Raw genomic sequence first — 72,089 nt, 5'->3', positions numbered from 1 at the left:
GCTCCTTGTCAAAATACCTCGATATAACGTCAAACAATCAGAACAGCCAAGTGTTAGACGAACAAGCCGACCAGGTCAGGGTGCTGACCGATCGAACAGGCTGTTCGAACGAACAGCCCAACCGATCGGACATGCATCCGATCGACCAGGCCAGCTGATCGGCTAGCAATTGGTCCCACACTTTGACAATTTCAAGAAGTATGGTATTGAATGAGGTGATGTTCGATCGAACGAGCTGTTTGATAACATTACTCATCGGATCATGAGATACTATGCTTCAACCCTTAATCGATTTCCAACTCGTTCAACTCGTTCGATCAGGTGACATCCTGCTGAGGACTACTACTGAAGAGTCTGACCGATCGGTTAAGCCGGCCGATCGAACGGCCCGTTCAATCGATCGACCTGAAAGGTAAGAACACTTCAATGTTCTCAAATACTACAATGAAAACTTCAAAAGGACAAGCCATCATACACAAACACATCCTACTCAAGGGAAGAAACAATCCACTCGAACAGTCCAACCGATCGAGCCTACCGGCCGATCGAACAGGCTATCCGAACGGACCTTCCAACCGAACGAGCAACCCGTTCGATCCAACCTGGTGTTTGATCGACCAGGCTGTTCGAACCACTTACACTTGTTTCCATTTAACACGTTACTCATCGTTATGCTACCGAACTATTCAGGCTAACCCTACTCTCAAGCGCTCCTTTCAATCCATCAATCAATCGCTGTGAGTATACTCGAACCCTTTTTGCTTTAGCACTTTTGGGTGTTACATACGTTACTTATCAAAATCACGATCGAACACACTACTCAACTATTTAAACGCTAACCGTTCAGCATGTATTACGTGACTAAACGGATGCTTGTTGTTATGTTTACACGTGGAATGCTATCTACCTGCCTTAACGACGTAGTACTATAGTTTGGACTCAGCACCCGTTCACACGGGGGTTGTTAAGGACAATTACTTGCATGGATTACGGTGGTAATCATGTATTGCGAACTGTCTCGGACAGTTAACCCGCAGTCATTGGTATCGATAGATCCATGTCGATAACTAACATGCTTCGTTTTCCTCTGTGTACGTGCTGGTTATGCGTAAACAATTTCGAACTTTATATGCTAGTATCAAACTTGTATGCTCACCTTTACATTTTATGTATTGACTTTATTTTAACGTATGTGACAGGCAATTAGGATGCTTATCTGCTAGGAAGGCGAGCTAGGAGTAAGCGTCTAGAGCATAGTTGTCTGTAGATCTTGCAGATCGAGTCTCTAGAAGCATTTGAACAATATTTATATTTTTATTTTTTTTATCTGAGTTGTCAGAACAGAATATTTGACTAGATGCTTATCTGTAATAACTTGCTTTATTATTTGGGATACGGTGTGGGACGTATTATTTAAACTAAATAGTAATGATAGTTGTTGTGGAAACTTCTGGACAATCTGTTTCGCTCAGTGCCATGCCCCGATGATTCCGCCATCGGTTGGGGTGTGACAGATTGGTATCAGAGCCGTAACTATAGGGAATTAGGCTAGACACGACCTAGTCCGGGTCGCTGTCTTAGAGACCTAGACTATAGTTAGGAACCAACAGACCAAGCTTAAAGGCTATGCCCAGCTATTTCTCGCTATCACTGCACTCGAATTTTCGAATAGAATCGAGCGATTTAGTCAGGACTAGGTGTGAAAACCGCAAACTCCCAACTAAATTGCTTGGTCAATGCTGATTTTATCAATCCATCAATGATTTCTTCATTAATTTTTCAGAACCAACGAGGAGAATTATACCAAATCAGGAGTGAAATCCATATTTTGATGAATAATCTCCTCATACTTTGCTAAAACAAGGAAGAAGTTGCTAAGCTAGGGGTGAAACGCTAACCTTGACAACTTGTTCCGATTTTTATTTCATCTCACCAAAGCCTCGACGGACTCCAACGACCTGAACTCACAAGTATGATCTAGGGAATACGTGCTGAATGCCCAAGAATCGAGGCAGAAACATGATCCCGAAAGTCGAAACGTGACGACAAGTCTATTGTGAATAGTCGAATCACTTTGGGTAGTCGATGTCTAGTAGCCGCAGACAACCATTTCTCGATTTTATGTGTTTCGATTCTTAGCCCGCAACTGCTGACTCTTATAATTCGTCGATTTCATGTGTTTTAAGTGTGTTTACCTTTTTATGTGTTTAATTTTGATGTTCACTCGATTTTTGCTATCACTTCAATCGACACACACGACTCGCATTGCTCTTCTATCTCAAGACGTTAACAAGTCGCTGCAATTTTAGACAATATTATGCTACGATTATACTATACTGTTCGACACGCTATACGACTATACGATGCTACTCGATATACTATACGAACGACACGCGAACTGGGAAGGATAGGTTTCTGTATTATGACTGCATCTGTGATTAAATGCCTATGTGCTTATTTGCTTCTGTGATTCTGTGCTCTATGTGCTTCTGTGCTTCTATGATTACGTGAATCTGTGGTTTTGTGCCTATGTGTTTATGTGGTTCATGCCTTATCGTGTTCCTAAGCTTTAGTGAGTAGTAGACGTGTGAGGTGAGATTCGATTTGTTGTGTCTGAGACCTACGACGATGTCTGTTGCAGACCATGTCGTCATCTGGACACCGAACCCCACTTACCCGCCAAGAGAAGAGAGACAAGCGTCTCGCTGCTATCATCGCCAAGCAAGTGGCAAAAACTGTGAGCGAGGTGTATGAAAACGTACGCAAATCGTCTGAAGAGTCGCGAACCGATGCTCCTAAGGACGCTAACAAGACCGTTTTCAGCTTCAAACAGTTTAAGGCATGCAGACCAAAAGAGTTTACCGGAGAAGATGGCCCTACCGCCATGTTTCAATGGTTTGATTCGGTTGAAGTCACTCTGCGCCAAAGCGGCTGTCCTGAAAATCTCCGTACCCTCAATGCGACCGGTGTCTTCCAGTCCCGAGCTCTAGACTGGTGGACGGCCGAATGAAACAAACGCGGGAATGATGCAGCTTATGAGCTAACTTGGGAAGAGTTGAAGGCCATCATGATGGACGAATTCTGCCCTCCCCATGAACGCCAAAAGCTGGAGGATGAGTTTTGGAACATCAAGCAGAAGGACGGAGACAACGATGCTTTAATTGCTCGCTTCAAGCAGCCTAGCATTATCTGTCCCGATCAAGTCAAGACGCCAGACATGGCCATCAAGAAGTACATTCGAGCCCTACCTAATTGCGTTGCCGACTTTGTTCATGCCGCCAAGACATCATCAATTGAAGAGACTTACTTGCTTGCCGCCGAGATCAATGACAAGCGGGTAAAGTCTGGTTTCTGGGATAAGCCATCCAAGTCTCTGCATCAAGCTACCACTACACCAACCGCCGACTCCACTGCTCAACCATCCAAGTCATCACGTCACAAGAAGAAGCACAACAACAGCAGCTCCAGCAACAAGAACTGTGCTGTCACAACAACTGCTGCCCCTCTGCAAGCCGTACCGGCTCAGCAGCAGTCTCATCACCGACCAGCTCCAGTGACCAATGCACCGCCGGCGAAGCGTGCTTACACAGGACCCCACCCGCTCTGCCCGACATGTTCATATAATCATCCGGTGGGAATCGCCTGTCGTTTCTACGCTCACTGCAATCTCTACGGTTATTTCACTACGAACTGTCGCTATGGTCCCCGTAACACCGCAGCTCCTGCCGCCGCTCATCAAGCTCTACTTCCAACCCCTCAAGGCCAACCTGCAGCTCAAGCACCCGCGGTCAATGCTCGAGTCTGCTTTGCGTGTGGTGATCCTAACCATTTTGCAAACATGTGCCCAAACAGGGTTGTGAAGCAAGAGCCCCAACATCAGCAACAACAGCCTCAGCAGCAGCAACAAGCAGCCCGTGCCAGAACCTTTAACATCAATGCTCGTCAAGCTCAGGCTGACAACAACGTGGTTAATGGTACGTTCCTTGTGAATGGTATTTATGCATCATGTTTGTTTGATACTGGAGCTGATAACTGCTTTGTGTCGTTTGAATTCGAGAAGCTCCTTAGTCGTAAGCGCTCTTATCTCCCCTCGTCATTCGAAGTTGAAGTCGCTACTGGAAGAACTGTCACCATTAATTCTGTTCTCCGTGATTGTACCCTCGAGCTCAACAATCACATCTTCCCAATCGATCTTATTCCCATGCAACTCGGAAGTTTCGACATCATAGTAGGCATGGACTTTCTACGCGAAAACCATGTTGAAGTTGTGTGTTTTGATAAAATGATTTGATTCTCGTTCGCAAATGGTGATCTTTTATGTGTGTACGGTGAAACTGCTTTGAAAGGTCTCAAACTCATGTCGTGTATCCAAGCTAGCAGGTATCTCCGCAAGGAATACAGAGCTTTCTTGGCCAACATTGTACTAGCGGAGAAGGAAAAGAAAAAGAAGGACGAAGTCAAAGACGTTCCAGTGGTCCGTGAATTTCCTCAGGTATTCCCTGACGATGTCACACCCTGTCTTTTGCGGAACGTATGATGTGTGACTAGCTTGTTATCATTGCATTCGATCATAATAAACAACTACATGATTTAAAACGATGTTCATCCATTCGGAAAATTTTGAGGATCACAAACACTTGTCATTTAAGTTTTAAAACACAACCTTCATCTAGGTTACAATTCAACAAAAGTGGATGACATCTAAACTTGTAGTCTACTTCTAGTTACAACACTTGCGCCCAAGATCCATCCTGTCACCTGAAATACATGTAATTTTGGAAAACATCAACATAAAGTTGAGCGAGTTCATGCGTTTTGCATACCGAGTATGAAAACATGGTATGTATCTTGTATAAATAAAGTATTCTTGCAAAAATCAAGTTTTCTTGTGTACACCACGTACTAATTGAATGTTTGTACAAAGACATTTCGGCATGTGAGGACATATGGAGCATTAGTGTTGGCTCCTTTAAGGCATGTGAGGACTTATGGAGCATTAGTGTTGGCTCCCTTAACTATGTCGATTACCCTCGACTGTGTCGATTAACCTCGACTGTGTCAATTTCCCTTGACTGTGTCGATTACCCTCGACTGTGTCGATTTACCTCGACTGTGTCGATTTACCTCGACTGGGACACCGAAGCACTCAAGAGGTCACATAAGGACCATGAGTGGGGCTCGGCCGTACCCGTTAGATCTAACCCTCGTCCCTAATTGCTGAATGTTTTTAATGGCTTGGTACTAGTTTTCACCAAGACTTTATGGCATTTTTAGTATTAAGTCTATGCTCACATGATCTAGTAATTTCTAGGCATTTCTTAAAGCACATCATACTTGGTTCTCGTTCTCACCAAGAGTGCTTCTTGTATTTTTACTACTTGTAAAAAATTATAATATTTTTAACATGTATTTCACCCCCGAGAGTTATAAAACCAAAAACAGTTAAAGAAAAGGGGGAGCATGAACTCACAACTTTGCGTTCCTGCGTCGTAAACTTCACCGGAGTTGCTTATCTAGCGTCGTGACCTAAACGCGTTTTATTAACGTTAGTCACTAGACTTGTATCGCACAAGTGCAAGTCACTATCTTTTGTATTTGTGTTCTTGTGTTAAAAATATTTATATTTTTAACTATTTGTCTTATATCATTTTCTCAAAAATAAATATACGTATCTTGTATTTTGCACCCGAATTATGTATTTTGTCCAAGTAATATATTTTCATAAATATATCCTCTTGTATGTGTCTAAGCATGTTGTATGTGTATTTTCATGTTTATACTCCTCATGAGTATTTAGTGTATCTTTACGTCTCAATACGCTAGCACGTATAACACATACTATATACACTTAGCACAAAAGTTGGTGATAAAATAATATATATTTTTCTCTCAAAAATATACATATTTATATCCACTTTTATTTTTGAAGAAATCCTCATTTCTTATCACCAAAAATTAGGGAAACCTTGGTAATACCCTTAAATACATTTTTAGGGAATAAGTTCTTCAAAAACTTATATTTTTCTAAGTGTCAAAATTTATAAAAATTTTGACAGAGTTTCCCCTAAAAATGGAGGTTTCCCATGTTTTCAAAACATGTGTTTATTTTCTTTTAAATCGTCAACAATCATCAACAACAATTATCAACAATAATCATCAACAACAATCACTAATTTTCCCCATTTCATGAACTTGCATATTTACAAAACTGTGTAGTAATTTACTAGCACATTTAGTAAGTCTTGTTATCTTTAAAAATAAGTTTAATTTCTAAAAAAAACTTTATTTTTAAAGAATATGAAGTTCCACAACTTCTAGTCGGTTTTTACGAAAATATTTTCTTTGTTAAAACTTTTGTTACACTAGTGTTCGCACACTTGTTTGATCACAAAAAAATCACTTTTGTTTGTGTAAGATCCGGATTAGAACATGTGATTTCTTTTGACGCTTGGTCTTTTGAAAATACCACTTGTGGACACATAGATCGGCTAGTTTTAGACACTATTTCATAAGTAAAAATACTTTTACACAAGTTCATGTTTCTTGTGTGGTAGAGTTTCACCTTTTAACCCTTGCACCATTTCAAACAAGCTTATGTCAAGATCCATGATCTTAACCAAACAGGGTTAAATGATGATCCGAGCTACCACAACGTAGATCGGGCCTAAATAATCACAAATTTCAATTACTACAACATTTACACAACTAGTGATCTTTTAACCATCATTTTTCATGTTTTTAGTAGACTTTAATGCACCATTTTGTAAGATTGCGAGTTTTAATCATTACACATCACATTAACCACTTCAAAATAGCTCAAGAATGTGTTTTAAGCAACATACCACTAGCTCGAGGCTAGGGAAGTATCTAGACGCGAATGTGGTGGATAAAAGCTAGAGAAAGAGGTCCTTCGAGCTCCGAGTGCACCAAGCCTTCTTATGCGTGACACTTGACACTTGTATGATGTTGGAATGTGAAGAACAAAATCGAAAAATATGATGGATGATCAAGGGGTGTTCGGCCGAAAGTTTTTGAGGGAGAGGAGAGAGTAGTTTTGTGGTGTTGGGTGGTGAATTGTCTAGTGTGCCATCTCAAGGTATTTATAGACATTCCATATGGCATATTCCTAGCATATTCCTGAAATATTCCTAGCATATTCCTGGAATATTCCTAGCATATTCCTGGCATATTCCTGGAATATTCCTAGCATATTCCTGGCATATTCCTGGCATATTCCTGGAATATTCCTAGCATATTCCTAGCATATTCTTTGGAATATTCCTAGCATATTCCTGGAATATTCTTAGCATATTCCTAGCATATTCCTGGAATATTCTTAGCATATTCCTAGCATATTCTTGGAATATTCCTAGCATATTCCTAGAATATTCTTAGCATATTCCTAGCATATTCCTGGAATATTCCTAGGTTTTCTGCGTTGTCTGCGTTTTGCAGTGTAAGCACTGTGTCGCGTAGGAACACACGGTACGTGCTTAAACTTGAAAAATAACGTTTTTAAGCGTTTTAATTTATTTTTCAACACGAACCTGATTAAAATAAAATTTTACCATAACAGAATATTTGTGGGATTAAATATTATCCGGGCGGCCATCAACGTTCGTTTCGCAGTTTTGTCGCAATTAGTTCTGCTCTTAAAGTGTGTTTCGGGTGCTTTTTAGTGTTTATTTTTGCTTTCATATAGCATATATATTAAACCCTTGTATGTACTCTTGGGTTTTAATGTATTCTTGTTATTGGACCTACACCTAGGCTCCAATTTTATTGTCTGACTGCTTTCTGCAGTTCCGTTGACACAGTGTGTCTTACCGGTGAGTTTACTAATATTTTTGACGCAACGCTCTCGTTTTTGCATAAAGCAATATTTTGTAGTATAAAACGTACATGAATTCACTTGTATGGAATTCAGAAACTTATTTCTCTTGTAAACTAGATAATGTATGTTCATTAAGGCACAGATCACTGTTCATTTAGTGTACGGAATGTACGGAAAAGTGACGGTTGTCACAGTCTCCCCCCGTTAAAAGAATTTCGTCCCGAAATTCAAGCGATGCCATCGGTCGCAGGGGAGTTGTGAAACCAATATGGTCACTTATATTTGAAACACGTCTTTGTGTTCTCATGTCATGTATTTTATCATGCTCAAGTAAATCAATCATGTCTTTGCTGCATTTTGTGGACTCTTGGTCCGAAACCTCAACAGGTTGTATAGTATATCATTGACGTGAATCTTATTTGTGGGAACTATGACTGTTCCTTGCGTCAGACTCCTCTAAAGACTAGACACATGAATGTGTCGCGATCACTACTGATCTTTTTCTGGAAGCTTCATCTTGTGAACAATGGTTCTGATCCCTACATCGGGGATTCAATCTTTTCGTTTTCCAATTCACACTACGCCCTTTCTAGGCGCGGCTCTCAATTTAGTCGTGCTTCTTGTCTCAAATTCTTACGATTTCTGCCTCTCATCGGCGTAATCTTTCTGTGTTCTGCGGGCTGTCTTGATATAATCGCATATATGAACGACCTTGCCTCTAGATTTTTCCTGGACCATCTCGGCCAGTTGATCCATTATTCCCGGTCTCCGTTCAACACAACGGGAATTGACTCATTACGTTCCATCTAAAGCTTTACACAAAGCGGTTTAGACGGCGACGTGATAAATACTGTTGTAGGAAGACTCTACTAAGGGTAAGTGAGTGTTCCAACTTTTTATCAAACTTTATCACACAAGCACGCATCTTGTTCATACAGTCTGCATCGTTCAACAGCTCAGTTCATATTCGAGTTATTACGATAATCGGTGTGCTGCAATCCCTTGCGATCAGTAAAGATCGTGCAACGTTTTCTTTCAGGTAATAACGCCCAGTTTGCTGCGCGCAATGACTGTACCTATCTCAAGGGTTCTTCTCATGATTCCTTAATCAATGTGCCACGTATGTAATGTCGTGGTCTTGTTGCATCGGCGTACAATCGAGACTTTGTCGAGAGGCGTCACATAATTGCAACTCTAGCTCCTTAGCTCTTGGTTGCAGGGTTGGCATGAATCTCGTTCTTATCCATCATGGATCTGAAAGTTCTCACTTCGCGAATTCGAAATCCGCTTTTTGTCATCATAGCGCTTAACTGTTCTTTCTCTAAGAGTTGCAAGGTAAATTGCAGTTGTTGCTCACGACCTTCCTTGGTCATTGGCCATATGAGAATGTAGTCAATAAGTATATGGCTTATCTAGGTATGGCTTACACGTTCGATTTCATGAGGTCCATGAATATTGTCGATGCATGTGTTAGGCCAAATGGTACGACAAGGAACTCGTAACTTCCAAAGCGAGTCCTAAAGGTCGTTTCAGGGACACTTCCTTCTGGTATACACAGTCATGGACATCCTGTCCTCAAGTTGATCCTTGGGTGGCAACTAGGATCTTATGATTTTGTCTGTTTATGTTGCCAGTCGTTGGCAAAGGATTCTGATTCTCAATTCTCAGGAATTTACGCAAAATGGAACTGCCAACTTTCTCCTCATATCCCTAACTAAAGGCGTCATGTCCTTAACTTCCTCTGTCTGGTAGCTCTTGCAGTTACGTCCGGAGCTCATGCTTTACGAACGAAGTTAGTCGGTAAGACATTATTCGACACTGGTGCTGCTCTTGGCACGTGGTTTATCCTAAACTTCTCTTGACGCTGCGAAGGGGCATTTCTGGCAAGTCTTTTGAAAAGGCTACTGTAACTTCTTCCATCGCGAGGATGTTCCCAGGTTCTGCAGTCTACTCAGAGGCATTTCTATGCCTCTTCGACCAATGAAGGATGTCGTAGATCTGCCGCCTTATGGGGTCTAGCATCCTTGCGCCTATTACAGTAAAGTTGGGTTTCATCATTCGCACGAGGGATGCGTCTGATTTTCTCGTATTGACGACTTCAGCTGCATACTTGGATTTCCGATCCATGCTGATTATTATGACCTCACGAGTCAATGGTAACAGAAGGTTACGGCCGTCTGAGTGCCTAATCACGATCCTTAATCGCTTCGACTGTTTAAGCTATCCTTCTATATGCCCATTTCTAAAGAATACGGGACGTCTATCTTACTTGAGACTAGGCCAAGAAGTTTCTTAAGTTCTAAGCATGCAAGGTTAAGGTTGATGCCAGTATTAGAAATAGATGCATAAGGGTGGTTAATAGGGAACGTACCCGTAACCGCATCTGGATCCTAGCGTGGTTCACGAGTTTCGATCGTGAAAACCCTTCCTTGCTTGTTTCTTCTTTGGGCAATCTTTCCTAAAGTGCCCTGCTTCACCACATTTGTAGCAACCGGGTATTCTCTTATTTCTTCCATCTGGGTCCTTCGCCCAACAGGCGTCCCTGTTGTGCCCTTCTTTTCCACACTTTCCACACCTAGGCTTCAGACATCGACCTTTATGGTGAAAAGTGCATTCTCTGCACCTCGGCTTAGTCCCCGAGTAAACATTACCACCTGCCCTATTAATGGCTCCATCAGTGCTCCTGCCATGTGGCGAATTCACTTTCTTTCTTTTGTTTGCTTTAGAGCTTCCATAGTTGAGTTGGGTGCTCATCTTTAGGTTTGAGGACTTCCTCTTCTTGTTGCTTGACGACTCCACATGAGTCTCTTTCTTGTTATCCTCAGATTCCGAAAATTTTCCCGCACGTAGAGCCTCTTCAGTAAGGGTGACACTCATATCGATAGCCTCTGCGATGGTTGAGGGTTTTGAGGTAGTAACCATGCCCCTAATCTGGGGTGCAAGTCCCCAAATGAATCGTTCTATCCTCTTGAATTCCGGTTTGACTAGGTAGGGGACGACCCTAGACAAGTTGTGAAATCGCTGGACGTATTCAGGAATCTTCGGTCCGTCCATTTTCAAATTCCATAACTCCACCTCAAGCTTCTGGATTTCAGTCCTAGAACAGTATTTCTTTTCCATCATTTCCTTGAGCTCGTCCCAGCTCAGTGCATAAGCAACATCTGCACCAAGGGTCTGAACCTGAAGGTTCCACCATGAGAGTGCGCCATCCAGAAATAACCCTGAGATATAGGTAACGCTTTGTTGGGGTGAACAATTACTCATTCTTAGAACTGAGTCCGTCTTTTCTGTCCAACGAACAAATGCAACGGCACCTCCTGTGCCATCAAAATTCAAAGGCTTGCAGTCCAGGAACTGTTTATAGGTGCAGCCAGTTGGAGGGTTATTCTCAGTCGTGACACTGATGTGCTTAGAGCGGAGGGCTTCATGTCGTGCAATTGCCTGCGAGATGCATTCTTGCAGCTCGGCTTCTGTTCTTGGTAGCGTACTGGTGTTTGTGTCTCGCCTGGGCGGCATTCCCTTCTGCCCAAAACGGTATGAAGTAGGTTAGGCAACATTCCAGGTGTCTATGAGGTACATAGCACCATAAGCCATTATGTAATCACCCAATTTCACATGTATACATAAATACTCAATGTATGAGCGGGAAACAGTTACTGAGCCTTCACTTAGGCTTGCCAACTTGGCTTAAAACGAACTTGAGGTTACATTGCCTCGTTCATTTAGGTTTCAGTTATTTCCCGCTACATTGGTTTTCTTAGGTTTTTGGCTTTACCGGGGCGTACGTTTTCCCTTAGAGGGGGTTGCTCGTGTATGGGTGATAGAGAGTGCAAAGTCGCTGAATCTCTTGAATGTTTCTCATCTTCACTTGCTTAAATGTCGTTTTCCTCAAACGTCTCGTACGCAGGTAGAAGTGTCAGTCACGAAGTAGGCTGAGACAGGCTTCCTACTTTCTTACGTGCTAAAGCACTAATCTATGTGATGTTCTACCAGATGAAGGTGAGGACACCTATACATTGAATTTGGTGTGGTTTTCATTAGCTCGACCCGTAGAGTCCACCAGGATTTCTGTGCACTACAAGTCGTTATTACGTGGGCCCCCGTAATAATAAATTGTCTTGCACAGTTACCCCAATTTTCTCTCGTCCAAGCAGATGATTGATCTAGGAGGGGACACTACTGTCCTTACACTCCTTGCCATGGAAAGGACCATTGCGGAGGTCCATGCGCTAACATTCGTTACTGTTATGTGCGTATAGGCACGATGATTAGATGGAATAGGAATGGAGAGAATTCCTAGTAGTTGGAGGGGCACCTTCGTGATGAATACTTCATCTTCCTTTTCTAGTAAAGTATGTTGTCAATTTTGCTTCACATAATCCGGAGGGATCTCGTCCCGTTGATTAAGAGTTCGTTCAAGGTCGCCGCCTCTGCCTCGTCATCACCACCGTAGTTTGGCATCTTCACGTTCGAGAGGGAAGAGCAACCATCTCCTACGGAAGTAAGCTCAGAGTCTTGTCTGGTAATCACTCCCAGCCACGAGCTTTGCAAAGGACGCGAGGTCGATAGCTTCATCGTGCGAGTCACGTACCGTAATAGGAGTCGGAGTCGAAAGAATTTTATTCACGTCAATAATCATTCCGTACACTTATTCGTATGCATGAATACAAATAACAAATATGCTACTTAGCATAATCAAGTAACTTAATGCATTATACCACGTATAACTCTCGTTTTGGGGGGGGGTCATTTTGTCAAGTCTAACTTTGTAGACTATGCCTTGGTTGGCACCTTACTCTATGGGTATTCCTCACTAATGTCCTTGCCTTGTCTTTTCTTTGAAAAGTGTCTGACTCGTGGATCTTGGCGCTTTCGTGAATGCAATGAAAACCATTTTGTAAAATGTTTTTGTGAAAGCACTTTAGTGATTGTAGTCTAGACTCGAGAAGGAATCCTAGTTCACTACAATCGAAGCTCTGATACCAAACTGTCACACCCTGTCTTTTGCGGAAGCGTATGATGTGTGACTAGCTTGTTATCATTGCATTCGATCATAATAAACAACTACGTGATTTAAAACGATGTTCATCCATTCGGAAAATTTTGAGGATCACAAACACTTGTCATTTAAGTTTTAAAACACAACCTTCATCTAGGTTACAATTCAACAAAAGTGGATGACATCTAAACTTGTAGTCTACTTCTAGTTACAACACTTGCGCCCAAGATCCATCCTGTCACCTGAAATACATGTAATTTTGGAAAACATCAACATAAAGTTGAGCGAGTTCATGCGTTTTGCATACCGAGTATGAAAACATGGTATGTATCTTGTATAAATAAAGTATTCTTGCAAAAATCAAGTTTTCTTGTGTACACCACGTACTAATTGAATGTTTGTACAAAGACATTTCGGCATGTGAGGACATATGGAGCATTAGTGTTGGCTCCTTTAAGGCATGTGAGGACTTATGGAGCATTAGTGTTGGCTCCCTTAACTATGTCGATTACCCTCGACTGTGTCGATTAACCTCGACTGTGTCAGTTTCCCTTGACTGTGTCGATTACCCTCGACTGTGTCGATTTACCTCGACTGTGTCGATTTACCTCGACTGGGACACCGAAGCACTCAAGAGGTCACATAAGGACCATGAGTGGGGCTCGGCCGTACCCGTTAGATCTAACCCTCGTCCCTAATTACTGAATGTTTTTAATGGCTTGGTACTAGTTTTCACCAAGACTTTATGGCATTTTTAGTATTAAGTCTATGCTCACATGATCTAGTAATTTCTAGGCATTTCTTAAAGCACATCATACTTGGTTCTCGTTCTCACCAAGAGTGCTTCTTGTATTTTTACTACTTGTAAAAAATTATAATATTTTTAACATGTATTTCACCCCCGAGAGTTATAAAACCAAAAACAGTTAAAGAAAAGGGGGAGCATGAACTCACAACTTTGCGTTCCTGCGTCGTAAACTTCACCGGAGTTGCTTATCTAGCGTCGTGACCTAAACGCGTTTTATTAACGTTAGTCACTAGACTTGTATCGCACAAGTGCAAGTCACTATCTTTTGTATTTGTGTTCTTGTGTTAAAAATATTTATATTTTTAACTATTTGTCTTATATCATTTTCTCAAAAATAAATATACGTATCTTGTATTTTGCACCCGAATTATGTATTTTGTCCAAGTAATATATTTTCATAAATATATCCTCTTGTATGTGTCTAAGCATGTTGTATGTGTATTTTCATGTTTATACTCCTCATGAGTATTTAGTGTATCTTTACGTCTCAATACGCTAGCACGTATAACACATACTATATACACTTAGCACAAAAGTTGGTGATAAAATAATATATATTTTTCTCTCAAAAATATACATATTTATATCCACTTTTATTTTTGAAGAAATCCTCATTTCTTATCACCAAAAATTAGGGAACCCTTGGTAATACCCTTAAATACATTTTTAGGGAATAAGTTCTTCAAAAACTTATATTTTTCTAAGTGTCAAAATTTATAAAAATTTTGACAGAGTTTCCCCTAAAAATGGAGGTTTCCCATGTTTTCAAAACATGTGTTTATTTTCTTTTAAATCGTCAACAATCATCAACAACAATTATCAACAATAATCATCAACAACAATCACTAATTTTCCCCATTTCATGAACTTGCATATTTACAAAACTGTGTAGTAATTTACTAGCACATTTAGTAAGTCTTGTTATCTTTAAAAATAAGTTTAATTTCTTAAAAAAAACTTTATTTTTAAAGAATATGAAGTTCCACAACTTCTAGTCGGTTTTTACGAAAATTATTTCTTTGTTAAAACTTTTGTTACACTAGTGTTCGCACACTTGTTTGATCACAAAAAAATCACTTTTGTTTGTGTAAGATCCGGATTAGAACATGTGATTTCTTTTGACGCTTGGTCTTTTGAAAATACACTTGTGGACACATAGATCGGCTAGTTTTAGACACTATTTCATAAGTAAAAATACTTTTACACAAGTTCATGTTTCTTGTGTGGTAGAGTTTCACCTTTTAACCCTTGCACCATTTCAAACAAGCTTATGTCAAGATCCATGATCTTAACCAAACAGGGTTAAATGATGATCCGAGCTACCACAACGTAGATCGGGCCTAAATAATCACAAATTTCAATTACTACAACATTTACACAACTAGTGAGCTTTTAACCATCATTTTTCATGTTTTTAGTAGACTTTAATGCACCATTTTGTAAGATTGCGAGTTTTAATCATTACACATCACATTAACCACTTCAAAATAGCTCAAGAATGTGTTTTAAGCAACATACCACTAGCTCGAGGCTAGGGAAGTATCTAGACGCGAATGTGGTGGATAAAAGCTAGAGAAAGAGGTCCTTCGAGCTCCGAGTGCACCAAGCCTTCTTATGCGTGACACTTGACACTTGTATGATGTTGGAATGTGAAGAACAAAATCGAAAAATATGATGGATGATCAAGGGGTGTTCGGCCGAAAGTTTTTGAGGGAGAGGAGAGAGTAGTTTTGTGGTGTTGGGTGGTGAATTGTCTAGTGTGCCATCTCAAGGTATTTATAGACATTCCATATGGCATATTCCTAGCATATTCCTGGAATATTCCTAGCATATTCCTGGCATATTCCTGGAATATTCCTAGCATATTCCTGGCATATTCCTGGCATATTCCTGGAATATTCCTAGCATATTCCTAGCATATTCTTTGGAATATTTCTAGCATATTCCTAGCATATTCCTGGAATATTCTTAGCATATTCCTAGCATATTCCTGGAATATTCTTAGCATATTCCTAGCATATTCTTGGAATATTCCTAGCATATTCCTAGAATATTCTTAGCATATTCCTAGCATATTCCTGGAATATTCCTAGGTTTTCTGCGTTGTCTGCGTTTTGCAGTGTAAGCACTGTGTCGCGTAGGAACACACGGTACGTGCTTAAACTTGAAAAATAACGTTTTTAAGCGTTTTAATTTATTTTTCAACACGAACCTGATTAAAATAAAATTTTACCATAACAGAATATTTGTGGGATTAAATATTATCCGGGCGGCCAGCAACGTTCGTTTCGCAGTTTTGTCGCAATTAGTTCTGCTCTTAAAGTGTGTTTCGGGTGCTTTTTAGTGCTTATTTTTGCTTTCATATAGCATATATATTAAACCCTTGTATGTACTCTTGGGTTTTAATGTATTCTTGTTATTGGACCTACACCTAGGCTCCAATTTTATTGTCTGACTGCTTTCTGCAGTTCCGTTGACACAGTGTGTCTTACCGGTGAGTTTACTAATATTTTTGACGCAACGCTCTCGTTTTTGCATAAAGCAATATTTTGTAGTATAAAACGTACATGAATTCACTTGTATGGAATTCAGAAACTTATTTCTCTTGTAAACTAGATAATGTATGTTCATTAAGGCACAGATCACTGTTCATTTAGTGTACGGAATGTACGGAAAAGTGACGGTTGTCACAAACGATCTTCCTGGACTCCCGCCAAGTCGTGATATCGACTTTCGCATCGACCTCATTCCTGGAGCTAACCCTGTTGCCAAAGCCCCTTATCGACTCGCTCCATCCGAAATGAGGGAACTCTCGAACCAACTCCAGGAATTGCTCGAAAAAGGTTTTATTCGCCCGAGCACCTCTCCTTGGGGCGCGCCAGTCCTTTCCGTTAAAAAGAAGGATGGGTCGTTCAGGATGTGCATCGACTATCAGGAGTTGAATAAGCTAACCATCAAGAACCGTTACCCTCTACCTCGCATCGACGATTTGTTTGATCAGCTACAAGGTGCCAAGTGTTTCTCAAAGATCAATCTACGTTCAGGCTATCATCAATTGCGCATTCAAGAGGAAGACATCCCCAAAACCGCTTTTCGAACTCGATACGGCCATTATGAATTCGTTGTTATGCCTTTTGGTATAACCAACGCACCCGTGGTTTTCATGGATCTGATGAATCGCGTGTGTAAGCCATTTCTAGACCGTTTCGTCATCGTGTTCATCGACGATGTCTTGATCTATTCTAAGTCGAAAGTCGAACACGCGCAACATCTACGTTTGGTTCTCGAGCTACTCCAGGGGAATCAACTCTATGCCAAGTTCTCCAAGTGTGAATTCTGGCTAGAGGAGGTTCAGTTTCTGGGTCACATCGTTAATAGTCAAGGTATTCATGTCGATCCCGCGAAGATTGAAGCAGTTAAGAGCTGGATTACGCCTAAGAACCCGTCTGAAGTTCGTTCTTTTCTCGGACTAGCGGGCTATTACCGACGATTTATCGAAGGATTCTCTAAGATCGCTGTGCCGCTTACCGCCCTTACCCATAAAGACAAGTCTTTTGTTTGGGGAACTGAACAAGAGTCTGCTTTTCAAGCCCTCAAGCATATGCTTTGCAATGCTCCTGTTCTTACATTGCCCGACGGAAACAACGATTTCATTGTCTATTGTAATGCTTCCAACCTTGGTCTCGGCTGTGTTCTCATGCAACGGAACAAGGTTTTAGCTTACGTATCTCGTCACCTCAAAATCCACGAGAAGAACTATACAACCCATGATCTCGAGCTAGGCGCAGTTGTTTTTGCATTGAAGATTTGGCGACACTACCTGTATGGTACCAAGTGTACGATCTTCACCGATCACAGGAGTTTACAACACATCTCCAATCAGAAGGAACTTAACATGCGTCAACGCTGATGGGTAGAACTTCTTAACGGTTACGACTGTGAGATTCGTTATCACATAGGCAAGGCAAACGTTGTTGCAGACGCGCTCAGCATACCGGAGTTATTTGCTCAGTATTCGCAATACCCAAGCCCAGCATGATCTCGAAACCCTCATCCGCGAAGCCCAGCATGCCTGTTTTAACGAACGCACTTTGAAGAAGGAGAGAATCTATCACAATGGAACTCAGCTTGTAAGCAAAGCAGATGGGATTTTCTATTATCTGGACCGAATTTGGATCCCTAAGCGAATCGATTTACGAAAGATTATAATAGACGAAGTCCACAAATCCCGGTATTCTATTCATCCCAGTGCGGATAAAATGTACCAGGACCTTCGTTACAAGTACTGGTGGCCGGGCATGAAACGGGATATTGCTCTCTATGTTGGAAGTTGCCTGACTTGTGCAAGAGTTAAGGCTGAACATCAACGACCGTCTGGCTTACTCGAACAACCTCCAATCCCTATATGGAAATGGGAGAGTATAGCTATGGATTTCATAACCAAACTTCCGCCCACGTCATCAGGTCACGACAACATTTGGGTTATAGTTGATCGTCTGACCAAATCAGCCCGCTTTTTGCCAATACGGGAAGACTACAACGTAAAACGACTAGCCCGAATCTACACCGATGAGATCATTTGTAATCATGGTACGCCTCGTGACATCATTTCAGACCGTGACACTCGGTTTACTTCGCGTTTGTGGGAAACGTTTCAAGCGGCTCTCGGTACATCGCTTAACTTAAGTACCGCATTTCATTCTCAAACCGACGGACAGACTGAAAGAACGATCCGTACTCTTGAAGACATGCTCCGTGCGTGTGTCATAGACTTCGGTGGTAGTTGGAACAAATACCTACCGTTAGTCGAATTTTCGTACAACAACAGCTATCATGCCAGCATCCAAATGGCACCATTCGAGGCTTTATATGGAAGAAGATGTCGTTCGCCTATTGTATGGCACGAGATCGGTCACTCGCAATTAACCGGTCCCGAGTTACTACAAGAAACGACCGACAAAATCCTCCAGATTCGAGATAACTTGTCGAAAGCCAGGGATAGACAGAAAAGTTACGCCGATAGAAGACACAAGCCCCTTGAATTTGACGTTGGCGACTACGTACTCCTAAAGGTATCCCCTTGGAAGGGTGTGGTCAGATTTGGAAAGAAAGGGAAACTAGCGCCACGATATGTTGGACCTTTTAAGATTCTGGAGAGAATCGGAAAAGTCGCCTACAGACTCGAACTACCGGAGGAACTTAGTAACGTCCACCCAACTTTTCATGTGTCAAACCTCAAAAAATGCCTAGCTGATCATGATCTGATTGTACCTCTCGACGACCTTCAGGTCAACGAAACGCTACACTTCGTGGAAAAGCCTGTCGAAATCATGGATCACCAAACCAAGCAACTCAGACGCTCGCGCATCCCTATTGTGAAAGTCCGATGGGAAGGCAAACGAGGCGCGGAGTTCACTTAGGAACTTGAAAGCGACATGAAAGCCAAGTACCCGCAGTTGTTCAAATGAAGATCTGAAGCGAGAAATTGGTAATATCATTCACGGTGCTGTGCAGCTTCGAGCCTAATCTCGGGACGAAATTCCCTAAACAAGGGGAGGCTGTAACACCCCGTGTTTTCGAATGTCAAAGTCAAAGTCCAAGTCAAGTTTGACTTCTTTGACTGTAATCAGTCAATTCTATGTTTTATTTGTATTATGTGGAGTAAGTGTTGTTTATCAGAGAAATCGAAGCAAACGAATGTTTAATCGACGCAAAACGACTTACGACTGTGAATGGTAGGAAGTAACAATGCGATAAAGTTAATCAATCAATAATCAAGCTAATCGAATCATCAATCGAACTCGAAACTCGAATTATGCGAATTTGGTATTATATTACGTGTGTGTGCCTTATGTGTTACCTGTGCGTGTTCACTTTATGTTATGTGTGATGATCAATCGAATCCATCAAATCGAAACTCGAAACTCAATCGAAATCAAAATCGAATATGGAATGTAGATGCTTGTATGTAGATATAGTGGTTGGTATTAAAATTAATTTGAATAGGAAACTCTATCGTACTCGTATCATCTTCAATCAAAATCAAAATATCAGAAATCGTCGCACCGAACGCTCAAAACAGGCTGTGGATCGATCAGGCTCCTAGCCGATCGAACAGCCCAGCCGATCGGACAGACTGTCCGATCGAGCAAGCTGTCCGATCGGGATGCCTGGCCGATCGGCCAGCCCTTTCCCCTTTTGGAAGCCTATAAATAGGCCTGTCCTTGTCATTCTTTCCACTTTTGGAAACTCTCTGACCGACCAGCTCGTGCTCACCTTCTTTTCTCAGATTTCTTCCGATTTCGGTAAGATTTCATCCTAAATCTTGTACGATTTTGATCTATACATGCTCCTACACCTTTCTATCTTTCAAATCTTGATTTCCAACCGTGAAATCACCAAGATCTAAGCATTCTAGGATGATGTCATCATGGTGTTCTTCAAGAACTTCATGTTTTGGCCTCAATCCACCAAGAATCACTTGGATCTAGCCGATTTCCACATAAAAACACTAAGATCTGCCACAAATCTGAACATTTATATAGTGTGAAGGATTGAAGGATGGATTTTCCAACTTTCTTTCAACTCTTTTACAATCAATGCCTTCAAACCGGTAGAAACGGAGCTTGAGCCAACTCACTAATCATTCTAGTGGTGGTGTGGTTCAAGATTCAGATTCTATCTACGAGGTTCACTGATTTCGGGTTAAACGTTAAACTACCGTTCCGAACCGTTCACCAGCCGGACTTGGGTGATTCCTGTCCGAGTAGAGGAAACAAGTAAGAACGAAAGTGTCATGGTTCAGCTCGTTGTCAAAATACCTCGATATAACGTCAAACAATCAGAACAACCAAGTGTTAGACGAACAGGCCGACCAGGTCAGGGTGCTGACCGATCGAACAGGCTGTTCGAACGAACAGCCCAACCGATCGGACATGTCAGCCGATCGACTAGGCCAGCCGATCGGCTAGCAATTGGCCCCACACTTTGACAATTTCATGAAGTATGGTATTGAACGAGGTGATGTTCGATCGAACGAGCTGTTTGATAACATTACTCATCGGATCATGAGATACTATGCTTCAACCCTTAATCGATTTCCAACTCGTTCGATGGAGTGCCACCCGATCGAACATGTTGTTCGATCAGGTGACATCCTGCTGAGGACTACTACTGAAGTGTCTGACCGATCGGTTAAGCCGGCTGATCGAACGGCCCGTTCGATCGATCGACCTGAAAGGTAAGAACACTTCAATGTTCTCAAAAACTACAGCGAAAACTTCAAAAGGACAAGCCATCATACATAAACACATCCTACTCAAGGGAAGAAACAATCCACTCGAACAGTCCAACCGATCGAGCCTACTGGCCGATCGAACAGGCTGTCCGAACGGACCTTCCAACCGAACGAGTAACCCGTTCGATCGAACTTGATGTTCGATCGACCAGGTTGTGCGACCCACTTACACTTGTTTCCATTTAACACGTTACTCATCGTTATGCTACCGAACTATTCAGGCTAACCCTACTCTCAAGCGCTCCCTTCAATCCATCAATAAATCGCTGTGAGTATACTCGAACCCCTTTTGCATTAGCACTTTTGGGTGTTACATACGTTACTTATCAAAATCACGATCGAACACACTACTTAACTATTTAAACGCTAACTGTTCTGCATGTATTACGTGACTAAATGAATGCTTGTTGTTATGTTTACACGTGGAATGCTATCTACCTGCCTTAACAACGTAGTACTATAGTTTGGACTCAGCACTCGTTCACACGGGGGTTGTTAAGGACAATTACTTGCATGGATTACGGTGGTAATCATGTATTGCGAAGTGTCTCGGACAGTCAACCCGCAGCCATTGGTATCGATAGATCCATGTCGATAATTAACATGCTTCGTTTTCCTCTATGTACGTGCTGGTTATATGTAAACAATTTCAAACTTTATATGCTATTATCAAACTTGTATGCTCACCTTTACATTTTATGTATTGACTTTATTTTAACGTATGTGACAGGCAATTAGGATGCTTATCTGCTAGGAAGGCGAGCTAGGAATAAGCGTCTAGAGCATAGTTGTCTGTAGATCTTGCAGATCGAGTCTCTAGAAGCATTTGAACAATATTTATATTTTTATTTTTTTTATCTGAGTTGTCGGAACAGAATATTTGACTAGATGCTTATCTGTAATAACTTGTTTTATTATTTGGGATATGGTATGGGACGTATTATTTAAACTAAATAGTAATGATAGTTGTTGTGGAAACTTCTGGACAATCTGTTTCGCTCAGTGTCATGCCCCGATGATTCCGCCATCGGTTGGGGTGTGATAGGTATACCTGTCGGACTTGGGCTTTTTCTCCATCCCTATGTAAGTTAGTGGTTATCTGGTCAGAGGGGAAGAACGATGTGCAGGGTAATGGGTTGTGCTCTTTTATTTTTATATTCTTTTATTTCTTTTCTAATATGTATTTTTTAAATGTGTGAAAAAAGTTAATATCTATAATTTAGATTTAAATTATAAAAAGTAAACTGCCATTTTGGTCCCTGAGGTTTAGGCATTTTTGCCACTTCAGTTCAAAACTTTCATTTTGGTCCCTGTGGTTTTAGTTTTGTGCTATTTTGGTCCAAAAGTGAATTCAGCTCATATTCCTCAAATTAAATCCTTGTTTTTTGTCCTTATATTCAGGTGTAAATTGTTCATTTTTTATTTTTTTTATTTGAAGACCCCTCTGTCTCTCTCTTCTCTCTCTTAAATTAGCAGACCCTAAACTCTTTCATTAGCAAAGATCCACCCTCCTCCTCCCTCTCGTCTTCTCCGGCGAGGTTCTCTAGCAACACCACATACTTATCTTCTCATCAAAGATACATACACACACTATACCTATACATCTAGAGAGAGAATGATTGTGTGAGAAACAGACCCAGACACCCAAACCTGAAACCCTCTTCTTTGTCTCTCTAAAAATCCGAACTTGAAAAATCCGATCTTGAAACCCAAACCTGAAACCCTCTTCTTTCTCTATCTAGTGGAGATGTCACAGTCCGATCCGGTGACTGAACAAACAACGCTCAAAGGTCAGTACACTTTGCATTTTCACATTTCAATTTAAGTTGCAGTTTGATCATTTCAGTTGTCAATTTGGGGTTTTTGTTTCTTGATTGGTGAATGCAGAGCCTGTGTGGCAGTTAGGGTTGCAGATTGGTGGTTGCAGATCTGGTGGAGGGTTAGGGTTTTGACATTTTTGAGATGTTGTTGATGGTGGCCGGAATCTAGCTGACCCGGTGGTTGTTAACGGCGGAAGCGGCGACGGCGGCGGCGGGTGATCTAGAATTGGTTGTCGGTTTTCTTCCTAGATCTAGAATTGGTTGTGCATTTGGTGCGGAATGGAAATTTCTCCACCTTCTAATCATCCAAATTTTATTAGAGGCTGAAAGAGAGAGAGAGAGGCGGTACAGTGGTGGAAGGGAGACGGTGGTGGTGGGTACGTAGAACGCGCAGAGGATTATGTCACACCCCTTTCTTAGGCAGAAGCACGAGGTGTGATCATGAAAGGTTTTCATTGCATACGATTGGTAAACATACTACATGCTCATAAAAATAACTTCAAATGCAAAACATTACATAACTGAAATCATAGTTTAAGTGTTTACAACACGAGACAACATATTGTCTTAAAAGTTACATCTTTATTCAACGATAAACATAACGACATCCGAGAGCATGAGTAAGACCGCGCGCACATCCACTTTTAGTTACCTGAAATACATGTGAGTTTTGGAAAAATGTCAACATAATGTTGGTGTGAATTCATGCAGTTCTTGTATTGAACGTTTGTATACTTTGTACGAAAAACATGGTATGCATCTTGTATAAATCAAGTATTCTTGTATAAATCAAGTATTCTTGTATTTATCATGTTGTTAATGGGTTGCAAGGCCATTAACATGTCACACAACATAGGAAGCAACCAAACCATAGGCATTTTTCTAGTTATCGATTCACGACGGAGACACAAAAACACTACTCGGTAGTAGTTATCACCAAGAGTGGGGCTGCCCTAGTACCCATTAGATCTAACCTTTTCTTCTGCGGTCTTAGTATGTACACGATTAATGGTGCTTTTGGTACCCTATTCGTGACACGATTTCTCGTATCATTCCTTAAAACGCATCATACTTGGTACTAGTTATCACCAAGAGTGCTTCTTGTTTTCGTATCCATCATACCATTTGTAAACACTGTAATATTTGTAACATGTATTTCACCCCCGAAGTTATAAAACTGAAAATAATTAAAAGAAAAGGGGGAGCATGAACTCACAACTTTGCGTTCCTTGCGTCGTAAACTTCACCGGATTTGCTTAATTAACGTCGTGACCTATACGCGTTTTCTTATCGTTAGTCACTAGACTTGTATCGCACAAGCACAAGTCACTATCTTTTGTATATGTGTTCTTGTGTTAAAAGTAGTTTTATATTTTTAACTATGTGTCTTACTTATATTATTTTCTCAACAATAAATATAAGTATCTTGTATTTTGCACCCGAATTATGTATTTTGTCTAAAGCTTCATTTCGTGTTTATAACTTGTCCAAGTTATTTATTCTATCAAGTAATATATTTTCATAAATATATTTTCTTGTATTTGTCTAAGAATGTTTTATGTGTATTTTTTATTTTCACTCCTTAGGAGTATTTAGTGTATTTTCAAGTCCTAATACACTATCATGTATAGTACATACTACATACACTTAGCACAAAATTTGGTGATCAAATAATATATATATTTTTCTCATAAATATACATAGAAATTTTGACAGAGTTTCCCCTAAAAATGGAGGTTTCCCATGTTTTCAAAACATGTGTTTATTTTCTTTTAAAATCATCTCATCAATCAACAACTTAATCAAGACTTACTACAAGCCAAAAATCATGTAAATCACACTATATCATGAACTTGAAGTTCTTGTAAAAACTTGTAGTAACTTACCATGTCATTTAGTAGGTTTAGTTACCCTTAAAAATATGGTTATTTGTTTGTAAATCACTTTACTAAAAGATTTAGTCATTTACAACTTGTAAGATGATTTTTCTAAAAATACTTCTCTTGTATTTTTCTTGTTACAAACATGTTTCTATTCTTGTTTAAACACTAAAAATATTATTAGTTTACTTAGAAACCATGACTTTGTAAGTCTTGTAAATAATCTTCGTTTCTTGAGAAAATTATTTTTGAAATCATCTATTTACAAGAATTGTATTTTGTTTACACCATCTTTACATAAGAAAACCCATTTCATTATTCAAGTCCATGAAGACATAAAGTATGGAGATCTTGGTCTTTCACAAGATCACCACTTTAACTCACTAGATCATGTGTTTAATCACAATCTAGTAGGCTCCATATGGTGTCTAACATCACCAACCCTAATAATAAATCAACAAGGAGCAAATCAACATATTCAACATGTATTCTTATGTATTTAAGCTTATGTGAAAGATTCATGTTCATTTTCTTTAGTGTTCTTGTGATTTTCACCATAATAAATCTTTTAACCAATCAATACATGAAGTAATAAGAGATTATGAGGGCTCACCACTAGCAACAAGGCTAGGGAAGATTACTAGGACTTGAAGATGACAAAAGTGTTGGATAAAAGCAAATGAAGAAGGTCCTTCAAGATCCACAAGCTTCCAACTTCCTAAATCACCTTCTAGCACCTTATGTGAACCTTGAAATGGATTGAAATGGAATGAAAATGGTGGATGTATGGTGAAGGTGGGTGGGCCGTAGGTATGAGGGAGAAGGAGGAGAGGTTGTGGTGTTGAAGTGATGAAGTGATGAAGGAGAATGGTTATATTTATAATTCTTACAAGATCTAGACCAAATCTTCAAGATCACACCATATCTCATAATATCTAAATAATATCAAACTAAATCCAAGTAATATCAAAATGTATCTTGTAGGATTTGGCAATATTTGATGGGGGCCACCCCCTTGTAACCGTGAACAAGATGGGGGGGGGAGTGTAACTTTCAAATCTCTAGTTTCATAAACTAGTTAGTTTACAAGTGAATTTTTTAGGGACTTGATGTGTTATCATGTTATAAGGGGTGTTATGGTGTTCGGGGACCATAACTAGTTCAGAAACATTAGAACAATGCTTCTAGTAATATTTTTTTTATGTTTCGGGTAATGTCCGGTTGTTCGGTTAAATACCGGTTCGTTAAAGTGCTAAATTGCACCGTTTAGAGTCCTTTAAGTACCCTTTTGCAACCCTTTCAATTCCTGACCCTTAGGGAAGTATCCTGGATCAATTTGTCGTATTTTTGCATGAAACAATCTTGTTATATTGCTGAATTTTTGCTGAATTGTATAAAATTCAGCTTTTAAAGTGTATTTCGGGTGCTTTTTAGTGCGTATTTAGCTTCCAGAAAGTCTAAATATAAACCCTTGTATGTACTCTTGTGTTTTAATGTATTCTTGTCGTTGGACCTACACCTAGGCTCCAATTTTATTGTCTAACTACTTTCTGCAGAATTGTTGACACAATGTGTCTTACCGGTGAGTTTATTAGTATTTCTGACGCAACGCTGTTCATTAATGCATAAAGTAATTCTTGTAGTATAAAACGTGCATGAATTCACAAGTATGTCATGTAATCAAACAGTGTTGACATTTAAGCACATAATTGCAGTCATTAAATAATAATTAAAATGTATGGAAATTACCAGTTTGGTGCCAGTTGTCACAGAATAGAACTAGGAGAAGGACGGTGATCCAGAGACAGCAACGGCAGGAGCAGCTCCGGCGGTTACGGCTGCGGAGGGCCTGAGGACGGAAGACTAGACGATGTTTACTTGCCGGAAAGACAGAATTGAAGGTGTGAGATGTTGTTTTTATGTGTGATTTGGAGATTTTGTTGATGAAATTGGTTGAAATGAAGGTGAATTTGTCGTTGATAAGTTGATAATGGCGTATAGAGAGAGAAGCAAAGCGTGATTGGAACCCTGTAACTAACAGTGAGCTGTGCATACACCTTCATTTATTTTACTTTTTTAAATAAATGAGAAAAGAGAGAGGGTAGATGTTTTTTTATTTAGTGACCAAAATGCTCCTGGGGAAAAGGACAAAAACCAGGTTTTTTTTTTTTTAGAAATCTGACCTGATTTGAGATTTGTACCAAAATGGCAATAAAACTGAAACCACAGGGACCCAGATGCAAAAACTTTGAGATTTGGACTAAAGTGGCAAAACTGGCCAAACCACATGGACCAAAATGGCAGTTTACTCAATTATAAATATACAAAATAGTTAATTGCCAAAATCATCCCTGAGGTTTGGGCAGGTTTGCCATTTTCGTCCAAAATGACACTTTTGTACCAAATTGCCCCCAACGTTTGTAACTTTTTGCCATTTTCATCCAAACCACTAACTTAGTTTATTTTTTCTATTAAGTTGAGGATATTTGGATGAAACTGACAAATATAAAACCACAGGGACGATTTGGCAATTTACTCAAACTCATTTAAATTTCTTTTATTTAATTAATTTTGTTACAAATATAATAAAAAATATACATGCAATTTTTATATGAAAAAAACTAGTCGTTTACCCGCGCGATGCGGAGGGAAACATGTCACTTAGGTTTGTGAGTTTAGGGCTATGTACGGGGAGTTCGGTTTTGAGCCATAACCAAAACCAAATTCGCGATGCAACGGAAAACACAATACTTGTTAGTAATTCTAATGGTGTGCATAAAAAGGTTCAGTTCAGTTGGGTCATAACTAAAATCTACATTTTCGGTTAAGGTGCTTGAAAACCGGTCATGGGGATTTAAAGAGTTTTAGAAGAATGTAAACAAACTGAACTGCGCCAAGCCAAGCCAACAAAAGCACAACCATAAGCTCAAAACTAATCAAACCAATCCGCCTAACTTGTTTTTCTTAACAAGCTAAGAGTTTAAACTAAGTCACACTGCATTATTATTACTTTTGTAATCTAAAATGATGAGTTTTCATGTCGGTTTGGTTCAAAAATAGCTAACAGTTCAAACCGAAGTTGAAGTTGACTAATCGAACCAATTATAACTTTTATTCAATCAGAGAATGAAAAAACGTAAAGCTACTGTGAATTTGGTTCTTGCCTTATGCACTCTGAACAAAAAGCATCAATCATTCTTTCTTCTTACCGACCATCTTTTGATGTCGTAATAATCATTCGTTCATCTTCTCAACCATTCGAAAAAGTCCACCAACTCTATTCTATTCAACTCTATTAAAGTTTAGTCATATTTGACAAACTAACTAAATAAGTTTGTACAACTGTCATTGACTATTTCAACAACTTTGTAGTGGCATATATAGCGCCCCAACCAAGACTGCCTCCAACCTACAAAACAAAGAACACCAGCCATTAGTTTGATCTTTTCTAGTCATTCTTTATTTGGCTCCATGTCAATGTGCATAAGAAAGAGTGATCAGATGCATATCATTCTATCATAAGCATAACCAACACCAATTCCAGTTGGCATGCACATGTAGAATATTCACGACCATGATGTTCTCTGTACAAACAAAATAGATAGTTGGTAATGTGTTTCAACAGGCTCGGTTCACAACATGCAGCTTTTAGTACGGGCCAGGTTGTCCTTTTGTAAAAAAAACAACTTTCATAAATCTCATGTAAAAAAATAAACTTTTGTTTTTTCTTGTCTTCCGTAATTATCAAGTTAAACAGGTCAAAGAATGTAAGTTTTAAGTTATTTCTTTATCCATTTATACGATCTGAATGACAATTTATAAAGCCGTTTCATCAACATATCATGTATGTACTTGCATTAATTATTATTAACTACCATGAAAAATCACATTACGAAATTTATCTTTTGAAATAAGAAAATAACACGTCAACCATAAAAGATTAACTGGTCATTTACTTTGACTTTTTAGTCTAATTTCCGAGGCTCGAAATTAACATGAGTTATCAAAGGAGTTTACATCAACGTTTACCTCCTTTTATTATTTTTGAATGAATACGTTTTACTATAGCAATACAATTTCTTTTCTAAAAAATGTGTAGGATCGTATGCAGACCCGAACGAGTCGTTTAGAGGTTATCTCTTGTGTTTCAGATGCGGAATAATAAGAAATACAAGTAGAAGTAGCTTGTTCTCCTTTCTAACTGCTTGTTTTATTGATATCAAACGTTTTACAGCTCGATCGTCACACCGGCAGAGCTTCGGCGTGGAATCCAACAATCACTCTATGAGGATCGCTCTAAAGACCCCTTTATATAGGCTGCTGGGTCCGCTCATGTGTCACATGTCCATATGAGCGGTCCAGACATGTACACATAAGCGACCCACACTTGTCAAATAAGCGGTCCAAGAACTCTATGACCATATGAGCGATCCTAGACTATAAATCACATACAGACTCATGTTTTCTCGTATTTTGTGCCCTATGCTATACAATACGACATAAGACCTGATCCTAGACACCTAGACGTAATCAACAGATGTAGTGCACTAACAGACTCCCCCTCAGATGTTGATGGAGTCGCCAACACACCTTGACTGTAAAACTGTGTCTTCACTTCTGCAGTCTAGATCAGTCTCTAGGCTTTCTCTTCTCTCAATCTTCAGACTCCCTTTCTCGATTTACTGGCATTCTTTTGTTCTTCAGTAATATCTTCAGGATCTTTGTCTGAACTTCACAGGCTTTCAGAATCAAATAACCTGGCTCTAAAAACACTTTAATTCTCTTGATCAGATCTCTTGATCCCTTAAATTCATTAGCATCAACAATAAACGTGATCTTCAGGATCAAAATCTGTCTCTACTCGTTCTTTCAAGATCGATCAACTTGGCTCTAACAAATCTTCAGGAATTGAAACTTGGCTACCTGTACAATCTTAACCCAGGCATAAATTTTCTAATTTTATCACATATCAAATACCTGTGCACCAACACAAGACTCTCTCTCAACAATCTATGATGAACCACTTGAAGAAGGTTAGAATTAACGAAAACAGTTTGATTTACACAAATACTCCCCCTAAAATTCACCTCATCATGTTTAGCACTCGGAATTTTGAAAATCAGTTTTCCAACGTCAGTTGTCGAAAATCTTTTTGACTTCTTCAAAAATTATGCTAAAACACACACAAAATCTTTTTGAAATTTTCAATGTAAACAAATGAAATGCAAACAATGAAATATTTACAAACAATATTTTTGTGAGTTCGTGCAAGAGAATCATATCAGTTTATGAGACAAATCACCAACACCGTTAAGCTTGATTTCATATTAAGCTTTAAACAATTTACCTAGATTGTCAGTATGTTTGTCCTCTTAAATTCTCAACACAAATTTCAATTGATTCGAGATACGTTATTAATGTTTTAGAGACTTGTACTTAATTGTGTATCACTCCACTTGAATATACTCCTGTATCCAGATCCAAATATTCAATCTTACAGGTGAGTATACCACAGCTGATATCTGTAAAGGGGTTAGGTGCGAAACCGTGAGAGCTCAGGTCAGAACTTCCGTTCAGCAGAGAGATGACGGCTCGACTTTTGGTGGGTCCCCTTTAGAGGATCTTTTGAATTACAACAGCAATGACTATCAATTTTATTGTTTAATCAGATTGCTGAGGGCGACGCTTTTTCAAGCATTTGCAGAAAATATTATCCGGGGACTAGGTCAGTACTTCCATACAGCAGAAGTCCCGGGATAATGCCCCAGATATCACTGAGCATAAAGACCTAGTATCTCAGAATATGGGACCTTTCAAACAAGATTTCGGGGGTTATCCATATATTCAAGAATAGTTACCCACGAATCAAGCAAGTTTGAATTTAGGTTTATATCTCGTTTCAATTTACTAAATGTGCGAAAATCTACTGACATATCCGCAGTAAGATTGTTTAACACTTTTTAAACTTTTCAATTCTTTAGCGTGCCGTGATAGTCCACTGATGTACTATCATTTCCTCTTTTTCGCAACAAAAACTCATTTTTGAATTTTATCATGTTTTTGGTTTTTTTTTTTTAAATTTTCAAATGTTTTTGGATTTTCTGAAATTTTCCTACTCCCCCTAAAATGCAAACACATTTTAAAGAAAATTTGAACACGTCTAGACTCTTGACCCACTAGAAACATGAAAGGTAATACAAACTGTACAAAAACTTGACAACTGACACTGAATCACATCAAATCGCCATTCACTAGGCATAAACAATCTGAACTTCCCCTATCACAAAAACATTTTCTCATTTAGATTTCAAAACACTTAAGTTTGTTTTAATCAAAATAACTTTTCCGGAAAATGAATTTGTGTTGATAACATCCACTTGTAGGTCTATCTTTTAAAAAAACGAGGATGTGGTTCATCATCTTGTCTATCTTTTACCATGGATAGTAAATCAAGTACAATTTAATGTCCCTGATTTACCATATGCATTTAAGAACCTTCTGTACCACTTGTAAATGTAATTACTTTAAAGTATACAAACATCTCAAAATTTAACCACAAATACCACTTGTGGAATCAAAATTACCACTTGTAGGAATGTTACGTCTACATCACCATTTTACCAATCAGGATGCCGATTCCTGCTTCGCAATTACCAACCTGGAAGCTCCGGCGTAGTCCTTCAACCTGTAAAAACATACAAACACTATTCAAAATCTTTGAAACAATACTATTCAAACACTAGAAATATGCCGATTCCTGATCCACGATATAAACTTGGGATCTCCGGCGTAGTCCTTCGACTATCATGGAAAGCAAACTTCCATCCAAGTCTTCTCAGACTTGATGACTTTCATTTCTTGAGCTGTAGGGTTGTATGTTGCCTTTTTAGTAGCATAAAAATCTTTAACCCCTTTAGCTCTCCCACTCAACATCTTTCCAAATATCTTTTTAACATTCCCGTTGAATGTTTTCTCGACATCAAATTCATTCTTTTCTTTGTAAAACTGATTAGAAATCTCAGTTTTTCCCACTTTCTTCTTTACTTCCTCAAACTTTAATGATGGAAACTCCTCATCATTCACTGAAATCTTCTTTTCAACCTGTGGCTCTTCTGGCTTTGTGGAACCAGATTCATCGCCGACATTCTCTTCACTTTTCTTCGCAACCCACACCTGGTTGTCTTTTCCTTTCTTTTTGTAAAAATTCTTTTCCGAACACTCGCCAACCTCAAATTTTGAATTTTCAAAAATTTTAGATCCATTGGTTGGTGTGTCAACATCAACAACTTTCTCTTTCAACTTGTGAGAAACTCCCTGTTTTGATTGAACACTTTTTGAGCAATTCCATGCAATGTGACCAGCTTCATTGCATCTGTAACAGGTTCTTGTCTCTCTTAGATAACATATATCAGCTCCATTCTTCTTTCTCTCAGCAAGAAACTCTTTATTAGACTGTCTCCAGAACGGTTTCTGCTGTTCCTCCTCAGCACTTCCACCTGACACAAATTCAGATTTTGTTTTAGAATTTTTCATATTTTTATCATTTTCTGGTGGAATAAAACCAAGACCTTTCTTTTTGTAGCTACAATTCTGACTAGGTTTCTTTGGAAAACCAGGACCAGAGTTGTAACTTTTTTTCTTGTTTAAACGTTGCTGAACTCTAGAAGTATATTTTTTAGATTTTTCAAAACTTTTCAAAACTTTTAATTCTGGAATATTCACCTCTATAAGTTTGAAAGTTTTGTTTATTAGTTCCGTTTTAATACTCATTATTGGGAACTCTTTATTGTAATATAATTTGTCCGAACCATTCAAAGTATACACTACTTCGAATGTTTCATCATTCAAAACTGCCTTTGACAATAAAAATTCTTTACTATAAGACCGTTTTTCCGACGAATTTTGACTGTTGACTGACAACTTTGACTTTCCAGACCCAGATTTCAACTCAGACTCCTCATCAGTATCCAACACCTGATCGACCACCTTTTTAATTAACTCAGACTCATGATCGGTATCGGACGAGGTAAACGTGACATCGATGTTGTCTGGTAAAACGTCAGTTGTGTCGGTTTTTAACTTTATATTGACTGCTTTCTCAAGTTGCTCCTCATTTGGTTTCCTAGGAGAATACCCATCCCAAATTGGAGGCGGACACTTGTTATAGCTAACAATCGGTTTCTTACCACAGTCTTTTTTCTTCTTTGGCTTTTCGTCTTGAATCGCTTCCAAACCTGCAACAGTTGGGTAAACACGATCAATGAGATAATCAGAAGTAGTATAGCTTAACAATAACCGCCAAATTCTCTCATTTTCAATCTTTTCAGTTTCCAACTCTTGCTTCCATTTGGCACTCTCTTCAATGTAGAAATTTATAGCTTTTTGCTTTGACATTAAAGTTGCATTCATCATTGTCAGCGCCTGTTCTCTTTCTGAGTTTGTTGTTTAGAGACCAGTTACTGTTTTGTTCAACACGTCGTACGATTCCTTCACATAATTGAGATTGAACAGTAACTGCTCCTTCTTTTTCTCGTACTCAGCTATGATGTCATCTTTTGATGCACAATTCTTACAAGCTTCCAAGCACTTCTCACACGGCTTGACCACTTCAACAATCTTCTCAACTTCGATTGTTTTAATAACTTCAACCACTTTTTCTTCTTCAATCACCTTTTCTTTTTCTTTCACAACCTCAGTAATCTTCTCAGCAACATTCTCAGCGTTTTGAATATCACCTTCAGATTCAGCTTGTTGTTCCCTAGCAGCTCGTTTCTCTTTCAGTTTCTCCATTCGTTCTGCAAAATAGAAATGAAAACTTTTAGGAGAAAGATGAGATTTAGCAACATTCATATGTTTTTCTTCCTCAACATCACTGCTACTATCAACTGGTGACTGATCAAATTGTACAGATTTTTCAGAATCATCATCAGAAACACCAGAATCAGACGGTGTTTTATCAAACACAACTGCTTTTTCTGAAACAATTTCATTCTGTACACTCTCATCAGAACTCGATAAACTCTCATCTAAACCCTGTAAAACTTCATCTGAACTTTCAGAAACATTCCCAGAATGTTCTGAAAGTTTATCAATACTGTCTGAACTTTTAGATGACATGGACTTTTCATCTTCACTAGACACATTCACACCAATCGATTTCATCCAAGTAGCAAACAAATCTGGCTCTCGGACGATTTTGGCAATGAAAGCTTTAAACTCTCCCTTCTTATCCACAAACATATCCCAACTGAAACCTTTTGGTAGTTTCTCATCATCTTGATCGATAATGTGTGCTGCTGTGGCTTCAGATGATATGTAATCACTCCAGCTGAAATCTACCAAACATGCTCTCTTGGGATCTTCAATCTTTCTCCCATGAGCTGTCTGAGGTTCTTGGGATTGGCCGACTTGCTGATAGATAGCTTTACGATAGTAATCATCTTTCCCGAATGGATTCTGTGCTCCGTTAGCTTCTCTTCCTTTGCACTCCCGCTTGAAATGGCCTTTCTCCCTGCATCGAAAACAAGTAACTTTAGATTTATCAAAACCTAAAGTAGATACATGAGCATCTAGAAAGTCATTTCTCCCGGTAACGGTTTTGAATTTCTCAGCTCGTCGAAGAACACTAGCAAGACACCATTTGATATCCATGAGTTCCATCTCTTCTGCGTCTATCTGATCGTAATCCTCTTTGGTAAGCATAGGATTTCCAATCCGACCAGCAACAAGACCTTCATATGATAACAGAACTGAACCCAGAAGTGCCATGTGGTCTTTAGCAGTGTCTTCAGAGAAGCTTTGACCTTCTGGAAGGTTGAGAGCTATGTTGCACTGAATTATGTATCCATTTCCGGTTTTTGTACTCTGAGACTGAAAACTAGTGTTAGTCTCTTTCGGATTCACACTTGGAAACGATGAAAACCCGCTGCTGCTCTTGTTTGAACCCTGATCAGCTTTTTCTGATGAATCTCCAGCACTAAAAGCAGTTTGAATCTTTGGACTTCTTTCAGCTTCAGAAACTGGAATACTACCTTTATAATACATCTTTACATCCTGTTGACCACTCGGGTTATTCATCCTGGCTATCTTCTGTTGTTCCAGATCCTGTCCCTCTAACTTCTCAATAAACTGTCCGATTGTCAGTCTGTCATAAACACCCGTGTTTTTCAGTATCATCAAATACGTTCCCCATTCTTTCTGATGTAACGCATCAGCCAACTTATCAACATATTCTTCACGAGCTTTATCGACACCCAACATTGACAATGATCGCACCAAATGACAGTATCTCTCGATCAACTTCTTAGTGTCCTCTCCCGGCAAACTACAGAACAAGTCAAATTCTTTCTTAAGCAATGCCTTCTTGCTTTTGATCATACCTTCACTACCCTCGAATTTGACTTTAAGAGCATCCCATATCGACTTAGCAGTTTTGTTGTGCTGTAACAAAATGAATATGTCTTCTTTAATCGCCTGCTGTAACAGACTGATCATCATTTTCTCTGCTCTGTACATTGCACGTTCTTGTTCTGAGAATTCGGATATTTGTTTAACAACTTGCAATTCTGTTCGAGGCAATGTGTATTTTTCCAATATGCACTCCCATGATCTGAGATGATTTGCTTGAACCCAGTTTTCAAAGCGATCTTTCCACCCGTAGTATTCTTCAATACTCATCAGTTTCGGGGGTTTCTGGGTGGTTCCCGTCTCGTTTTCAAGATTCATGGCTTGAGCAATCGCAGCTGGTGATGACGGTGTTGCAAACGCATTGTAGAACTCGAAATCCATACTGACTTAACACGTTTTTCAATGCAGATGACCGAAAAGCGATCCAAAAATATCCTTTGGAGCGGTCCAGTAACAATGTCCGTTCGAGCGAACCAGAGACTGTTCGTTTTAGCGGTCCAAGATTGTTTGAATGAGCGGTTCAAGATTGTTCGTTCGAGCGGTCCAAGATACTAATTTGGAGCGAACCAGAACCAAAAATGTACAAATAAGCGGTCCAAAACGTGATCTAAGAGCGGTTCACGATGACGTCACTTCGAGCGGTCCACATATCGAACATGTTTTGACTTGTTAAAACTTCGAATATTGACTTCAAACTTTCCAGGATTTATCTCGATACTATTGCGCACAAGCTGTGAAAATTTGAGCGAATTCCGACTGTGAGATCTTCCCGAATCAATAAAAGAAGGTGTAGAAGTAAGAAGAAATGATGATAAACAGCTACAATCTGCAGAAAACCTCCTCCCAAGCTCTGATACCACTTGTAGGATCGTATGCAGACCCGAACGAGTCGTTCAGAGGTTATCTCTTGTGTTTCAGATGCGGAATAATAAGAAATACAAGTAGAAGTAGCTTGTTCTCCTTTCTAACTGCTTGTTTTATTGATATCAAACGTTTTACAGCTCGATCGTCACACCGGCAGAGCTTCGGCGTGGAATCAAACAATCACTCTATGAGGATCACTCTAGAGACCCATTTATATAGGCTGCTGGGTCCGCTCATGTGTCACATGTCCATATGAGCGGTCCAGACATGTACACATAAGCGACCCACACTTGTCAAATAAGCGGTCCAAGAACTCTATGACCCTATGAGCGATCCTAGACTATTAATCACATACAGACTCATGTTTTCTCGTATTTTGTGCCCTATGCTATACAATACGACATAAGACCTGATCCTAGACACCTAGACGTAATCAACAGATGTAGTGCACTAACAAAATGTCAACTACATTGTCAGGTTTAATCACCTAAGAATGTCAACTACATATTCAGCACCGGCTCTTGCTCTCATTGTCAGGTTTAATCACCTAAGAATGTTGAAACCAGCAGCAGATCTTGCAGAAAAACAGCTCGTCCTCTCGCCTATTTCATTCTCTTTTCCCGTTCTTCACAACTCAAGGAAGGATTAAAACTGCAATACAAAAACATGCAGTTAAGTATACTATGATAAAAAAACCCACACAGGCAAAAATGGGACCTCAAAACAAGCTCATCTAAAAATACGCACACGTTTTGTCCATTTAAAAAAAAAGAGTAAAGTACACGGATGGTCCCTGTGGTTTACCAAAATTTTGGATTTCGTCCCTAGCTTTCCAACAGTACATCGACGGTCTATGTAGTTTGCAGTTTATAATGCATTTAGTCCCCAACTTTTTTTCCAAAAGTTCATGGATGGTCCCAGTGGTTTGCACTTTGTAACGCATTTAGTCCCTAACTTGGACCTGCTGGAGCCTTTAATTTGTTGGTTGGGGACTAAATGCGTTACAGAGTGCAACCACAAGGACCATCCGTATACTTTTGAAAAGCTAGGAACCAAATCCAAAATTTTGGTAAACCAGAGGGACCATGAACTTTAACTCGAAATAATATTCATATACACAGCTATTGTGTTGATTATGATTACAAAAGCAATAGTATTACATTAATAATCTAATGAGTTAATTATTGTTTTCGTCCTTGTGGTTTGCCAAAAATCACTATTTCAGTCCATTAGTTTAAAATTGTGATTTCAGTCCTTGTGGTTTCACTTTCGTAACCATTTCAGTCCCGGTGGTTTCACTTTCATTTCAATCCATTTATTACGTAAGTATAGGGACTGAAATGGTTACGGGATGGACTAAAATGGTTACGAAAGTGAAACCACAGGAACTAAAATCGCAATTTTTAAACTAATGGAATGATAGTAATTTTTGACAAACCACAGGGATGAAACAGTAATTAACTCTAATCTAAATCTTTGAGTAAAGTGATTTGGCAGTTTCAATATGTTTTACCGTTCGCTTGTAGCTCAAATAAAAGAAGCCGTTTGAGATAAAACACAACCCAAATTGCCCTGTGTACAAGCAGTGCATATTACGTTAATATGAGAAAGAACGTAATTAAACACGCGCAAATGAATAACAGACATGTGTAAGTGTACCTCGCTTTCCATATGTGTTGCGAGGTGGAGTTCATGATATGAGGATTGGACTTGGAGATTTCTTCTGTTTCCGAGCCCGGAAAGTTAAGAACCAAAGAAGAAAGAAAAGGATCAGCGGCAACAGCTGCAGCAGATGATGATGATGTGGCGGTATTTGATGACCTGTAACCACCACTAAGAAGCACCTGCAGATGAGCCTCTCTAAGATCCCTTCCTAAAAGGGAAAGCGCTTGAGTGTTGGGAACGGCTACCCTGTATTAATCATATAAATTGTCAAAAATGATATAAAAATATTATAAAATTAATAAAAGAAAGATGATGCAAGTCAATAAACCTGTCGTGCCAATCGATGAGACCCGATAGCCATCGTGACGGAAACAACGGTCGGCATAGCGATCGGGATTCCACCGATCAAAAGAACAAGAAGATTATCAATCCCAGGCCGATACTGCCTATCTTGAATCGGAAACATTATGATTATCTCGATCACCATTCCAACAGCGATAGAATAAATACAGACATTCCCGATCGCAGTCAAAACCTAAAAAGATCACAAACAAATTCAAAATCTCGAAAACACAAACGCACGGATGTGAAATTCGACTCCTTTTCGTACTTACTTTCTGAAAACGACCACCTTGGTTTGTGCTATCAACAAGATGAGCAGCTTTCCCAAAGAACGTGTGGACCCCGGTAGCTATCACAACCGCCTCGATTTCACCCTGTTTGCAAGTCAAACCGGAATAGACACCGTCACCAGGACCTTTTGTGACCGGGAGAGACTCACCGGTTAGAGCCGAACCAAACCGTGCACACCCCTACACAAGATCATGTATCCAATTTGTTATATGGGTCAACCCAAACTCATTTTGACCCGTTACCCAACCCACCGATTTTGACAACTCAAAAAAAAAAAAAAAAAAAAAACAGAAAAATAGATACCTCATATAGCGGGTGAAATCAGATTAATCTGCATATCCTTCTGTCCACTTTTCTAAAACAATTATAAACATTTAGTACAGAAAAGTTTAATGCACTTCGGGCTAATTTCAACCAATTCGACCCGTTGTAGATATAAACAGATCAAAACTTTTACCTCTACTTCATCCCTTGACATAGGTGCGCGGGACAAACCCTCCTTCGATATGTTATGGTCTACAGGCCTCACCGGAGTTTTTGATCCACCGGGTGTTGGGACTTTAATATGTGAATCTGGGCCATGATAACCAACAAATAACTATTTGCAGTTTATATTTGAGAATGCATGTGCATATAACAAGCTTAAAACAAGTCTGGTATAATTAGATTTCTGAACATCTGAAACCATCTATAATGATTAGAATCGTAATTAAAGGATATGTTAACAGCAGACTAACCTCTGCTGATAGATAGCTTTACGATAGTAATCATCTTTCCCGAATGGATTCTGTGCTCCGTTAGCTTCTCTTCCTTTGCACTCCCGCTTGAAATGGCCTTTCTCACTGCATCGAAAACAAGTAACTTTAGATTTATCAAAACCTAAAGTAGATACATGAGCATCTAGAAAGTCATTTTTCCCGGTAACGGTTTTGAATTTCTCAGCTCGTCGAAGAACACTAGCAAGACACCATTTGATATCCATGAGTTCCATCTCTTCTGCGTCTATCTGATCGTAATCCTCTTTGGTAAGCATAGGATTTCCAATCCGACCAGCAACAAGACCTTCATATGATAACAGAACTGAACCCAGAAGTGCCATGTGGTCTTTAGCAGTGTCTTCAGAGAAGCTTTGACCTTCTGGAAGGTTGAGAGCTATGTTGCACTGAATTATGTATCCATTTCCGGTTTTTGTACTCTGAGAATGAAAACTAGTGTTAGTCTCTTTCGGATTCACACTTGGAAACGATGAAAACCCGCTGCTGCTCTTGTTTGAACCCTGATCAGCTTTTTCTGATGAATCTCCAGCACTAAAAGCAGTTTGAATCTTTGGACTTCTTTCAGCTTCAGAAACTGGAATACTACCTTTATAATACATCTTTACATCCTGTTGACCACTCGGGTTATTCATCCTGGCTATCTTCTGTTGTTCCAGATCCTGTCCCTCTAACTTCTCAATAAACTGTCCGATTGTCAGTCTGTCATAAACACCCGTGTTTTTCAGTATCATCAAATACGTTCCCCATTCTTTCTGATGTAACGCATCAGCCAACTTATAAACATATTCTTCACGAGCTTTATCGACACCCAACATTGAAAATGATCGCACCAAATGACAGTATCTCTCGATCAACTTCTTAGTGTCCTCTCCCGGCAAACTACAGAACAAGTCAAATTCTTTCTTAAGCAATGCCTTCTTGCTTTTGATCATACTTTCACTATCCTCGAATTTGACTTTAAGAGCATCCCATATCGACTTAGCAGTTTTGTTGTGCTGTAACAAAATGAATTTGTCTTCTTTAATCGCCTGCTGTAACAGACTGATCATCATTTTCTCTGCTCTGTACATTGCACGTTCTTGTTCTGAGAATTCGGATATTTGTTTAACAACTTGCAATTCTGTTCGAGGCAATGTGTATTTTTCCAATATGCACTCCCATGATCTGAGATGATTTGCTTGAACCCAGTTTTCAAAGCGATCTTTCCACCCGTAGTATTCTTCAATACTCATCAGTTTCGGGGGTTTCTGGGTGGTTCCCGTCTCGTTTTCAAGATTCATGGCTTGAGCAATCGCAGCTGGTGATGACGGTGTTGCAAACGCATTGTAGAACTCGAAATCCATACTGACTTAACACGTTTTTCAATGCCGATGACAGAAAAGCGATCCAAAAATATCCTTTGGAGCGGTCCAGTAACAATGTCCGTTCGAGCGAACCAGAGACTGTTCGTTTGAGCGGTCCAAGATTGTTTGAATGAGCGGTTCAAGATTGTTCGTTCGAGCGGTCCAAGATACTAATTTGGAGCGAACCAGAACCAAAAATGTACAAATAAGCGGTCCAAAACGTGATCTAAGAGCGGTTCACGATGACGTCACTTCGAGCGGTCCACATATCGAACATGTTTTGACTTGTTAAAACTTCGAATATTGACTTCAAACTTTCCAGGATTTATCTCGATACTATTGCGCACAAGCTGTGAAAATTTGAGCGAATTCCGACTGTGAGATCTTCCCGAATCAATAAAAGAAGGTGTAGAAGTAAGAAGAAATGATGATAAACAGCTACAATCTGCAGAAAACCTCCTCCCAAGCTCTGATACCACTTGTAGGATCGTATGCAGACCCGAACGAGTCGTTCAGAGGTTATCTCTTGTGTTTCAGATGCGGAATAATAAGAAATACAAGTAGAAGTAGCTTGTTCTCCTTTCTAACTGCTTGTTTTATTGATATCAAACGTTTTACAGCTCGATCGTCACACCGGCAGAGCTTCGGCGTGGAATCAAACAATCACTCTATGAGGATCACTCTAAAGACCCCTTTATATAGGCTGCTGGGTCCGCTCATGTGTCACATGTCCATATGAGCGGTCCAGACATGTACACATAAGCGACCCACACTTGTCAAATAAGCGGTCCAAGAACTCTATGACCCTATGAGCGATCCTAGACTATAAATCACATACAGACTCATGTTTTCTCGTATTTTGTGCCCTATGCTATACAATACGACATAAGACCTGATCCTAGACACCTAGACGTAATCAACAGATGTAGTGCACTAACAAAATGTCAACTACATTGTCAGGTTTAATCACCTAAGAATGTCAACTACATATTCAGCACCGGCTCTTGCTCTCATTGTCAGGTTTAATCACCTAAGAATGTTGAAACCAGCAGCAGATCTTGCAGAAAAACAGCTCGTCCTCTCGCCTATTTCATTCTCTTTTCCCGTTCTTCACAACTCAAGGAAGGATCAAAACTGCAATACAAAAACATGCAGTTAAGTATACTATGATAAAAAAACCCACACAGGCAAAAATGGGACCTCAAAACAAGCTCATCTAAAAATACGCACACGTTTTGTCCATTTAAAAAAAAAGAGTAAAGTACACGGATGGTCCCTGTGGTTTACCAAAATTTTGGATTTCGTCCCTAGCTTTCCAACAGTACATCGACGGTCTATGTAGTTTGCAGTTTATAATGCATTTAGTCCCCAACTTTTTTTCCAAAAGTTCATGGATGGTCCCAGTGGTTTGCACTTTGTAACGCATTTAGTCCCTAACTTGGACCTACTGGAGCCTTTAATTTGTTGGTTGGGGACTAAATGCGTTATAGAGTGCAACCACAAGGACCATCCGTATACTTTTGAAAAGCTAGGAACCAAATCCAAAATTTTGGTAAACCAGAGGGACCATGAACTTTAACTCGAAATAATATTCATATACACAGCTATTGTGTTGATTATGATTACAAAAGCAATATTATTACATTAATAATCTAATGAGTTAATTATTGTTTTCGTCCTTGTGGTTTGCCAAAAATCACTTTCAGTCCATTAGTTTAAAATTGTGATTTCAGTCCTTGTGGTTTCACTTTCGTAACCATTTCAGTCCCGGTGGTTTCACTTTCATTTCAATCCATTTATTACGTAAGTATAGGGACTGAAATGGTTACGGGATGGACTAAAATGGTTACGAAAGTGAAACCACAGGAACTAAAATCGCAATTTTTAAACTAATGGAATGATAGTAATTTTTGACAAACCACAGGGATGAAACAGTAATTAACTCTAATCTAAATCTTTGAGTAAAGTGATTTGGCAGTTTCAATATGTTTTACCGTTCGCTTGTAGCTCAAATAAAAGAAGCCGTTTGAGATAAAACACAACCCAAATTGCCCTGTGTACAAGCAGTGCATATTACGTTAATATGAGAAAGAACGTAATTAAACACGCGCAAATGAATAACAGACATGTGTAAGTGTACCTCGCTTTCCATATGTGTTGCGAGGTGGAGTTCATGATATGAGGATTGGACTTGGAGATTTCTTCTGTTTCCGAGCCCGGAAAGTTAAGAACCAAAGAAGAAAGAAAAGGATCAGCGGCAACAGCTGCAGCAGATGATGATGATGTGGCGGTATTTGATGACCTGTAACCACCACTAAGAAGCACCTGCAGATGAGCCTCTCTAAGATCCCTTCCTAAAAGGGAAAGCGCTTGAGTGTTGGGAACGGCTACCCTGTATTAATCATATAAATTGTCAAAAATGATATAAAAATATTATAAAATTAATAAAAGAAAGATGATGCAAGTCAATAAACCTGTCGTGCCAATCGATGAGACCCGATAGCCATCGTGACGGAAACAACGGTCGGCATAGCGATCGGGATTCCACCGATCAAAAGAACAAGAAGATTATCAATCCCAGGCCGATACTGCCTATCTTGAATCGGAAACATTATGATTATCTCAATCACCATTCCAACAGCGATAGAATAAATACAGACATTCCCGATCGCAGTCAAAACCTAAAAAGATCACAAACAAATTCAAAATCTCGAAAACACAAACGCACGGATGTGAAATTCGACTCCTTTTCGTACTTACTTTCTGAAAACGACCACCTTGGTTTGTGCTATCAACAAGATGAGCAGCTTTCCCAAAGAACGTGTGGACCCCGGTAGCTATCACAACCGCCTCGATTTCACCCTGTTTGCAAGTCAAACCGGAATAGACACCGTCACCAGGACCTTTTGTGACCGGGAGAGACTCACCGGTTAGAGCCGAACCAAACCGTGCACACCCCTACACAAGATCATGTATCCAATTTGTTATATGGGTCAACCCAAACTCATTTTGACCCGTTACCCAACCCACCGATTTTGACAACTCAAAAAAAAAAAAAACAGAAAAATAGATACCTCATATAGCGGGTGAAATCAGATTAATCTGCATATCCTTCTGTCCACTTTTCTAAAACAATTATAAACATTTAGTACAGAAAAGTTTAATGCACTTCGGGCTAATTTCAACCAATTCGACCCGTTGTAGATATAAACAGATCAAAACTTTTACCTCTACTTCATCCCTTGACATAGGTGCGCGGGACAAACCCTCCTTCGATATGTTATGGTCTACAGGCCTCACTGGAGTTTTTGATCCACCGGGTGTTGGGACTTTAATATGTGAATCTGGGCCATGATAACCAACAAATAACTATTTGCAGTTTATATTTGAGAATGCATGTACATATAACAAGCTTAAAACAAGTCTGGTATAATTAGATTTCTGAACATCTGAAACCATCTATAATGATTAGAATCGTAATTAAAGGATATGTTAACAGCAGACTAACCTCTGTATACAGAAATATCTAGCGACTCTTTGATCTGCAAGTTTCAAGTAAACATGATATTTAATAACTTTAATAATTTGTGAAATAATAAAGGACATCTTTTTGTGAGATTTTCAGTAGCTGATAAAAAGGTAAATAAAATTATTCAAGGTCGACAAAGAGAATAAGAAAAATTAGCTGCTTAACTTAAATGGCTTAGACACATCTTGTGCAGTATAATTTTGCAGAGATCTTTTGTTTAATGAGTGTTCATTATTCTCAATAATTTTATCCCATCATTCAGCAAAACTCCATTGCCATCATTAACGCCCTACTCTCTTTCCATCCCGTCGTCATCGTCGTTCTCCAAGCAGAGAAAAGAATCGGGATGTAACTGCAGGTGATGGAGACGAAAACAAACATTAACATAATAATATATGGGTTCCACATATACCCTAGAAACTTCAAGAATTTGCTCTCCTAAACACACCGTCATCATACATTTATCAAATAACAACCAAAAACAAACATTAACATAATAATAAAGTTTGACCAAAAAACAGAGAGTGGCAAGTTTTAACCTTACTATGGCAATAAAAACCCAGATCTGAATCGCACACACAGCACCTAGATCTGAATCTCTTGGATCTGAATCTCCTTGGATCTGAATCGCTTGGATCGTGCGAGAGAGAGAGCAGATGGAAAGGCGGATCTGAATAGCTTGGATCGCGAGAGAGATAGCAAAGAAACCCTAGATCCAGATCTGGATCTGGAATCGCCAGAGAGAGAGAGAGAGAGAGAGAGACTGGTGAGAGAGATGAGAGAGAATGGAGAGGAAAGGTGGATCCGTGTGAAAACAACATCATCCGTCAGATCACGATCCGTGTAAAGACATGAAAGAAAATGGACGGCTGATGATGGATCCGGGTAAAGGGTAAAAGTTTTGGAGGGCATAATTGGAATTGTAAATTATATTGTGCTTTAGAGGGTTGTACAGCATGCTTTAAGGGTGTTTTAAGGGAATTTTTATGGACTTTAAGAAGTCCTTTGGATATGCTTTATAAAGTAGTATAGATAACAGCTTTGTCACATAATTTTTATATATTTTCATCCAACAACTAACTAAGTTAATTTTTCTATTAAGGCGAACGATGTTTATAAACTATGACATAATTTAATTTCTAATTTTTTATATAGATCAGTTTTATAAAAGGAAGACAAAAGCACGCTTTTTCCAACATTAGTACTAAAAAAGGGTTAGTTTTATGACTCATTTGATGTAATTTATATGTTGCATTTTACACACATCAAATATCCCCACATTTGAATCTTTGCTTGTCCTCAAGCAAAACTCTTTATAATGTGGCTTTATTCACTCCCAAATGGAATGGGTAGAAGAGAAGGTTTTTGGGTTTGTCATAGAGTGTCGGGATTTTCCAAGATCGTTTAGGTTTTATTTTTATTTATTTACAATCCTATTCGTCATGATTTATTAAAAACATTTCATAAGATAAATTATTTATTAAGGCATAACATACTTTTTTTTTAAAATTCCATTTATATACAAGTTCACATACCTCATGGGGGAAATCACTCACACTCGGCCGAAGGTGTATTTTAAGTGAATCACTCGAGAGCGGCATGGAACTTATTCCTACCATAAGCTTGCCAAGCAATCAATCCTCCTCCTTTTTAACTTTATACCTTTGTAAATATCAAGAGGACTTTTTCGGTGAAGGGTTAGGCTTGGGCTAAAGGTGGGTAAGTGGGTTAGTGGTTAGTAGAAAAAGGGCGAAAGGCGTAAAAAGCGTCGGTTTTCGTAAAACATTTTGTTTTTGTGACTTTTTATTTTTAATGAAGTATTTATTCAAACAAGCATTTGTTTGAGGAGCTTTGTTTGTTTATTTCCAACTTCATCATAATTTTTTTTTTCAGGTCACGCACGAAAACCGAGCTTTGTTACTAAAATAAAGGGTAAAAAAATGAAAAGGGTTTTTGGTTAAGAAATGAAAAGGTTTAGGCTCAAAGGGGTTAACTAGGGGGAATTTTTTGGGTAGGTGAAAAGAAAAATAAAAATAATGGTGTAGAAAGAAAAAGGGTTAGTCCTAATGCCTCCATCATTTACTTACTTGGGTTTAAGTTGGTAAGGACCGGGAATGAATTGTCGTGGCAAGTTCTAGAGTCGTAAGAACCAGGCGGCTATTCACAGAAGAAACGAAAAATGAGCATTTAGCGTAAAGCTGTATATTTGTATGCTCAATAAAGGCTCAAAACTCACTTTTGTGGGAATGGGTTTTTATGTGATCAAGTATATATAATCAAATTTTAACTAAGCTTGTCATGCCGTTTCATAATTTTCTTATGTTGGTTCTTTTTATCACGACGCTATCGGTTGTAAACTTGTAAAAATATAACCTTGTTAGACTTAGAATTCCCAACTTAAACTTAGACAAGTAAAAAAAATGAAATTTTATTTGAAAAAATTTGGGGTGATTAGCGGTTCCAATAGAGTTTTGTGTAAGGCTTGTTATTAGGACTTGCAAAATTCAAGGTTTTAGCACCCCCCCCCCCCCCCAACACTTAAATTACACATTGTCCTCAATGTGTCCCAAAAATAAGTTTTTAGGTTGATTAAATGTGTAAAATGGTGTTAAAAGCAAAATTTTATGTCACTGGCAGTCTGGACATGTAGGATCGTTTTCAGACCCGAACGAGTCGATCAGAAGAGTTTATCTCTAAATGAAAGGCGGAAACAGACACGTAGAGCTCAATTCAGCTAGATCTACTCTTTAAACTGTTGTATTATTGATTTTGTAACGTTTTACAACCTGACAACACTTCGGCAGCACTTCGTTGCTCTAGCCGGAAAGTTACAAATGGTGAAAGTTTGAAAACTATTTATAGGCAAGGACCCTTCCGTTTGAAACTCTTCAAACGGACAGGACATTTCAAACTAAACCCCTATTTCAAACTTTCAGCTGCTTTAAACTTTCAGCTTCAAACTTTCAGCTTCAAACTTCCAGCTTCAAACTTTCAGCTTCAAACTTTCAGCTTCAAACTTTCAGCTTCAAGTGTAGTAAACCGAGACTCGATATAAGATGAAGACGACAGACGGATGCACCAACAAACTCCCCCTCGGATGTTGACGGAGTCTTCAGTGTCGAGTCTTCACATCTTCAATCTTTATCAGTCCTCTCGAACTCTTTGAAGCATATGACGTTGTAAGAATCCTCAAATCAATCTCTTACTCTTTCTCGAAATCTTCAGAATCTGAATCTGGCTCTATTATCTTCAGACTCCCTCTCGATGTCTTCAGACTCCCCCTTTCGCTAGAGATCATAGTCTGGAATTCTTAAAATCATGATCATGACCTGGCTCGCATCCTGCTCTGGATCAAAATTTGGCCAACCTGCATAAACTCTACCCAAAAGTAAATTTCCAAAATTTTTATCCTGACAGATTTAGAAATTACAGGTAGATTTCTTTCAACAACACCATTTTTAAACTCTAATGACTTACTTTGTAAAAATAATATTCTTCATTTCAAAGGTTATTTCTCCCAAACCTGTTGTTCATCATATTTAGCACTCGGAATTTTGAAATTTAGCTCTTCAATATCAGTTGTCGAAAATCTTTTTGGATTTTTCAAAATTTACGCTAAAACACACCAAAAATCTTTTTGAATTTTTGAATAGAAGTAAATGCAGAAACAAAATATTTACAGACAATATTTTTGTGAGTTCGTGCAAGAGGATCATATCAGATTTTGAGACATATCACCAACACCGTTAAGCTTGATTACATTTTAAGTTCTAAACAATTTACCTAGATTGTCAGTATATTGGTCCACTTAAATTTTCACACAAATTTCAATTGTTTCACGATACGCAATTAGTGTCTTAGATACTTAAACCTATCCGTGTGTCCCACTACTTGAATATACTCCCGTATCCAGATCCCAATATTCAGTCTTACAGGTGAGTATACCACAGCTGATATCTGTAAGGGGTTATGTGCGAGGGCCGTGAGAGCTCAGGTCGATACTTCCGTATACGCAGAGAGATGACAGCTTCGACTTTTGGTGGGTCCCCTTTAGAGGATCTTTTGTTACAACAACAGCGACTATCAATTTTATTGTTTCATCAGCTTGCTGAGGGCGAGCTTATATTTCAAAGCTTTTTGCAGAAAGTATTATTCGAGGACTAGGTCAGTACTTCCATACAGCAGAAGTCCCGGGATAATACCCCAGATATCACTGAGTATAAAGACCTAGTATCTCAGAAAGAGGGACTTTTCAAACAAGATTTCGGGGGTTACCCATATATCCAAGAATAGTTACCCACGAATTAAGCAAGATTGAATTTAGGTTTATATCTCAATTCAATTTACTAAAGGTATAAAAATCTACCGACACATCCGCAGTAAGATTGTTTATCACATTACATTTCATATCTTTAGCGTGTTGTGATAGTCCACTGATGTACTATCATTTCCTCTTTTATGCAACAAAAACTCATTTTTCAGTTTTATCATGTTTTTGTCTTTTTCAAATTTTCTGATGTTTTTGGATTTTCTAAAAATTCTTACTCCCCCTAAAATTCAAATACATCTAATGAAAATTGAAAACAAACTGTACAGAACATGACAACTGATATCGAATCGCTTCAATTCTCCATCCGTTTGGCTTAAACAATCAGAACTCCGCCTCACAACAAACTATTTTCCCATAATGATTTCAAAACACTTAAGTTTGTTTTAATCAGAATGGTTTTTCCGGAAAATAAGTTTTGTTGATTTTACCACTTGTAAAATTTGGGGATCAAATCATCACATTGTTTTACCAATCTTTTGAATGATAGTTAACTCAAGTTCAATTTAATGACCTTGATTTAACCACTTGTAAGATCAACCCAGTTCAAATTCTAAACCACTTATAACAGTCACAAACATACAACTCAAACCTGTTTTTCAACCAATTACCATCTGTTGGTTGAATTCTCAAGGTGCCGATTCCTACTCCACGCTTACAAACCTGGGAGTTCCGGCAAGTCCTGCTTTTCAAAGACACATTATACAAACATTATAAAGAATGATGCCGATTCATGATCCACGATTACCAACTTGGGATCTCCGGCAAGTCAGGTTTTTATTCTTTGAAAAATATATCCACCCAAGCCTTACCTTCCTTGGGTGTAACAACATCTTTTTCATCTTTTCTTTCAACAGACTTGTAAACACGTCCTTTGGAAGCATAAAAATCTTTGATACTTTTGGCCTTACCGTTGACCATTTGTCCAAAGATACGTTTCACATTTCCGTTGAAAGTCTTTTCAACATCAAATTTTTTCTTGTCAGAATAAAATTGATTTGAAATTTCAACTTTTCCAACATTCTTCATAAAATTTTCAGCACGCAACGGTGGAAAATTTTCATCGTTCATGGTTGGAACTTTCCTTTCAATCTTTTTCTCAACACATGGCTCCTCTGATTTTATGGAATCAGATTCATCACCAGAACTATTACCTGAACCTTTCACAACCCATTTTTGATTTGGCACATTATCTTTTCTTCTTGAAGCACTCTTTGAACATTCTCCTTTCTCAAAAGTTGAATTTTCAAAGCCAGTAAACTTCCGGGTTGACAGTTCAGTCTTCTCAACAACTTTTTCTTTCATTTTACCAGAGACTTCCTGTTTTGGCTTGAATGTCTTTGGACAATCCTTCACCACATGACCAGCAATCTTGCACTGAAAACAAGTTCTCTTCTCAATCTTCTTCGGAACTTCATTCTTCTTTAGTTCTTCTTGCTTCTTGGCAAGGAATTCTTGATTAGACTGCTTTCTAAATGATTGTTCTTTTTCAGCTTCTGACGTTTTTCCTTAAACAAACACAGTTTTTGGTTTATACATTTTTTCATTTTTATAGTTTTTCGGTGGAACAAAACCAAGACCTTTCTTTTTGAAATTACAATTATGGTTTGGTTTCTTTTGGAAACTATAACCACAATTGTAACCCATTTTCTTATTGATTCTTTGTTGAACTCTTGAAGTGTATTGTTTAGGTTTTCCGATAAGATTTAAATCTTTTATTTCAGAAATATTAATTTCTGTTATTTTGAAAACCTTTTGAATCATTTCAAATCTGACACTTCTTATTGGAAAAGCTTCATCAAAATATAATTTGTCAGAATTTTTCAAAGTATCAGCTACTTTAAATGATTCATCATTCAAATTAGATTTTGACATCAAAAACTCTTTATCATAAACCCGTTTGTCCTTTTTGAATGTCGGCTTTGACGCATTGGACCCAGACTTTAACTCGGGTTTGGACTCCATGTTTGACTCCTCACTATCATCTTTATCTAACACCTGATCGACCACACTTTTTATCATCTTTGACTCATGATCAGTGTCGGATGACGTGTACGTGACATCAATATTTTCTGGCAAGTTATCCGATGGCCCAGACTCCCATTCTAAGTTTATTGCTTTTTCGACTCTCTCAGAATTTGGATTTCGAGGTGAATATCCATTTTCAACCGGGGGCGGACATCTATTGTAGACCACACTTGATTTCTTACCAGAAGTCTTCACCTTTTCTTCGTCTTTTATCACAAATTTCTTTTCTTCGGACGTCTTTACTTCTCCAAACGTCTTTAAATTTTCCACAACTGGATAAATCCTGTCAACAACAAAAGAAGAACATGAGTAACTTTCTAATAACTTTTTAACTTTCTCAGTTTCTATCTTTTGTGTTGCCAATTTCAACTCCAGATCAACACATTTCTTTATATGAAAGTTGGCATCATCAAGCTGTCTCAGATACGCTATCTTCAGTGTATTCATTGCCATAGCTTGTTCACTGCTTGAATCAGTATACTTGTTGATTTCTCTGTTCATTGTATCATACGATTCTTTCAATCTGTTTATGTTATGCAACAACTCATAGTTTTGTTTGATTAACGAATCACAGTTCATGCACTTTTCTGGAACTTTGACTGGTTCTGCATCAATTTTCACTTCAAATTCAGGAACCTCTTTGACTATTCTGCTTGATTGCAAAAACTCAGCTCTCCTCTTTTTCTCAGCTTTAGCCTCAGCTTTTAATCTCTCTTCCTCTTCTTCCTCTTCCTCAAGCTTTCTTCCTCTTGCTTCAGCAGCTTCCATGACTCTTTTATTTCTTTCTGCGCATTTCAAATCATAAGCATTAGCAATGAAAGCATGAGTATTGAAAAGATTTTTGGACATCTCTTTGGCCATGAATTCTGGATCTGGGCAAAAATTGTCCCAATTGAACCCTTCGGCCAACTTTTCATCATCTTGTTCTGCCACACAAACTTTGCTGTCTTTTGGAATATATTTATCCCATGGAAAATTTTCATATTTGCTTAGACATGCTCTTTTATCAATCACATCTCTTCCGTGAGCAGTTTGTGCCTGATGCTGTGCTGGTGACGTGACTTGATGATAAATCGCCTTTTTGTGATAATCATTGTTTCCAAAAGGATTTTGGGCTCCAGTAGCTTCACGGTTTTTGCACTCCCTCTTAAAATGCCCCTTTTCCCTGCAACGAAAACACGTAACTTTAGATTTATCAAAGCCTAAAGTTGAAACATTTGCATCACGAAAATCATCTCGGCCTGTAATTTGTCTAAATTTTTCAGCACGTCTCATCACACTAGCCATACACCATTTTATGTCCATTAATTCCATTTCCTCAGCATCAATTTGATCGTAATCCTCTTTTGTAAGCATTGGATTACCGATCTTTCCGGCCACAAAACAACTATATGACTCTAAAATCATTCCCAACAACGACATTTGATTTTTAGCAACCTCTTCAGTATAATCTTGATCATTTTCAAGACTTAATACAATGTTACACTGAAGTTTTCTTCCATTCTTTGTTGCAGAAATGTTTGGATCGAATGATGAAAATCTTGTGCTGCTTGATCCCTGGGATGACTTCTTTTCAGGAGAATCTTTAACACTGAAAGCAGTTTCGATTTTCGGAGAATGATTTGTTGATCCAGGAACACCTCCCTTGTAGTACAAGCTGATATCCTGTTCTCCATCGTAATTCTTCATCCTGGCAATCTTCCTTTGCTCCATCTCTTGAGCTTCCAGGTGTTTGATGAAATTTCCCAGTGTCATATTCTTGTAATCCTTTATGTTGGATCAAAAACGTTCCCCATGTTTCATGTGGTAGTGCATCTGCAAGTTTTTCAATCAATTCATCAGTATCTTTCTTAATTCCAAGTTTTGACATGTTTCTCACCAAGTTACAATATCAATCTATTATCTGCTTGGTATTTTTAGTTTTCAAACCACGGAATAAGTCAAATTCTTTTTTCATGAGAGACATCTTATTCTTGAGCATGTCATCGCTTCCAATAAACTTTGCTTCCAATTCTGTCCATATTTAATACGCAGTTCCATCATGTTGAAGCAGTATCAAGATATCTTCTTTTATAGCTTGCTGAAGCAGACTCACCATGAGTTTCTCATCTCGATATTTCTTTTTGTCTTCCGAACTCATTTCTCTAAGTGTTAACGGCACACCATTTGTAACATTGTTTTTTGTGGGCCTAACATATTGTTCCTCAGTGTGTTCCCACGCATCTAGGTGATAAGCCTCGACCCAATTTCCAAAACGTTCAGACTACACATTATAATCATCAATATCCATGAGTTTAGGTGGTTTCTGAGATGTTCCGGTTTCATTATCAATCAAAGCATTCTGAGTAATTGAGATCGGGCTAGCAAAAGCGTTATAAAATTCAGTATCCATTATTCAAGATTCAAAGTTCACAAACATACTTTTTCACATGAACTGGTTCTCCTCGTGAAAAACCTGACAACAAACAAACAAAATACAATCAGTTTAAAGAATTATCAAATACTAGAATAAGACTGGTACTCGAACTGGTGAAAATTCTGTGCGGATTGAAAGTTGACACACTGTGCGGACAGCTATGACCCGGATCAAATTTGAATGACCTGACCCAAGCAAACTTTGAATTAATTTTGTGACCTTTTCCAATGACCTGGTTCACGAAGACACGACCTTTACCCAATGTCAATGAAATATCACATGCAAAAGTCTGACAACAGTACCATCAATTGAAACTTAATTCTTATTGGGCCATTATATGACTTCACATGTAGCCTTTTTCAAACCGACGACAAACTTTATTCAAACTGAGAGATCTTGTAAAATGATTTGGCCGTTTAAACCATGAATCCAACAACAAAAACAATGTGATTTGACTGTAAGCTTTGATTGCGCCTGACACACTTTAACTTGGAATCATATGCAATATATCAAATCAAATTTATGACCGACAAATTTCAATTGTTGTTGTATAAAGATTGGGCCGCACGAATCACATGGGCTTTTTATCACTTCTCCACACAACACAACTCAAATCATCACTACCTTTTTTTATTATAAATGGCCGACAAAAATAACTTTCAAGACTCTTTGATTGGACCGGTTATCTAAGTGGGCTTCCACTATAAAACTCAATTTGACTGAACAAATTAAAACGCTGATTGGGCCTCACATTCCATTGAACCAACAAATGATTGGACCGATTTCTTTAAAATTCTGATTGGGCCTTTACTCTTTGACACAAGACACAATGTTTCCTTTTATCAATGAATGTAACCAGCCTACAAATCTATTCACATGCACACCAATATCCGACAATATTGATCACTCCTTAAAATGTTATACACAATTCGATGTAATCCTCAAACAGAATGTTTTCTCAAACGGACACAACTTCAAAACAATCACACCCTCAAACTGTCACACTCTCAAACGATCACATGCATTTTCAAACGATATTTCAAACGACATGCACGTTTCCAAACGATATGATGGCTTCAAACGATAGTTCAAACGAAATGCACTTTTTCAAACGACAGAATCCTGTTTCAAACGGTCAGGAAGTTTTCAAACGGTCTTTCAAACGGAATGGACCCTTTCAAACGATAGTTCAAACAGAAGGTAGCTTCAAACGATGGTTTCAAACTGAATAGGCATTTTCAAATGGAATAGCTAGGCTTCGTTCAAACGGACACCAGTTTTCAGTCAATTTTTACCAGTTATACTTCGAGTTTTGAACTGAAATTCTCAAGGGTTTGTCAAAACACAATTACGCACATATTGTGAAAGTTTCAGCCGATTTTAACCGTGAAAACTTGTAATTTTTGAAAAAGAAAGGTGTAGAAACAGAAATCGCAGCTGAATTGTATAGAACTCTTCTTCCTGAGCTCTGATACCACTTGTAGGATCGTTTTCAGACCCGAACGAGTCGATCAGAAGAGTTTATCTCTAAATGAAAGGCGGAAACAGACACATAGAGCTCAATTCAGCTAGATTTACTCTTTAAACTGTTGTATTATTGATTTTGTAACGTTTTACAACCTGACAACACTTCGGCAGCACTTCGTTGCTCTAGCCGGAAAGTTACAAATGGTGAAAGTTTGAAAACTATTTATAGGCAAGGACCCTTCCGTTTGAAACTCTTCAAATAGACATGACATTTCAAACTAAACCCCTATTTCAAACTTTCAGCTGCTTCAAACTTTCAGCTTCAAACTTTCAGCTTCAAAATTTCAGCTTCAAGTGTAGTAAACCGAGACTCGATATAAGACGAAGACGACAGACGGATGCACCAACATGACACGACCCCGTGTCTGTTGGACACGACCCCGTGCTCAACTGCCAGTAATGAAAACTTACAGAAGATGGACACGGGGGCGTGTTGGCTGGACACGACCCCATGTCTGGCAAAAATCTGCAGAAAATAAACAAACAGCAGGTTTGGGAGGTGGGCACGGGGGCGTGTCGGCTGGACACGTCCCCGTGTGGACTGTCTGCAAGGCTGAAAAACAGGTTTCTTTCTCCGATTTTCCTGTCCTGGCTTTATTAGTGCTAATGATTAGCACTCTAAGCCTCACTTGTACCTGTTTTATCATTAAATACCACACCAAGCAATACCAAAAGTCCTAAATTACCAAGTTAATGATCCAAACCATAAAGTAAAAGAAAAATAAAGCGGAAAATAAAAAGAAGTCAAGGAAAGTAAATTGTCTAACACTTGGCACGCATGCCATTAATTGTTTTGATAGATAAAAGGGGACTTTAACCTGTGGGCTCACCATCAACCCGCTCCTGCTCCTTCTTCACCCTCCTAGTCCATATCTTCATCACTGTCATCACCTCCTACCCCATGACCCGCCATATACTCCCGGATGTTTCCGATGTCGTCTTGGATATCGGTGATGTTCTGCTCGATAGCTCCGACCCGGTGGTATGTGTTGTTGGCAAGGTTGTAGGTGTTCCTGGTGCACATGAGGTTTTCCTGCAAAAGATCATGTAAACTTTGAAAGTTAGGAAAACCACCTCCTTGGGAGGAGGATTGGCCCGAATCACCATGGGGTTGATACTAGTAGTGGGGAGGTGGAGCGTGAAGGACTAGTGTCTCATGTGGGTTCCATGCATGGCCTTGTATCCTTTGAAAGCTCACTGATCTGTCTTCCGCCTCATATATTAGGTTCATGGCGCGGCAAATGTGTATATCGACTCGTCCCAACCATGGGCTCCCTTCAAAGGACCTAGGAATGCGCGTGAAGTTCTTGAAGAGGCGGTACACCCATCCCCCAAAGAAGATAGGGGTTGGTGCACGAGCAAGCCGGTTCAGATGCATGTCTCGAAGCAGGAGATATGGAACGTCGAGGTGCCTTCGGTTGTGGATGTAGTGAAGGACTACCAAATCTTTTAACCCAACAATCCCGCTACTGTCATGTCTTTGGCTAAGAGAGTAAGTGAGGAGCCTATGAATGTAGCGATAAAGCGGGTCCCTCAGCTTAGTACTCTTTGTGCTGCTGGGGTTGTAGTATCCTTCACCAATTTGGGCCCATGCGGCTTGGCGCTCATTTTCATCCAGATCTCGCAATCCCCTGGTGTTTTCCTCATTTCCCGAATCTTCTTCCGTATACAGTCCAACTATTGCCCCGAATTGTGCCATAGAGATCGAGTACCTCGTCCCACCACATCGAAATGCAACCCCCTCATTGTCAAACGGGTCACACCCTGAAGTGAAGGTGAAAGTACTGTAAAATTCCATAGTGCATTGATGTACCGATCGAAGTCGAGTGGTCAAGGCAACCCTTAGTGGTCCTGTAACAAGGTTGTTGAACCGGTCGAGCTGGTTCACCATGGTTAATAGGTCCGTGCACGCTTTCCTTGGGTATTCCTCGGGTCTTGTTTGAAGTATCTCATATCTAGCCCTAGCATCGAGCTCATTTGCGTTAAATCTTGTGAACTTTGACTTCTGAAAGAATACACCAAAAGTTAGCACGAAACAGTGAGATTTTCGGAAGAAACTGCAAACAGTGAGCTGGACACGACCCCGTGCTCAGCGGGCACGACCCTGTGTTGTCACACCCCGACCGCGTATAACATGCAACCGCGGCGGAAACGTCGGGGAGTGTTGAGACAGAATTATTTGTTTCACAACCATGGCTTACAAAGTTATATTTTATTTATCAAACAAAAGTGTTACATTGTCTTCAAACAGGAAATAAAGAGTTTATAACATAATTAAACTAAGTCTATCTTCGTTTTATGTCTCTAAGGCACAGGTCCGCCCTAGTATCACAATCATCATCCTATGCGACAGCTCCTAAAAACACATGTGAAAGTAGGTACGTCAGCATAAAAATGCCTGTGAGATACATAGGTTTTGTGAAAATAGAATTCATGACTTATGATTGAGAAAATGTTTAGTCATGAACCTTGTAATTTGCTTTGTCTTATAAATCATTTGAAAAACGATAAGATCAGATGATATGTATAATAAAATGTAAGGTTAAATGAATAACCTAGAAAATGAGTTTGTATAAGATAAGTTGTTTGTAAAAATAATGTCTTGTGAAGAATATGTTATTTGTGTAAAACGTAATATGTCTAAACTGAAATGATTTAAATAATGCTACGATAGGTAATATTATACATGTTGGTGCACTACATCTGTTGATTTCGTCTTAGATCGAGTCTTTCATTGTAATGTATAGATTAGGGCGTGTTTTACGAGAAAACTAGAGAGAATATGTGTTGTAGAGAGGAGGTCCGCTTATACGGACATAGGAGATCCTCTTTTGTGTCAGGTCCGCTTATACGGACATGGGAGGTCCGCTTATACGTCAGGTCCGCTTATACGGACATGTCCGTATAAGGGAACCTACCTGGACTATAAATACCACAAAAGAGGACCTCATTTGTAACGATTCCAGATTTGATACCGAGGTATTGCCGGTGTTCCTTGTAACTGTAAATGCTGTAAAATCAATATACAAGAGGTTTAAAGAATGATTCAAGCTGTTTTCACGACCGTTTCTTTGTTTCCGCCTCTGAAACGGTTTTGAGCTCTTCCAAACGACTCGTTTAGGTCACAATCCGATCCTACAATTGGTATCAGAGCTCAGGAGGAAGAGATCTCGCAAAAACAGCTCCTTTTTCATCACTTTTTCTGATTTCTACACCATTCTTTTCAAAATTAAAAATTTTTCACGGATTAAATCAGCTCAAATTCACACATCTTGTGCTTAATCATGTATTAACTAATCCTGGAAAGTTTCACCTTTAAAATCGACTTATTTCTGGTTCAAATCAGTGGTTCGCTTGAATTTGGTTCGTGCTTTGCTGACATCACATAAGTTCGCTTATAAGACATCATCTGGTTCGCTCCATTGTCACATCTTTAGTAGGTCCGCTCCAAAATAGTTGAGGTCCGCTTTTAGTGACAGTTGAGATCCGCTTTTAGATCATTGAAGTCCGCTTATAAGTCATTAATCTGGTTCGCTCTTGTGACCATCAAAGTCTGTCAGTCATTGAACAAGATAATCACGTGAAGTGTTGTCAGTAATTGAGAAAAGGATCATGTGAAAATTCATTGTAAAGTGTGTATTGTTTGATGTGCATCGTGTGTGAAAAGTTGATGTTTAAACGATTGTCAGATCATAAGTTGCGGCCCAATCGCTTATCGATATAGTGGTTTTGGAGGCCCAGTCATTGTCTAAAAAATTGGCCCTATCATATGTTAACAAGCAAATCGGTATAATCAAATCATTATTACAAAAAGTCAACATCCTTGTGTGGTCCAATCAGTGATTAGCAAATTGTTAAATAAACAACTCTGTTAGTGTCATTATATAGGTCCAATTAAAAGGATGTTTAGTGTTGAACTTTGGTCAAGTGAGAATGAATGAAAATGGTTTTTGATTTAATAAAATCGGTGGTCAAATGAGAGGTTTGATGTGAATTGGTTTGACGGTTATCTGCATAAAGAGTCCATCATATTTTGGTCCTATCATATCACATTTTAGTGGATTGTTTGACTAAGAAGTGTTTGCATTTGATTATAAGGTCCAATTATAATGTTTAAATGTTAGATATTCGGCCCAATTACATGTCTTGTTTCAATCGAAGTGTTGGTTAGTGGAATGTTTGACTTTGTCTTGCATATTAGCGGCCCAATCGGTGTTAAGTAATATCATATGTAGCCGTCCAAGTTTTTATTTTATGTGATTGCAATTGTCAGTTCAGTTTGATTAAATAAAAAAACAAACAAATCACTTTCAAATTGATATAATAATCTCGGCACAATATTATTACAACGGCCCATCTAAAGTGTTAGGTTGTGTGTTGTTAAAATCCCATTTGAGAATTTGAATTTATATGTGTTAGTTGATCGAGTCGTGTGTGATTTTAGTTCAAATTGTTTGAATAGAATTTACAGGTTGTTTGGTTTGACATTAAAATCCGTTCGCACCAAATATGTTCACTTCGCACGGTGTGTACTCAGGTTGCGTGGTTTGAGTTGTGGTTTCTGTCAGTTCGTACAGTTTGAAGTTCAAAAGTTTCAAAGAGTCAAGTCGTTTGAAAACAATTTGGGTCCTAGCAGTCCGCACAGTTGGTCAACGTTCAGTTCACACAGAAAATCACCAGTTTGGGTACCAGTCTTATTCAATTAATTGACAAACGTTTAAACTGATTGTGTTTTTTGTTTGTTTGATTGTCAGGTATTTTGTCAGAGTGTACTTTCCCGAAGTATCATCTGAATTTTGAAACATGGCTGAAGAGTTCTACAATGCGTTCGCGACACCCGTTGCCCCTGTAACCACTGCTGAAGCGTTGTATAATGAGAATGAGACGGGAACTCATCAAAAACCGCCGAAACTCATGTACATTGAAGATTTTCAAGGTTGGAAGAACCGATTCGAGAACTGGGTTCAAGCTTACAGATTCGACGCATGGTGTTCATTGCTGAAAGATTATGAGAAACCAAAGAATGAACGCGGTTTGGAAAAGGGTTTCAATGATTTTACTGAAGCTGATAAGTTGAAGTACACTAGTGAGAAAATGATGATCAGCATCCTCCAGCAAGCGGTTAAAGAAGACATCTTTGTCTTACTTCAACATAATGGTACAGCTAGATCAATCTGGGAAGCGTTGATTCAGAAATTCAGAGGGAGTGCTGATATGATCAAAAACAAGAAGGCATTATTGAAGAAATCGTTTGACATGTTTACTGCATTTGATCATGAAACAACCAAGCAGACTATAGATAGATACTGTCATTTGGTGTTGGAAATGGGTAGGTTGGATATCAAGAAAGAGGACGATGAGTGGGTCGACAAACTAGCTGAGGCGTTACCACAGCATAAGTGGGGAACATATTTGATGGTTGTGAAACTTATGAGAAAGTCCGAGAGCATGAATTTGGCTCAGTTTATTCAGAAAATCGAAGAGCAGGAGCTGGATATTCAAAAGACAGCTATCATGACAAATCCAAATGCAAAGCAAGATGTTAGTCTCTACTATCGAGGGAACAAGTTTGAGACCACTCCCAGTCAAAGTCCAAAGATTAGTACTGCATTTAGTGCTGATGGTTCTGCAAGTCCAAATGCAAGTACTACAACTCAAAGTGGTGGATCTACTTCATCATTCTCAAGCTTTGATCCAAACAGTAACACACCTAGCTCTCAAAAGCAAAATTCGAATAATCTGCAATGCAATGTTACTCTAACTATTCAGAATGGTCAGAATCTGTCTCCTGAAGTGGCAAAGCAACACATGGCATCTCTTGTCGCCATGTTAGAGTCGTATGAAAGTTTGATTGCTGGAAGAATTGGTAATCCAATGCTCACAAAAGAAGATTACGACCAAATTGATGCAGAAGAGCTTGAGCTGATGGATGTGAAGTGGTGCTTAGCTAGTGCCTGCAGGAGAGCTGAAAAATTTCAACAGATTACGGGCAGAGACGAGTTCCGAGGAATGGCTGCTTCTCCACTTGGTTTCGACAAGTCAAAGGTTACCTGTTACCGATGTAAAGGAAAAGGTCACTTTAAACGGGAATGTAAAAACCAAGAGTCAACTGGTAGTCAAGAAAAAAGCAATTACTATCAGAAATCAATCTTTCATCAAATCGATCAAAAACCTCAACAAAAGGAACCGCAAACTGCTCATGGTAAAATGATTGAAGAAGCCAATAGGAAAGCTTATTATGGGATAATAGATCAAAGTGATGAGTTTGTTGCACATGGATTTAGCTGGGACAAGTATATACCTAGTGGAACTAAATCTGATGTTGCACTTGTTACCAGGATTATGGATCAAAATGAGGATTGTCAGAAAAGGATTCCGATATTTCCAGATCTTGGAAGTGATGTTGATACGGATGATGAGGAAGATTATCTTAACAAATGTCGAAAAAGCATTGATCCTGACAGTTTTAATTTTTTCTATGCAGATAAAGTTGAGATGCTGAATCAGAAGAAGATTGCTCGATTGCAGAAAGAGCTAGAAGCAGCAAAGTTACTCGCTGATGAAAAAGCGAAGACCGAAGCTGTAAAAACAAAAGATGAAGCAACTGCTGAGATTGCAATAGAGAAGATTGTTGAAGTAGAGAAAGTAGTGGAGAAAATTGTCGAAGTCGAGAAACTCGTGGAAATTGAGAAAATAGTTGAAGTTGAAAAGGTGGTCGAAGTAGAAAAGATTGTCGAAAAGATTGTTGAGGTCGAGAAACTTGTAGAAGTTGAAAAGACTGTCGAAGTCGAAAAGATAGTTGAAAAGGTGGTTGAAGTTACTAAGCCTTGTGAGAAATGTTCAGAATCTTGCAAAGATTGTGAAGAAAAAGATAGAAAGATTGCTGAGCTAGAGAAAATGAAAGAAGATTTACTGTTTGATGTGAAATATGTGAAAGAGTCATACGACGTATTGAACAGGACAGTTGACAGTTTGAAAAGAGCAAATGCAGAATTTGAAAAAGCAAATGACAAGATGAGTGCAACTTTGATGACAAAGCAAAGTGTCATAAATGATTACATTGAAGATTGTGCAAATTTGAAGAAGGAGTTGGAACTTGAGAGAATAGAGAGTGAAAGGATCAATCGGTTGTTGTTGAGTTATACTACTTGTGATTATCTGATTGATCGTGTTTATCCTACTGTCGCAGGTCTTGAAGCTTTCAAGAAGAAAGAAAAAGAAGAGGATATTGGTAAGAAACCAAGTGTCAAGTATAACAGATGTCCGCCTCCTATCTTTGAGAGTTATTCCCCCAGGAAATCAAATGAGGAACAAGTAGACAAGGCTCTAAACATCAAATTAAAGTCTGAAATCATTGATGAATTACCAGACAATATTGATGTCACATTCACAGCGTCTGACACTGATCATGAGTCTGAGTTAGTTAAGAAAGTTGTCGATCAGGTGTTGGATATGGATGAAGAGTCAAAGTCGGAGTCTAAGTCTGATAGTTCGAGTCCGTATGAGAAAAGTCCGAGTTCGCCGGTTAAGAGGAGTTACAATAAAGAATTCCTGTTATCAAAATCTAATTTGAATGACGAATCAATCAAAGTAGCATATACGTTGAATGATTCAGACAAATTATATTCTGATGAGGAATTTCCAATAAGAAGTGTCAAAACTGAAATGATCAAACAGGTTTTCAAATTAACAGAAATTAATATTTCTGAAATAAAAGATGTAAATCTTACTGAAAAACCTAAAAAATACACTTCAAGAGTTCAACAGAGATTGAACAAGAAAAAGGGTTCCGATTATGGTTCAGGTTATCGAAAGAAATCAAACCATAATGGCAATCTGAAAAAGAAAGGTCTTGGTTTCAATTTTTCAGAAAATTATAAAAATCAGAAAACTTATAAACCAAAAACAAAATTTGTTTCAGGTGGAAGTTCTGAAGATGAGCAGAAGAAACCTTTCTGGAAACAGTCGAATCAAGAGTTTCTTGCTGAAGTGAAGAAAAATGTGAGAAAATCTGCTCAAAGAATTGACAGAAGAACCTGTTTCAAATGTCAAGAAGTTGGACACATAGCATGGAATTGCCCCAAGCCCAACTACCAAAAACAGGGAGTTTCTTCTAATTCTATTTTGAGAAAAACTTGTGTTGATAAGAAAGAACAATCTGTAAAATTTGTTAAAAAGTTTGAAAATTCTACTTCTGAGGAAGGAGAAAGTTCAAATAGGTTTTATAAAAGAAGAGGTGATTTAAGTAAACAAAAATGGGTTGTTAAATCTGAGAGTAGTTCTGACAATGAATCTGATTCCATAAAATCAGAGGAGTCATTGGTTGATAAAAAGATTGTGAATTCCGTTCCAGTGGTGAACGATGAGAATTTTCCGTCACTGTCAAAGGAAAATTTGATGAAGAAAGTTGGAAAGACTGAGATTTCAAATCAATTCTTCGCTAATAAAGGAGAATTTGATGTTGAGAAGGCTTTCTACGGGAAAGTCAAACACATTTTTGGGAAGATGGTGGATAAGAAGGTAAAAGGTGCTAAAGAGTTTTATAAATCAAAATGTTGGTGGGACAGATGTGTTCCAAAGTCACCCAAGGCTGGTGAGGCTTGGGTGGACATTATGTTTGAGTAAAACACCGGACTTGCCGGAGATCCGAAGTTGGTAATCGTGGATCAGGAATCGGCATCTTTCATGTTTAATTAGGATAATTTGAAAGTGTTTGAAATTGTTAAAACTTTACAGGTTAAAGGACTATGCCGGAGCTCCCAGGTTGATAAGCGAGGAGCAGGTATCGGCATCTTTCATGAGGAATTTGCTACGGTAATGTCAATCATGCAAACGGTAAAAAGGTTTGTTTGTGTTTGTTTACAAGTGGTTAGAAGATTTGATTGTGCATAACTTGTGCATATGGTAAATCAAGGACATTAATTTGTACTTGCATTTTCCTACAAGTGATTGAAAGACAAGATGATGAACCACATCCCCGAACTTAGTATTGATATACTTACAAGTGGTAAAATCAACCAAACTTATTTTCCAGAAAAATCATTTTGATTAAAACAAACTTAAGTGTTTTGAAATCATAATGAGAAAATAGTTTGTTGATAGGGGGAGTTCTGATTGTTTATGCCAAGTGAATGGCGAATTGAGGCGATTTAATATTGGTTGTAATGTTTCTGTACAGTTTGTTTTCAATTTTCGTTAATGTGTTTGCATTTTAGGGGGAGTAGAAATTTTCAGAAAATCCAAAAACATTAGAAAATTTGAAAAAGAAAAAAACATGATAAATTCCAAAAAATGAGTTTGTTGTGAAAAAGAGGAAATGAGAGTACATCAGCGGACTATCACAACATGCTAAAGATTTGGAAAGTTTAAAAGTGTTAAACAATTTTATTGTGGATGTGTCAGTAGATTTTTGCACATTTAATAAACTGTGACGAGATATAAACCTAAATTTTAAACTTGCTTGTTCTGTGGGTTAACACAAACTTGGATATATAGGTAACCCCTGAAATCTTGTTTGAAAGGTCCCTTATTCTGAGATACTAGGTCTTTATGCTCAGTGATATCTGGGGTATTATCCCGGGACTTCTGCTGTATGGAAGTACTGACCTAGTCCCCGGATAATACTTTCTGCAAATGCTTGAAAAAGCGCCGCCCTCAGCAAATCGATGAAACAATAAAATTGATAGTCATTGCTGTTGTAAAAAAGATCCTCTAAAGGGGACCCACCAAAAGTCGAACCGTCATCTCTCTGCTGAACGGAAGTTCTGACCTGAGCTCTCACGGTTTCGCACCTAACCCCTTACAGATATCATCTGTGGTATATTCACCTGTAAGACTGAATATTGGGATCTGGATACGGGAGTATATTCAAGTAGTGGGACACACGGATAAGTTTTAGTTTCTAAGACATTAATATCGTATCTCGGATCAGTTGAACGTTGTGTGAAAATTTAAGTGGACCAGTATACTGACAATCTAGGTAAATTGTTTAAAACTTAAAATGAAATCAAGCTTAACGGTGTTGGTGATTTGTCTCATAAACTGATATGATCCTCTTACACAAACTCACAAAAATATTGTCTGTAAATATTTTCTTTACTGCATTACAGGTTTCTTTATTTCAAAATCCAAAAAGATTTTCAGTGTGTTTTAGCATAAATTTTTGAAAAAGTCAAAAAGATTTTCGACAACTGATGTTGAATAGATGATTTTCAAAATTCCGAGTGCTAAACATGATGAGCAATATTTGAGGGGGAGTGTTTGTGTGAAATTAAATGTTTTCATAATCTAACCTTTCAAGTGGTTCATCAAAATCTGTGTTTGTTTTGAAGGAGAGTCTGAATTGGTGCAGGGTTATATGTTTGAAATATATATGTGAAAGAAATTTACTTTGAGGTAGAGCTTTTGCAGGATAAGATGAGAAGCTGTTAGATGGATAGCCAGACAACGATCCTGAAGATGTTACTGAAGAACAAAGGAATACCAGTAAATCGAGAGGGGGAGTCTGAAGATAGAGAGAAAGAAAAGCCCAGAGACTGATCAAGACTATAGATGTGAAGACACAGCATTGTTGTGATTCGATAGTCGACTCCATCAACATCTGAGGGGGAGTCTGTTGGTGCACTACATCTGTTGATTTCGTCTTAGATCGAGTCTTTCATTGTAATGTATAGATTAGGGTGTGTTTTACGAGAAAACTAGAGAGAATATGTGTTGTAGAGAGGAGGTCCGCTTATACGGACATAGGAGATCCTCTTTTGTGTCAGGTCCGCTTATACGGACATGGGAGGTCCGCTTATACGTCAGGTCCGCTTATACGGACATGTCCGTATAAGGGAACCTACCTGGACTATAAATACCACAAAAGAGGACCTCATTTGTAATGATTCCAGATTTGATACCGAGGTATTGCCGGTGTTCCTTGTAACTGTAAACGCTGTAAAATCAATATACAAGAGGTTTAAAGAATGATTCAAGCTGTTTTCACGACCGTTTCTTTGTTTCCGCCTCTGAAACGGTTTTGAGCTCTTCCAAACGACTCGTTTAGGTCACAATCCGATCCTACAATACAAACACTTATATATAGGAAGTACCAGCGGCGTATCCACCATGTTTGTATCATATTACATACGCCACGTTACTCAAACCATTTACCCAAATCAACCACCAATGTAAATTGTTCATATATATATAAATCAATTGTCAAGTGTTATTGTGTAAACCATATCAAAATGTCCATGTCTAATGTAAACCACCAAATGTGTATATCAATGTCAAATTGTTTATGTTTAATATAAATCATTGTAATGTGTATCTAAAATATCATGTATGGCATGTGAAAATATATCAATTGGGCCATAGGTAATATGCACAAAAACAGGGTATTGAATTAAACATAGCTTAAGTCAAAGTTATGTTTTGTGGAACAATTGCATGCTATACTGATACAAACATTTATGTGGTATTGTGAAAATTCATACATTCAAGCCTTTGTGACTGTGGTGATAGACCTTTAAACAAATTAAAGGTCTGTATCTGTTATTGTTTATCGAATTCGGTCATTCCTTCCAATCCAAACAAACCCGAGATTTCAGGAATGGGAGTTGTCAAGTCCTATGGTACCATTACCTACTAACGAGTGGCGTAGAAAATGTTAATGAATGTACATTGTATCATTTGAACAAACCAAATGTCATACCAAAATGTAAGCATGTGATGAATAATTGTACTAAGTATGCACACAATGGGCATACATAGCATAAAATGTAATGTAAAGCAATGTACTAAGTGTGCACACAATGGGCATACATAGCATGTAATGTAAACAATGTACTATGTACGCACACAATGGGCATACATAGCATAAAATGTAGTGAAATCGTGTACTATAAATGTACTAATGAACATAGCAAGTATATGATGTGAAAACAAGAAAGCATGAAAGTAACAAGTAGGCACATGTGTTTCACCCCAAAACAGTTTGGAAAACATTAAAAGAGGGGTCTATGTACTCACCTGAGATTGCTTTGAAGTCCTTGTATAACAACCAAATAATGCTAGAGATCACGGATATCAAACGGCACCTAATATAGGTAACTATGTTAATATATCGGACCTAAATCGGAGGATCGGATAGTATGCGGGTTCGTAAACCAAATGAGTATGGAGACTCGTGTAATATGGTTTAACAAAGCCTACATACTAAAATGAAACCTAACCTAAGTGCTTACGACCCATTACGACCCGTTTAGGTAGCTTATGCTACCTTAACGCGTCGTTCGCGTAAAACGCGTTTGGAACGCCTAACGTCGTGACCATAAGGTATAACCTCGGAAGGTTATTCCCTATACAACTATGGTCACCCAATGTGTTTGGTCGGATCCTAATGATCGACCAAATGGGTCGGGTTCGAAAGTATAAGCGATTGTTTAGATCGCGTACCTTACGACCCTATATAAGCACTATACTAAAAGTGACAAGCTAAGCATGTTAAAACATGCTTAACTAAGTTTAGAAAACAGGTTTGGTATCAAAACAAACGGTTTTGATACCCACGAGTAGTTTGGTTACAAAATACGCAAGAATGCGCATTTTGGCCGAAACTACGACTCGTCACTGAGCCTAGATAACGTGGTAATCAGTAGGTATAGTCACTATGGACTATAACCATCGTGATCACGCTCACGTTATGAAGTTCAAACAAACTTTGGGTTGACCATAGGCTAGTCAACGCAGAAAGTCAAACATAGTTTGACTTTGGGACTAGAAAGCGATTAAAAGAACGAAAGAACACTTACGAAGGGTCCCCGAAAGCTAATCTCGATCCAGGAGCTCAGGTATGAAGCAAAGGCCTCAACTTAGAGCTTTAGATCAGATTTTTGTGGGTTTTAACTAAAATGGGGGGGGGGTATTTATAGGAAAAGCAAGACCGTTAGGATCGTTTCTTGAATATCGTGCCACGATCAAATCCGTACACTTGTCGCAAAGTTGTGGTGACTTATTTTGCCCCCACCATAGGGTTTTGACAAGTGGCATTGCCCTTTGGAGGTTTCTAAGGGCTGTTTACAGCTAAAAATGACTTTTGCTGATCAGAAGGGGCCTCGCGTGACGCCAAGGGGGCTAGGTGTCACGCTAGGGTCCCCCTGTTCAGCAAACACTTTCCAATGTTTTCATTTCAGTCCCCGTTGCGTATTAAGGCCATTTCCGACATGTTTAAGGCTCGTTAAGCCATTTTCAAGGCCCTAAAATGATGCCTAAACATTGTGGACATGAAACATGCTCAAAAATATGTCGGATGTTGGCTCGTTTAGTCGTACGATCGCGATGTTCGGTTAATTACGACGGAATACGCATAAGAGCGAAAAACGATCCAAATTGCGCGACGAATGGATTTTTCTCATGCCAAACACTAAGGCATAATATTAAGATGCTTACATAAATTTTTGGATGTCCGGATGTATCAGAACGTAAGTTATGCGCGAAAGTGCAAACTTATGCACTTTTTGACACTTTTAGTCCCTGAATGATCCTAAAGTTTATTTTAGCATACCGAACCCCTCAAAGCCTATTTCTAAGCTATATAAAGGATATTAATGGTATGTTTAACTTATGGACATGTTCCGGGATGTCGGTTTTAGTACGAATCGTTATACTTTCGCAGTTTGTCAATTTTAGTCCCTGTTGTGACACCTGTGTCACCACCACCATCAAACAAATACCAAGCCAATGAAATATTGTATTTCATACTTGGGATCTGTATAAATATGTGTATCTTTTGCACGTATCAATTCTTGTTCGATTTCGGGCTTTAAATCGCTTTCTGGAAGGTTATACGCGATCTGATGCGTAAATATAACCAATTTAATGCAACAAACACTCCGAAACAGTGAAATAGGCTTAACATACCTTAAATAACCATTACATAACTTAGAAATAAGTTTTGGATGGTTTGGTATGCCGAAATCAAGTTTATTCGCTTACAGGGACTAAATTCGACAAACTGCGAAAGTATGTCAATTTGTACTTTAACAGACCTTCCGGAACTTGATCATAAGTTAAGTATGCCCTAAATATTATTTACATAGCTTAGAAATAGGCTTTGAGGTGTTTGGTGCGCAAAAATAAACTTTATGCTCATTCAGGGACTAAAAGCGTCAAAAAGTGCATAAGTTTGCATTTTCGCGCATATTTTACGTTCTGAATACTTCCGGACTTTCAAAAATTTATGTAAGCATTAAAATATTTTATTTTAGTGTTGGGTATGATAAATTCCATTCGTCGCTTAATTTGGATCGTTTTTGCGTTCGTTACGACTCCCGTCGTAATTAAGCGAATAACGCAACCGTACGACCAAACGAACCGACATCCGTGATGTCTTTGAGCATATTTTAAGTTCCCTATACTTTAGTATCATTTTAGAGCCTTGAAATGAGGTTAAAGGGGTTTAAAAGTGCCAAAAAAATCAAGTTTTACAAGTGTAGGGACCATTTTTGAAATTTCTGGCAGATTCAATGAACCTAGTCCATTTTGAAGTGTTAATGGTTTTCACCAATGGTTTTGCAAAACCATGGGATGGTATTCAATGAACATAGTCCACATTAGGGGCTCCCATGGTTTTTGAAAACCATGTGCCCACATGTAAGGTCTAGATCAAATCACGTTTTTCGACGAACGATCTTAACGGTTCAAGGAAATCTATAAATACCCCTCACCCATTTCATTCTTCCTCACATTTGAATCTGATTCTACACTCTCTAAGTGGAAGTATATGCTTCCTACCTGAGAGTGAATCGGGTTCGAATCTTGCGGGGACCTTCTGTAAGTATTCTTTCGCGTTTTTCATTCGTTTTAGCGTTAAAGTCAAACTGTGTTTGACTTTCTGCATTAACCAGTTTATGGTCAATGCAAAGTTTGTTTGAAATTCAGAACGTGAGCGTAATCACGATGGTTATAGTCCCTAGTAACTATACCTACTGATTACCACGTTATCTAGGCTCAGTGACGAGTCGTAGTTTCGGCCAAAATGCGTTTTCTCGCGTATTTTGTAACCAAACTACTCTAGGGTATTAAAACCGTTTGTTTTAATACCAAACCTGTTTTCTAACTTTACTAAACATGTTCTAGCATGTTTAGCTCGTCGCTTTTAGATTTGTGCTTGTTTAGGGTCGTAAAGGTAAACGATCTAATCAATCGCTTATGCTTACGAACCCGACCCATTGGTCGATCTTTAGGATCCGACCAAACACATTAGGTGACCATAGTTGTATAGGGAATAACCTTCTGAGGTTATACCTTATGTTCACGACGTTTAGTTAGTTATATGATAGGTAGTTTATATGCCTTAGGTAAATTACCAAAATGCCCTTTTTATGCATAAATTCATTTTAAGTCTATGTAACGAAATTTTTGACATCTAAACTGATTTAACAACAATATTAAACATGTTAAGGCATATCTTGCTTGTCATAGGACTAGTTAGGCATTCCAAACGCATTTTATGCAAACGACGCGTTAAAGTGGCGTAAGCTACCTAAACGGGTCGTAATGGGTCAAAAGCACTTAGGATAGGTTTCGTTTTAGTACGTAGGCTTTGTTAAACCATATTACATAAGTTCCCATACTTATTTGGTTTACGAACCCTTGTACTACCCGATCCTCCGATAGGTCCGTTTATTAATGTAGATGCCTATATAGGTGCCGTTTGATTCTGTGATCTTCTAGCTTTGCTTGGTGGTTATCCTAAGACTTCTAAGCACCCTCAAGTGAGTACATAGACCCCTCTTTTACTGTTTTTCAAACATTTTGGGGTGAAACACATGTGCCTACTTGTTACTTTCATGATTTCATGCTTTTATATCATATACTTGCTATGTTCATTAGTACACTATTAGTACATGATTTCATTATGTTTTTGCTATGTATGCCCATTGTGTGCATACTTAGTACATCGTTTTACATAACATTTCATGCTACGTATGTTCATCATACTTAGTACATTTTACATCACATGCTATGTATGCCCATTGTATGCATACTTAGTACATCGTTTTACATAACATTTCATGCTATGTATGTTCATCATACTTAGTACATCGTTTTACAAGACATCTTATAGTTGGTATCATGCTATGTATGTCCATCCGTCGCATACTTAGTACATTGTTTGTGCATTCTTACCTATGGTTTGGTTGTTACATATTTCACTTGCCATATATGACATTTTGTTTACACAATACTTGATTGACATTTGACAACGGTTTAGACATGGGCAATTTACATTGGTGGTTTATGTGGGTAAGTGATTTGAGTAACGAGACGTGTGTAATGTGATACAAGCATGGTGGATACGCCGCTGGTACTTCCTATATATAAGTGCTTGCATTATATTACATGGCGTAGCGTTATTTAAATCATTCATTTGGATTTATACATTTTTACACAAATAACATATTTTTCACAAGACATTGTTTTACAAAACAGTTTGTTTTATACAAACTCATTTTTACTTGGTTATTCATTTAACCTTACATCATTCTTTTAACTATACATATCTATCATCGATTTTCAAACGTTTTATAAAAGCAAACACTTAAACTGGATTCATGACAAGTTTTTGGTTAAACATTTTCTTAAACCTAAGTCATGGATCCTATTTTTCATAAAACCTATGTACTCGCCGGCATTTTTATTCTGACGTATTTTCACATGTGTTTCAGGTACAATAGTTGATGATATTTGATGATGATATTGATGCATGCTCACATAGGATTGGACGAGACCTTAGTGACATTAAAAGATGCAAGACTAGTTAATTTTTGCTATGTTTCTTTATTGTTAAGACATTGTAACTCATTTAATTCAATAAAACGAAATTTGTTTAATCCATTGTTGTGAAACAATGATTTTGTTACAACACTCCCCGACGTTTCCGCCACGTTTTGTTGTTTTACGTGGTCGGGGTGTGACAGAAAAGTTGGTATTAGAGCCAATGGTTATAGAGAATTAGGTTATTAGTAATGCTTTGACCTAGACTATAACCTTTGATGTGTGTAAAATGCAACATATAAATCACATCAATTAAGGCATAAAACTAACCCTTTTTAAGTACTAATGTTGGAAAAAGAGTGTTTTTGTCTTCCTTTTGTATTTTCAGGATGAAATGTGCTCAAAATCACAAAAGAAGCAAAAAGACAACTAATTCTAGCATAAATACAAGAAAAGGAACAAAAGTGGACTGCCCGGACCCTCAACGGCACCTCCCAAGGCAAAAGAGAAGAAACAGAGTCTGAACACGCCCCGTGTCCAGCGAACACGGGGGCGTGCCCAGGAAGCAGCAGAAAAGACAAACCAGTAGAAGCTTCCATTGCCCACCACGGGGCCGTGTCCAGCGGGCACGGGGGCGTGGTGAAAGTACAGCAGGCGCATTAATTGTAATTCGCAATTACAATTAATGAAGAGAGAGAATGTCAGACGGGCACGGGGCCGTGTCCAGCGGACACGGGGCCGTGTCCAGCCTTCTGTTCAGCCTATAAATAGAGGAGCTTGGTTTCATTCTCTCTCATCCCTTGGCACACCACCTCTCTCACACTTCATCCACCACCCACCACCACCATAACACCATCATCCACCACCATCATCCATTGTCCATCATAGAGTGTGTGAGTCGTCTCGGGATCCAAGATTGATCGTAAGAGTTCTTGACAATCAAGGCCATGTTTGCCTAAGTCTCTTACATCACTTGGTGAAGACAAGTGTTTAGTATAATACTTTTTATTTTTAATCTTTTGCACTTTTTATTTGGTTTTGTATTAATGACTTTAATAACTAGTTACTTATGTTGAAGGTGATCTTTCCTTATCGTTTGTCCGTGGTGTCTTGGCATTATTTTACTGTCTATATAAAATAAAAGATTTTCACCATTCATATCTCCACGGTCT

General features: G+C 38.6%; 2 protein-coding genes across 2 annotated transcripts; both read right to left on the bottom strand.

Moving 5' to 3' along the window:
* Nucleotides 1–36,543: 36,543 nt before the first annotated feature.
* LOC110925412 (plasma membrane ATPase 3-like) lies at nucleotides 36,544–38,685 on the bottom strand. Its single transcript, XM_022169366.1, has 6 exons — nucleotides 38,665–38,685; nucleotides 38,189–38,386; nucleotides 37,903–38,109; nucleotides 37,569–37,753; nucleotides 37,423–37,481; nucleotides 36,544–36,560 (listed from the first exon to the last, which is right to left on the bottom strand). The coding sequence occupies exons 1-6, from the start codon at nucleotides 38,683–38,685 to the stop codon at nucleotides 36,544–36,546; spliced, it is 687 nt and encodes a 228-aa protein (XP_022025058.1).
* A 2,758-nt stretch (nucleotides 38,686–41,443) lies between these two features.
* Nucleotides 41,444–43,575, bottom strand: LOC110925413 (plasma membrane ATPase 3-like). The gene is made up of 6 exons (XM_035986310.1): nucleotides 43,555–43,575; nucleotides 43,087–43,284; nucleotides 42,801–43,007; nucleotides 42,467–42,651; nucleotides 42,321–42,379; nucleotides 41,444–41,460 (listed from the first exon to the last, which is right to left on the bottom strand). Exons 1-6 carry the CDS (start codon nucleotides 43,573–43,575, stop codon nucleotides 41,444–41,446), a joined length of 687 nt encoding a protein of 228 aa, XP_035842203.1.
* Nucleotides 43,576–72,089: the final 28,514 nt, after the last annotated feature.

This window comes from Helianthus annuus, chromosome 17, assembly GCF_002127325.2.
Source record: "Helianthus annuus cultivar XRQ/B chromosome 17, HanXRQr2.0-SUNRISE, whole genome shotgun sequence".
Classification (NCBI taxonomy): Eukaryota; Viridiplantae; Streptophyta; class Magnoliopsida; order Asterales; family Asteraceae; genus Helianthus; species Helianthus annuus.
Note: the sequence above shows the minus strand (reverse complement) of the source record. Positions and strands in the feature narration are given on the sequence as shown.

Coding starts and splice junctions, on each gene's coding strand:
- LOC110925412 (XM_022169366.1), bottom strand. CDS start 38,685: ATGTCAAGGGATGAAGTAGAG. Junction 38,110..38,188: donor AAGGTGGTCGTTTTCAGAAA/GTAAGTACGAAA, acceptor TGATCTTTTTAG/GTTTTGACTGCGATCGGGAA. Junction 37,482..37,568: donor CAACACATATGGAAAGCGAG/GTACACTTACAC, acceptor GCTTGTACACAG/GGCAATTTGGGTTGTGTTTT.
- LOC110925413 (XM_035986310.1), bottom strand. CDS start 43,575: ATGTCAAGGGATGAAGTAGAG. Junction 43,285..43,554: donor TGTCAAGGGATGAAGTAGAG/GTAAAAGTTTTG, acceptor GATCTTGTGTAG/GGGTGTGCACGGTTTGGTTC. Junction 43,008..43,086: donor AAGGTGGTCGTTTTCAGAAA/GTAAGTACGAAA, acceptor TGATCTTTTTAG/GTTTTGACTGCGATCGGGAA.